The sequence below is a fragment of the Polyodon spathula genome, chromosome 2 (genome assembly GCF_017654505.1).
Source record: "Polyodon spathula isolate WHYD16114869_AA chromosome 2, ASM1765450v1, whole genome shotgun sequence".
In the NCBI taxonomy this organism is placed as follows: Eukaryota; Metazoa; Chordata; class Actinopteri; order Acipenseriformes; family Polyodontidae; genus Polyodon; species Polyodon spathula.
In genome coordinates, this window is record NC_054535.1 from 27,303,745 (window position 1) to 27,375,833 (window position 72,089).

At 35.5% G+C, this 72,089-nt stretch overlaps 5 protein-coding genes across 6 annotated transcripts in view; 4 read left to right on the forward strand and 1 right to left on the reverse strand.

Annotated features, from left to right (window-relative positions):
- Positions 1 to 15,209: 15,209 nt before the first annotated feature.
- On the reverse strand, positions 15,210 to 25,012 carry saraf (store-operated calcium entry-associated regulatory factor). The gene is made up of 6 exons (XM_041218784.1): positions 24,648 to 25,012; positions 20,581 to 20,759; positions 19,576 to 20,044; positions 19,101 to 19,248; positions 17,785 to 17,876; positions 15,210 to 15,896 (listed from the first exon to the last, which is right to left on the reverse strand). Exons 1-6 carry the CDS (start codon positions 24,727 to 24,729, stop codon positions 15,871 to 15,873), a joined length of 996 nt encoding a protein of 331 aa, XP_041074718.1. The 5' UTR covers positions 24,730 to 25,012; the 3' UTR covers positions 15,210 to 15,870.
- Positions 25,013 to 26,432: 1,420 nt separating this feature from the next.
- On the forward strand, positions 26,433 to 30,168 carry LOC121294741 (leptin receptor overlapping transcript-like 1). Its single transcript, XM_041218796.1, has 4 exons — positions 26,433 to 26,535; positions 28,175 to 28,250; positions 28,368 to 28,554; positions 29,324 to 30,168. The coding sequence occupies exons 1-4, from the start codon at positions 26,520 to 26,522 to the stop codon at positions 29,438 to 29,440; spliced, it is 396 nt and encodes a 131-aa protein (XP_041074730.1). The 5' UTR covers positions 26,433 to 26,519; the 3' UTR covers positions 29,441 to 30,168.
- A 3,933-nt stretch (positions 30,169 to 34,101) lies between these two features.
- Positions 34,102 to 42,737, forward strand: LOC121294749 (signal recognition particle subunit SRP72-like). Of its 2 annotated transcripts, XM_041218808.1 has the most exons (19): positions 34,102 to 34,237; positions 34,827 to 34,947; positions 35,865 to 35,988; positions 36,646 to 36,789; positions 37,036 to 37,147; positions 37,452 to 37,483; positions 37,745 to 37,869; positions 38,086 to 38,143; positions 38,325 to 38,456; positions 38,786 to 38,914; positions 39,552 to 39,624; positions 39,862 to 39,926; positions 40,076 to 40,171; positions 40,550 to 40,653; positions 40,926 to 41,003; positions 41,269 to 41,406; positions 41,539 to 41,576; positions 41,789 to 41,948; positions 42,305 to 42,737. In XM_041218808.1, exons 1-19 carry the CDS (start codon positions 34,138 to 34,140, stop codon positions 42,465 to 42,467), a joined length of 1,992 nt encoding a protein of 663 aa, XP_041074742.1. In that variant the 5' UTR covers positions 34,102 to 34,137; the 3' UTR covers positions 42,468 to 42,737. The 2 variants fall into 2 exon arrangements, with proteins under 2 accessions (XP_041074742.1, XP_041074752.1); XM_041218818.1 differs by lacking the exons at positions 34,102 to 34,237; positions 34,827 to 34,947; positions 35,865 to 35,988 and adding an exon at positions 36,055 to 36,361 and having other exon boundaries at positions 42,305 to 42,736.
- A 1,142-nt stretch (positions 42,738 to 43,879) lies between these two features.
- On the forward strand, positions 43,880 to 51,139 carry arl9 (ADP-ribosylation factor-like 9). Its single transcript, XM_041218832.1, has 4 exons — positions 43,880 to 44,440; positions 45,396 to 45,564; positions 49,338 to 49,513; positions 49,927 to 51,139. The coding sequence occupies exons 1-4, from the start codon at positions 44,291 to 44,293 to the stop codon at positions 50,104 to 50,106; spliced, it is 675 nt and encodes a 224-aa protein (XP_041074766.1). The 5' UTR covers positions 43,880 to 44,290; the 3' UTR covers positions 50,107 to 51,139.
- A 4,764-nt stretch (positions 51,140 to 55,903) lies between these two features.
- LOC121327822 (testicular haploid expressed gene protein-like) overlaps positions 55,904 to 72,089 on the forward strand; it is a 19,033-nt gene continuing 2,847 nt past the window's right edge. The window contains exons 1-7 of the mRNA XM_041272049.1: positions 55,904 to 55,989; positions 61,197 to 61,256; positions 61,686 to 61,820; positions 63,240 to 63,377; positions 66,384 to 66,525; positions 68,831 to 68,965; positions 69,164 to 69,339. Coding sequence (XP_041127983.1) covers positions 61,732 to 61,820; positions 63,240 to 63,377; positions 66,384 to 66,525; positions 68,831 to 68,965; positions 69,164 to 69,339 — 680 coding nt within the window. The 5' untranslated portion in view covers positions 55,904 to 55,989; positions 61,197 to 61,256; positions 61,686 to 61,731. The remainder of the gene's footprint in view (positions 55,990 to 61,196; positions 61,257 to 61,685; positions 61,821 to 63,239; positions 63,378 to 66,383; positions 66,526 to 68,830; positions 68,966 to 69,163; positions 69,340 to 72,089) is intronic.

The window sequence follows — 72,089 nt, forward strand, 5'->3', positions numbered from 1 at the left end:
CTAAAACAAAATTGCCAAAATGATATTTAAAGTATTTAAAAGGGACCAAGAACAAAGTACACAGAAAGAGTACCTTGAACTGCAAACTCAAGTCAAAAAGAAGGTTAGAAAGGCCAAGAGAGAGATAAAAATGAGCATTGCCAAGGGGGCTAAAAACAATTCCAAAAAGTTTTTCCAATATTATAACAGCAAGAGAACATTCAAAGAGGATGTAAAATGTCTAAGACATACAAATGGCAAAATCATAGACAAAGAGAGAAAAATAGCAATTATATTAAATTATTACAGTTTTTACAAAGGAGGACATAGGTACATGTCTACATTTTGCTATCCAATTTTTTAGCATAACAGAGGCAGAAGTGTTAAAGGGACTAGGAACTCTGAAAATAAACAAATCCCCTGGGTCGGATGAGATCCTCCCAATATTACTCAAAGAAATGAAACAGGTTATTTGCAACTAACCAAGCTAACCAAGATCATGCAACAGTCTCTTGACACAGGGGTTGTACCAACAGACTAGAGAACTGCAAATGTAATACCGATCCACAAAAAGGGAGACAAAACCAAACCAGGTAACTACAGACCAATAAGCCTGACTTCTATTATATGCAAACTTATGGAAACTATACTAAGATATAAAACAGAAAATTACCTATATGGAACAGTATCCTGGGAGACAGTCAGCATGGTTTTAGAAAAGAGATTGTGTCTAACTAACCTGCTTGATTTTTTTGAGGATGCAACATCGACAATGGATAACAGCAAAGCATATGACATGGTTTATTTAGATTTCCAGAAAGCTTTTGGCAAAGTCCAGCATAAAAGATTAATTCTCAAACTGAATGCAGTAGGGATTCAAGGAAATGCATGCACATGGATTAAGGAGTGGTTCACATGTAGAAAACAGAAAGTACTGATTAGGAGGACAATCTTCAAAATGGAGCAAGGTAACCAGTGGAGTACCACAGAGATCAGTAATAGGTCCTCTACTATTCCTAATCTACTTAAATAACTTAGATTCTGGTATAGTAAGCAAACTTGTTAAATTTGCAGACAACATAAAAATGGGAGGAGTGGAAGAGACCATTGCAGCAGCACAAGTCATTCAAAATTATCTAGACAGCATTCAGAACTGGGCAGACACATGGCAAATGACATTTAATAGAGAAAAGTGTAAGGTACTCCACGCAGGCAATACAAATGTGCAATATTAAATATCATAAGGGAGATACTGAAATATAATAAGAAATCTATGAAAAAGACCTAGGAGTTTATGTTGACTCAGAAATGTCTTCATCTAGGCAATGTGGGGAAGCTATAAAAAAGGCCAACAAGATGCTCAGATATATAATGAAAAGTGTTGAATTTAAATCAAGAGAAGTAGTGTTAAAACTTTACAATGCATTAGTAAGACCTCATCTAGAATACTGTATTCAATTCTGGTCATCTCGCTACAAAATGGATATTGCTGCTCTAGAAAGAGTGCAAAGAAGAGCGACCAGAATTATTCTGGGTTTAAAAGGCATGTCATATGTAGACATGCCTTTTTAGAAGCTTAAAGAATTTAATCTATTCAGTCTTGAAAGAGGAAGACTTCAAGGTGATCTGATTCAAGCATTCAAAATTCTAAGAGGTATTGACCTGAAAAAAGAAACAAGGACCAGGAATCACAAATGGCGATTAGATAAAGGGGCATTCAGAACAGAAAATAGGAGGCACTTTTTTACAAAGAGAATTGTGAGGGTCTGGAACCAACTCCTCAGTAATGTTGTTGAAGCTGACAGTTGCCATATATGGGTGTAGTTAACCAATAGTAGTAGCAACCACCCGAAACACATGATTAAAAGCATACCATACGGGCAATTTTTACTTTTAAAACGCATATGTAATAATACATCTGATTATGAAATGAAAGCTCTAGATATGCTAAATCGTATATAATTTGCAATATCGTTAAATTATTTATATAATCTTTAAACAGGAACAAATCAATTTCAGAGCCAGTCTAAACCATTAATACATCACTGTTTAAAGATTATATAAATAATACCAATCCGAATTTAACATTTACAATGGAACATAGCCAATCCGGAACACATTTTATAGATTTACTTATCTATCAATATTAAAGGTACATTTGATACATCAATTTTTCAAAAATTAACCGATAGGAACACGATTTTGCATGCTAGTAGCGACCACCCGAAACACATGATTAAAAGCATACCATACGGGCAATTTTTACTTTTAAAACGCATATGTAATAATACATCTGATTATGAAATGAAAGCTCTAGATATGCTAAATCGTTTTCTTGCAAGAGGTTATAATAGCACAATTATTAAAACTGCCTACAATAGAGCTGATAAATTACAACAAGAGATCTTGATTGAAACCACTAAGGATAAGCAACCTAGCAATGATAGAATGATTATTCCTGAATTCAACCATACTGTCAATGATATTAAATTGATTATTTTAAAACAAACAAACAAAATAAACCTTGCTTTCAGTTGGAGAACTAAGTAAACAATATTTTGTGTGGTCCCTGTGCATACATGCGGGAACTCATGACATCTAGTGGTCAACCCATTACACTGCAGGGAACAAAGCTTTCATTCTCAACCACAGTAATAACATTGGTCCACTTTTAAGAATCCCATAGGATGATTGCTGTCTTTACCAATAAGTCAATATGGGAAAACGTAAAGAGCTATCTGAAGACATTAGACAGAAAATTATTTACTGTCATAAAGTTGGAGAAGGATACAAGAAGATTTCCAAGCATTTGAGTATCCCAATTCCAACTATTGTTTCTATTATCAACAAGTACAAGACTCATGGTACTGTCACAATGCTCCCTCGGTCTGGAAGAAAGAAGGTTCTTTCACCAAGAACAAGTAGAAGAATTGTGAGGAAGGTTAATAACAATCTGAGATTGGCTGCCAAAGATATTCAAAGTGAATTGACTGCAAGTGGGACTGGGGTTTCCATTTCAACCACAGGTCGAGTATTGCATGGTGAAGGTCTCAATGGTCGTAGGCCAAGGAAAAAGCCACTCTTAGGAAACGTCACAAGGACAATCTCTTAAAGTTTAAAAAATGACATTTGAATGATGGAAACAAGTATCGGTCAAAGGTTTTGTGGAGTGATGAAACAAAAATCAAGCTACCTGGTCATGCTGATAGTCGTTGCGTTTGTTGAAAGTCTGGTGAGTTGAAAAGAACACCATACCTACTGTCAAGCATGGAGGTGGTAATATCCTTCTGTGTTGGCGCAGGACATTTAGTTCCAATACATGGTAAAATGGATTCCATAACATACCAAAAGATATTCAAACAGCCAATCATCTGAAACCCTCTGCTACAAAACTTGATTTAAAGTGCAACTGGATGTTCCAACACAATAACGATCCAAAGCACACATCAAAATCTACTTCAGAATGGTTAAAGAAGAATAAAATCATGGTTGGTTTTGGAATGGTCTAGCTCTAAATCTGATTGAGAATCTTTGGTATGCATTGAAGAAGGCAGTGCACAAGAGAAGACCTCAGAATTTGAATGAACTGGAACAATTTTACGTTGAATAATGGTCAAAAATCACTAAAGAATCATGCCAAAAGCTCATTGATAAATATCCTAATAGTTTAAAAGAGGTTGTTATTGCTAAAGGTGCTACAACTAGCTGTTAATTTAATTTTCCTTGTCAGGGTATGAATACTTTTAAATTAGCATTTTTGGAGTTTTGCAGAAATAAATAATTGTAGATTGTACTATTTCTTGTAACTTTTTTTTCCTCATCCACAAAAGCAAAACTTTTGCTACAAAAGATTTTCCCTATAATTATAATACAAATAATAATTCATATAATGCATGTAATACAACACAGTATAATATAATAATACAGTCTAACACATTCATCAAACTAACTATCCAAAAACAGTACTTTTTTTTTTGTCCTTTAAACAAAATTTGTTTTGTTACACTTTTCAAATTGACTTTCCTTGATTTTGAATGTTATATTTTTGCAATGTGATGCTGCCTCAATTTATAATAAACAGAGATCAGATCAAAATGCTTTTTTTTTTGACTGTGCACATTTATTCATTTCCTAATACTCCTCTCACACTCATGCAAAACAGACACCGTACTTAAAGATGCCACCAGACCTTAAAGATCACCAGACCCCCTTTATTTATTAACTTATTAATAAATTTGTAAAACACTCCTGTCTATGATACATGTCTATGAGTCTTACAACTACTTTCACCAAGATGGCCAACTTCCAGTTCCGATTTGGCCATAGCTGTATATTTCAAAATCTGTGTTCTTTGTACTAATATCAAAAGAAAAAATGCCAAACTGTTACTTAAATATATTTGTATTATTACCTAAAAAAACACACGCAGTATAATCTAACAGGAGTCTTACCTTGATTCATAGCCAAGATGTTGGAGTGGAAATTCTCTGCATTTGATTTTTTATTTTTTTTTTATACTCCTGAATAGGTCATTTTTAATGTTTGTGATGAGTTTTCTTACATGTTAGCCTATTTTCACTCTGACAATCATCAAGTAGTTTACAACTGACAAAGTATAGTTGCATTTAGGTTGCAGTGAAATACCCAAATACGAATACTCCAGCTAAACTGTGCAAATGTAACTTCCAGCATGTATTTATCTATGGTGTATTTCTGTATATTTGAAATAAAAAAATATAAAAAGCAATGAGGTTTTTCACAGTCAGATTATGACAAGGTTGCTCGCATTAATAAGCTGTCATTTTAATCGAAAAAATTAAAAAAATTAAAAACACAAGCGGCATCACAACTTAACCAAACAAAATAATGTTGTTGTTAGGGTTAGGGTTAGGGTTAGGGTTGGGACTCTAGTTGAGTTGAGTCAGAGGGGGGTAAAACTTGACTCAAGTCTTTGACATCCCAAGCTTGAGTCGAGTCACAGAGTTTGCGAATCGAGTCATTAATTCTGACAGTTCGAGACAGTTTCATTTAATCAGATTAATTTCAATAAAAAATACAAAAATTGAGATGCACAATAATGTGGTCATGTTCACCATTAAAGATCCATGGTTTCTGCCTTGTGTTTTGTCTCCATTTCAGTGAATTCACAATTAATTGGCCTATTTATAAGCAGGTGTTGTTATTGACCATACAGAGGCCCTTTTACCTGTGCTCAATTGGGTTGAATGTACAGTAATGGATACCACAAAACAAAATAATTCATTTACCATTTATTTACAACTTTACTAATGGCAGTCTGAGTGTTTTTCACTTTTTCTTAACGGTGAAACTCCCTGATAGTTCGTTTCAGATAACTCAACCATATGAAAGGAAATTATGTGGCATTTAATTTGATATTTGTTTTAGAGATCTTGCTTCTAAGCTTAAAATATGCAGCTACAAAGGAAAGCAGTACAGGTAATGTAACTGACATGAAATCAGAGCTTTAAAACCATTGCATACTCAAACATATATGCTCCAGTTCAAAATCATAAACTCAACCTAATTTGCTTAATATTACAGAAAGACATGTGTCTTGAAAGGCTATGAGTTTAGCATAATAGTGTGTGTTACAAAATACTGTTATTTTCAGATAAAAAGGGTTGTTCACTAATGCGCTTAAAAGAAAATCGAAACTATTTCACACAGAACACATTGCACCATAAACCTTTTAACCACCTATACTTGGCAAAATCAAATCCCAGTTGTTTGTCCAAAAAAAACATCAATGCAGTTAAAATGTGCAAAGATACAGTACTACTAAGAGGTAAATTGTATTTTGAATAACCCTACTAACATAAAAGTTGAGTCAAGTCTTTTGAGCAGGGACTCGAATCGCACCCGATGGCTTTTTCTGTGCCAATACTAAAATTCAACTCTTCTTTCCTGCCCTGTTTAAAAATGCATTCCCTTTTTAATGAGCAGCTGAAATGATACAAGTTCTAGCTTTCTGCCCAATGCTAAATCTGTTTTTTACTCTAATTAGCTTTTAATTTACAGGGGATGTAAATTTCACCTGAAAAAAGCAGACATTTGGGTGTGGTGCCTTAAGGAATCACTGTCATATTAAACAGTAAGTGTTGACCAAAAGTTTTCATGATCACTGATGCTCAAACATCTGTGTATTAAGACAGACCCATCACCACAAACATCAGTGTAACAAACTCAATAAATATTATAATAAACTGTAATGGTTTGTTTTCTTAGCAAAAATGATCTGATAAATATGGTATTGTTTGTCCATGCTGCTTTTCAATATGTCCCCAATCAAACTACTTACAGAACATCAAGCACCTTTATTTTCAGTGCAGGAGATCTTCCAGTTCTCAGGTTCCATTTCAATGTGTAGGAGCCCAAATATTTCCAATAGATTGCAGTCCTCATTGTTGTAGACTTCAGAAATTCTAATTTTTTGAAAAGATTCTGTTTTTTTCTACCTACAATAAGTGCTCATAATCTGTATCCCTTTCTATTTCGTTCATTGCTTTTTGCATGACCATTTATTTTTGTTGGGGAAAAAAAGAGAACGCAACTGATACATTTTGTATGGAATTCATCACTACTTAACAGTCCTGAAATTAAGCTGTGAGTTGTCTGTAATGGTTTTCTACCCAGAATTCAATGTTCTCATGACTAGTATAAAGGAAATAAAAGAAAGAGTAACATAATACCTTATATATATGACAAGTGTACATTTTTGTGTAGGTGTAAACTGAGTTGCCATACCGTGAGAAGACGCAAGGTGACGGTAGTGGTACAATAATTACATATTTTACAGAACATTACAATGTAGCAGCGTATAGATAAATACCGGTACTTAATGTTTCTGCAAACTAAATTATTGTTTTTAAATATATATCAGCATATGTAAAGGATCTCGGTTTGGCTACCTTATATTGCCTGTGCACATGACAATGTCAGAGGTGCAGATATACCTACGTACTTGCCAAACTGCACCTACGTGTGCATAGTACTAGAATATTGAAGACATTTATTTCTGTTAAAATTTGAAGTATAGTCTGTGTTTTTGTTACCTTAAAAAATGTGTTAAATTATATTCGATCCCTAACGTAGGCAACATCAGTGTTTATTATTTACCAAAATAATTAATATGCCAAATCGTTTATATATCAGCGATTGCCTATTTAATTACAGAGTAATTAATTATACTGCACAAATGATTTACGTTTGTTTTTAAAAATGTAGATAAATAACAAAAACGCCTCTTCAACAGATCATCGGGTTCCGGGGGTGAGTTTTCGCTTTTTGATCGCAACACAACCAGGTTGAGCAACCTTTTGACCAAGAACCAGTTAATCAATGTGACCACACAACGCAAGAAAGGACCCGGTCATTAAAAATGAAGGAGGTTGAAAATGTAGTCACAGCCGTTAGGAGTATTAATAAACCAACAGGTTGGTTATGTATGTAATTATAACTAATGTCACACAGATATCTGTCAAAAGTTCTATAGGTAAACTATATCTCTAGACATCTCTAGGCAGTCAGACTGAATTGCTATGGATACGGTCTATACAGGTAGTTTGTTCCAAGTGCTTTATTGTATTTCACGCTAGTAATGTGGAACATTTTTTTAAAAATTGTGATCAACATGTACTTGGTGCAATCAATCGTTTTGAGCCGTGTGTGTGTGTGTGTGTGTGTGTGTGTGTGTGTGTGAAACTTCCAATGTTTCCATGGTTCAATTGCCCTTTTTTAACAGACACAGAAAATTAAGTTTTAAGCACTCTCGTGCCATTTTTATTATTTTCAAACGAGACCAGTAAAACTATGACGGATACTCCATGCCAAAATTAAAAACAAATATGTATTCATAATTTTGGCATGGAATGTCCTCTATGTAAAACTGATGTACATAACTTTAATTGCTTAAACAGTTTCCTAATACAAGATGCTCCTAGGTGACTGAAATAAGTCTTTGCATAATTTATTTACCAATCTAGTTATAATGGAGCTTTATGGGAACAGTGAAAAAAAAAAAAAAAAAAAAAACCGTATAGTCTTCTGCAATCAGAAAATCTATCAAGTGGTCTCACGATTGCAACTCAGATTTTTTAAGAGTAACGCGAAATCAGCCATACACATACATATATAGATATAGACCCGCCACCGGCTGACTTCGAGTGAGATTTCCGTCCGCCATCTTGGATGCTTACAGGTCTGCCGCTGAGAGCGATATAATCAATGTGAACAGACAGACACGCGCAGAGCTTTTGGGGGTTTAATTTATTTAGTTTCATAAAGTTGTATTTTAAAACTTTGATTTTAAACTATTAAATTATTCACCAACTCTCGCAATGTCCAGCTGATTTATCTATGTATCTAATCAAAAATCAAGATGTACACATAGCCTACAAGGCTATATATGTATCTTCAATGTCTTTCTGTTTCTATCTAGACAAGTGTCCATCAGTGCTATAATAAATCTCCTTTTGTTTTTGCTACATATTTCTAACCATAGACAACAGAAATTAATGCTTACCGGAATAACACATTTTTATACTTTTAATTAAACCGGACATTTCCAGACCAGACAGGATTTTAAATGAAATAAACATTGTTAATCCGTGTCAGTTTCTAAATGAAATTGCAGATATTTGAAAAGTGAAACTTTTATTAAGAATGCTTTCCATTATTCATTTATAACCTATACATTACAATGTTACAAGAGTACATAATAAATTACTGTAATAAATGTTCTTCCATTTCTTGATGATTGAGTAGACTGTGCCCACAGGGATATTCAGAGACTTCAATATTTGTTTGTACCCTTCTCCTTATCTGTGCTTTTCAATGACTTTATCCCTGACTTGCTTCGAAAGTTCCTTGGTCTTTATGGTTGAGTTTTGCTTGAAATTCACTATCTGACCAAGGAACCTCACAGAGACAGGTGTTTTTGTTCTGAAATCCCGAGAACCACTAATATTGCACACAGACAGAGGCCATTGAACTAATTGTGTGGCTCGCTAAAGTATTTTGTGCACCTGAATTAATTTAGGTTTGCCACAGCAAAGGGTTTGAATACTTATGCAAGCATGACTTTTCCATTTCTATTTCATATTAATTATCTATTTACATCTTTTTGTTTTTGCTTTGAATGTGTGGAGTAGGTTGTGTATATAACACGTATTAATTCCTACTTCAAAGTATCATGACTGCAAGCTTTAAAGATTTCCATTACGAGAGTAGATGTTAAACTTCATGCTGATTTGAACTTGGCTCTCGCCAAGATACGCACTAACTAAGATGTAGCTTTACAGTAAACTAATGTGATCCATCAGCATCTCCATCCATTTGCGTTGCTTTCCATCTGATGATGTAGATATCCTTCTGCCTGGTGTTGATGGCTGAGGTGTAATGCTGGCTCCAGGGATCAGCTTGTTTTGCTTCCCCAGCACATCATTTCACGCTACGGCTGTGATGCTGGCTCCGGGGATCAACCCAGTGTGGTCTCCCCAGTGCATCAGCATGACAACCGTCTGGATTGAGCTAAGTAGGATACATCTCTGGGGTCTTCAAATGGGCACCTTCCATCCTCGGTGTTGCGTCGACTAGCAATAAAATGTGAAAACTGTGAGAGGGTCTGAATGCTTTTGCAAGGCACTGTATTTCATGATTTTTGCTTTTGCAATTAAATAGATAAATTAACTAGACATTGTGAGAGTTAGTGAATGACTTAATAGTTTAAAATCCAGGTTTTAAAATACAACTTTATTGAAGCTAAATAAATTAAACCCTGAAAAATGCTGTGTGTATCTGGCTGTTAGTGCTCTCAGCGGCAGACCTACAGTGCCTATAGAAAGCCTACACCCCTATCAAAATTTTCACCTTTTGTTGCCTTATCCAACCAAGCAGTTTTTATTTTTAATTAATTTTCAACAAATTTCTAGAATATTTTTTTCACTTGGAAATTGTGGGGTAGGATGTGTAGATAAATGAAAAAAAAAAAAGCATTTTAATTCCAGGCTATAAGCGCCCACCCCGCTTGTAATAGCAATCCTAAATTAACTCGGGTGTAACCAATCGCCTTCAAAATCACACGCCAAGTTCAGTGGCCTCCACCCGTGTTAAATTGTAGTGATTCACATGATTTCAGGATAGATTAAGCAGTTCCTGTAGGTTCCCTCTGGTGGCAGTGCATTTCAAAGCAAAGCAATCATGAGCACCAAGGCGCTTTCAAAAGAACTCTGGGACAAAGTTGTTGAAAGACACAGATCAGGGGATGGGTATAAAAAAAATATCAAAGGCTTTGAATATCCCTTTTGAAGCATGGACAAGGCTATTACTATGAAGTGGAAGGTGTATGGCACCACGAAGACCCTGCCTAGATCAGGCCGACCCTCCAAACTGGATGATCGAGGATACTGATCAGAGAGGCTATCCAGAGGCCAATGGCAACTTTGCAAGAGCTACAGACTTTTATGGCCAAGACAGGTCAAAGTGTGCATGTGACAACAATATCCCAAGCACTCCACAAATCTGGCTTGTATAGTAGATTGGCAAGAAGAAAGCCATTACTCAAGAAAACCCACCTTGAATCCTGGTTGAAGTATGCAAAAAAATTAAAAAAAACTTCTGTAGCCATGTGGCAAAAAGTTTTGTGGTCTGACAAAACTAAAATGGAACTTTTGGGCCTAAACGCAAAGCATTATGTTTGGCGCAAACCCAACACAGCACATCACCCAAAGAACACCATCCTTACTGTGAAGCATGGTGGTGGCAGCATCATGTTATGGGGATGTTTCTCATCAGCAGCGACTGGGACACTTGTCAGGATAAAATGGAAAATAAATGGAGCAAAGTACAGAGAAGTCCTTGAGGAAAACCTGCTGCCCTCTGCAAGAAAGCTGAAACTGGGATGGAAGTTCACCTTTCAGCATGACAACGACCCAAAGCACACAGCCAAAGCTACACTGGAGTGGCTAAGGAACAAAAAGGTAAATGTCCTTGAGTGGCCCAGTCTGAGCCCCGACCTAAATCTAATCAAAAATTTGTGGCATGACTTGAAGATTGCTGTCCATCAACGCTGCCCAATGAACTTGACAGCTTGAACAGTTTTGTAAAGAAGAATGGTCAAATATTGCCAAATCTAGATGTGCAAAGTTGGTAGAGACCTATCCCAACAGACTCACAGATGTAATAGCTGCCAAAGGTGCTTCCACCAAATATTAACTCAGGGTTGAAGATTTATCCAATTATCTTTGAGTTTTGTATTTTTAATATATAATTTTTTTCTCAATAAAAACTTTTTTCCTCTCAACAGTGTGGAGTATGGTGTGTAGATAAGTGGAAAAAAATCATTTAAATGTATGAAACTGAGGTACTGACACAACAAAATGTGAAAAAGATTCAAGGGGGTGTAGTCTTTCTAAAGGCACTGTAGAAGCATCCAAGATGGCGGACCGAAATCTTGTTCGACTGCACTGAGAAGTCAGCCGTTGGTGGGTCTAGTTCTATTTATGTCTATGGCCACAAACCCCATTCAGTGGACCGATGACTGTGAGAAGGGTATTACTGTAGCCTGCAGCTAATATCTCATAGCGGAAGTTGAAGTTGTCACATATTTCTACATAGGAAATGTTAGTCTTGAAGGGCTACTGCAACAAATACCATCCTGCTTTCTGGTGGATGGGGGTGGGGGGTGTTTTAACAATTCATTTAAATCGGGCACAGGTTATAGCCCTTACAAAAAAGTACTATAGTATTGCTATACACAATATACTATAGCACTAAAGTAAAATGAGAATATTATAGTAATAAAGTACTATAATGCTGTACTATTGTACTGTACTACAATTATTATTACTGGGATACAATTAAATTACTATTATACTGTACAATAGACAGCACAGTATTGCTTGCCCCAATGGTCTATTACAAATAAAACAAAATAAGTGTTCAGAACTTTGTTTATTAATTTATTAATAATGTGACATTCTTTGCAAGCAGTTTCTCTTCATTAATAAGTTTTGTCCTGATAGCTGCACGCACTTCCTTTGCCTTGCATACAATATATATATATATATATTATATATATATATATATATATATAATATATATATTATATATATATATATAATCTATATCTATATTATATAGATGTACAACTTACATTTGTTAACAATGACACGAGTCGACAGTTTCTTTTTTTTTTAGAACGGTTATAAACAAAATTCATTTGTAATAGGGAAAGTAAGATTATCCCTGTCATTACACCGATTGTAATCCACCTCCGAGGAGGCTAAAACGGATTTTATCGAAAGTACGAAGGAAACATTTGTAATTAATTTTTTGACTTTTTTTTTTTTTTTTTTTTTTTTTTTAATTGTTGGAATTAAGGGGCCTAGTGGTTTGATGTTCATTCCACACTTTTATATAACTTTTGATTACATGCACTGTGTTTTGCTCTAGGTTGTACAGCAGTTAGTTAATCTTTATTTTATATATATATATATATATATATATATATATATATATATATATTTTTTTTTTTTTTTTTTAAACATAGAGATAAATGCACTGGCATCATCAAAATCAACGTCAAAGTTATTCAAGCACTTCACAATAGCTTATGAAACAGTGTTTTAATTAACAGCCTGTAAGTAAAATATATCTGCAAGGGCAGCTTTCAGTTCCAGTACTTCAGATGCATGTTCACCACTTAGGTCTTACAAAAGAAATACAATGTGTAACCCATACTGACCTTGGGCATCAGTCGACTCGTCAGCAAGTGACCACTAACAAGCAATCAGACTGTTTTACCAATTCCATAATCTCCTGCTTCTGATACTCTGCAACTTTAGATACGTATTCACATCTCAGCTGGACTGATGAAGGAATCACTCCATCATTTGCTACATTCAGTCTGAAGACTTTACGTAACTTTTGGTTGTGCAATTTCTCAAGAGGAATATTTCCGCAAAGAAACAAAAACCTCTGTCAGGTCAAAATTGAATGTGTTTTGTGCTTTCTGGTTTTCAGTGTTCTTTTGGAACATGGAAGTCACCATTTTTTGTTTCTTTGCAAGTAATGCAGTCGCAGTGCTGCTCTGGATTTCCGTCTTTCTCTTTCAGTGAATACTTGAATCTAAATGCCTGTCAACAGCTGATTCTCGGTAGTGATCTACAGTAACGTTGCATGTCGTACAGAAGAGCTTACCTCCATCACTGTGTAAAACTCCTGCTGGACACTGCTTTACGTGATCTGCTGCAGATACATTTTTAGCCTTTTTAGACATCAGTTTTTTTTTTATTTACAGTGCTCAGTATTTTAATTTGCCGCCTAGATTGCATATGACAATCACTTCACCGTACTGTGGGCATGGTGAATAGTACACACAGGCACACAGCAGCACTGTACAGTTTCGTTAATGTGATATAGTAAAAATTACGGTATTGGGCTAATTTCACAATTTCCACGCAACCAGTGAAATCACAACTTACATAGGGTCTAATTTATAACATTTTGAGAAATCCATAATTAAAAACACATTTTTATTTTGCTTGCAGCTGTTTAAAACAGACCATGTCATTTTCTTTGGGGACAAGTCTGCCTTTTACTGTAGTTTATGTACATATTTGCATACTTTAACACTTTCATGCATGACATATTAAACAGCTGAAAAAAGTAGTTTTGGACAATACATGTTTTGCATTAATTTTTTTTTTCTTCCCCCCCACTGCTTTGTATGGGGAAAATATGTCATCCTCATATTAGGTTATCATGTTGAATCTTCCAAATGTCCCGTTATTAAAAATAGTGAAACCATTTTTTTTCTGTCCCCATATGAGGTCGCCATGCATGAGAAAGTTAACTATTCATTAGATTGTTTCTGAAACTTGTTTTGGCTAACAGGAGGTTCACTCAGTTTGGAGTTAGATGTTTTAGTAGTCCGAAATGTAATTCTGGGTTTTAAAAAAAGTTTTATACTAAGTTGAGAGCTATTATGGAATTATTTGAGGATCATCTCCATTTAGCTCCAAATTCTGTTCTATCTATGTACATATTTCTATGAAGAAAAAAAAAAAAACACTGGTTAATTTTATTGGTACTATCCTGCCTTTTGGAAATGTCACAAAGGAAGTTTCAGTCACAACTCTTGCAATTTAAAGATTTTGAGGCACTCGATACAGCCTCAATTTTGAACAAAACATCTCAGCCATCACAGAGACAGGCAGGTCGGTCGTTTAACTTTCAATCCCTCTGTAGATGATGAAAATTATGTTAAGGTTGGGAGGAGGAGGAGGAGGAGGTAAACTCAAACACACAGCACAGTCTGCAATGAGGCAAACCAGTTATGTAACTTACAGTGTAGTTATTATTCTGAAACTTTTTTTTACCCAACGTTGAAATGAAAGAGACAAAAAAATGCTGACCGAAACACATTTATTTTTTATATCTACTTTCATTGGAAAAAGCAAAACAGCCTCAATATATTAAAGCTATAGTAATACCTGTACAATATTATTCTCAAACATTTCCATTTTTGGATATACTTCTCTGGTACTGCATACCAAATTACTTCATGTAAATCCACTCATTCAACTCTCCTGAAAAGGCAGTTATTCCCATGAATGCCCAGAACTCTGAAAAATTACGACTGGTGGCCACTTTTAGAAGGTTTACCTGGTGGACTAGATATATCAGGGGAGATTACATGGCCATTACACAATAATGGCAATTAAAAAAATTCTATTTTATATATATATATATATATATATATATATATATATATATATATATATATATATATATATATATATATATATATATATATATATATAAATTGTATTACTTTAATAAATTCTACACACTGTATGAAATATTTTTTTAACCTTTGTTGGGATTTTTCAGTGAACTGAGCCACTTTATTGTTTTAGTTCCGATTTTGAAATGGCTTGCGTTTTACTATAGCTTTAACTAGTCTATATACACAGAACACCACAGTACATCTTTTGGATTAGATTATAATTAAATCCCACCAAATATCCTATGTAAGCAAAGCAGCTTATCACAGTTTATTACACAAGTTTTCAATTTAAAAGGAAAGCACTTTAAACTTGCTAATGGTACACTGTTTTTATAGCACAAAATGCAGGCTCAGAGTACAGTCTGACTGGTACATTAATTTTAGAACAGGTTATGTGCAAAATCAAAAACGTTTTTCAAACAAAAACAAAGCCTGTAATTCATACTGAAATCTTAACATATTACTTTGTACCAAGTTATTATTTTTAATGTATTACAGGTAAGATGAACTCCATGTGTACTTCAGAGTGTGATGTGTTTCATTATCTACACCCAGGTGAAAATAAAGTCCAGAAAACAATAACAAAAAAACAATAAGGGACTTGTAAGAATATTGTTATGCAGATGATATTTAAGAAAATACCTGTTTTGGGAACTGCTGGTCTAGAAAATCTCTCAAAACTACACCACCGCTCTAACAGGTTTGGAAAGATAACTACACAAAACAGCACACCAGTAAAGTACATATAGAGATTACATTTTATTTCTGGCACCTCTATACTTTTAGTAGCTTTGAAAACATTCCAAATAACAACACAAATGGCAAGTGTAACACACTGATAGTAGTGGTAGTCATTAAAAGTAAGGATAATGGCATCTTAATTGAAATTTAATCATAGGGTAAGTGATGAAAGAATAATAACAATAATAATAAAAACAACCTCAAGTGAGAATTTAGTAAACCTTTTGAACAACTATTTAAAATCAATCCACAAGAGCTACAACTGTGAATAGTACCTCTGGTTTGCTGAGAGGCACCATTTATTTTGCATGTTGCAAGTCTATTTTCTTTTATCTTCAGGTTTACCTTCTTTTGGTTCCTCCAAAACCTATTAAATAAAAAAAAATGTAAAAAAAAATATTATTTTTAGGTCCAGCTTGACCTGATAAAACCCTGCCAAATGGAGAAAAATATGCAGAATTGAGTGGTGGTTTTGTGATGTGGACTGACATACTCACAGTGCTAACAAACTAAAACTAAAAACTAATTTCAGTTGCTTTCAAATCAACATTATTTTATCTGAGTGATCAAGCAACAGAACTGACCATTAATACACCAAGTTCTACAAGTTTAAAATGATATTTTAAATCAACAGGCAACGTATGATAAACCTGGGGAAGGAATGGTGACCAAAACCAATTAAGTGCCACAGTAAATTCATTGTTGTCTTTTCTGGGTTCATATTGCAATTCAAGATCTCTTTCTGACCTATACCTGTCATGGCTAACAAGAAGTGAGGTGGAAATGTTTATCAAAGTAGGATCAAGATAGGGGTGAAACGATTTTTCGATAGTATGATATATCGTGATTACGAATATTCGTGAGAATCGGATCGTTAACATTTTTTAATTATTCGATAATCGTAGAAAATGATACATACTCACTAAACATGGCTGGAAGCAGAACAGACGCTTTTCTCTCCAAAGAAGGGTAAAATCACTGTTGCGTACTAGGGCTGCCACGATTAAATCAAAAATCTATTCCTCGATTGATTCCATTCCTCATTATATACATGGATATAAATACCAGATAATCGATTCAATAATTACATTTTTGTAAGGCGCATAGTTAATACAATTATTTAAGTTTATCAACGAAGCTGCGCTGAACGTCCTACTTTGCTATTTACAGTACTTCTACCAGACAAACAGCGGGCGTGCTCTTGTTTTCCTGCTCGTGTTAACTAGCATCTGATTTGCTGGTCCCATCCTACCAGCGAATCAGTTTTTAAAATTCTTTGTAAGTATGCCTCTCTGTGTAAAAAAACAAAACACAACAGCTTGTTTCCAGAGCAGGACGACAGGCTTGTATTCCTGGCAAACAACCTGTAAATAAAGTGTGCACATTGAACAAAAACTTACCGTATATTGCTTACATTTTTCGTAAACTCGTGTCTAGTTTATATAGCTTACATTCCAAAGTACTGTAATCGGTTTGGAATACATATTTTGGTAACACTCCTGTAGTATGTTAAACTTGCTAGGCTTGTTGCGAATGTTGCGTTTTCTTTTTCATTTGACGCTACCCAGGAGTAATTACCCCACGCATTCAGTTGTTGTGCACACGCTTTTACTGAACTGCAATGATAATGTCACGGGAAGAGGAATCCACTGAAACTGTACGGTACAATCATCGATATTTACTAGAACGATTATATTTTGTGCGCCCAATTAATTAACAGCTTAACTGACAGACATAGTGTGTACTTTCACTACAAAAAAACATACATAGCAGGGAAATACAGTACCACAGGATATACGAATGTGGCAAAAGCATAACAACAAAAGCAGGAACAACTTCAAAACATGCCCTTCCGTACTTGGCACCCAGTGGAATTAAAAAAACATCAGCAGTCAACAAGCAAGGTCACTTTAATAACATACATCCCCCCCCAATTTATTTTCTTTCTTGCTAGAATCTTGCTCTTTTTTAAAGTCTGTAGCTTCCTTGTGTTGCAGACCATATTTCACAGTGAAAAAAATACATAATTTGTTATTTTTTCCTTTTATTAAGTTAAAAAAGTAATTGAAAAATGACAGCTAGTACCGTGATAATCGGTGTATCGTGAAAGAGTGGGCTTGCAACTATTCGTACCGTGGAAATCTACTATCATTTCATCCCTAGATCAGAACCTAGTACCTTTCTGCTTCATGTTAACTGAGCATATTATACAAAAACTTTAAAAGTAAAAAATTACAATCTAACATTTACATTACCTGACGCTGTCCTTGTCCCAGTGTTTCCCGCTGGTTTAGTGGGGAAACTGGTTGAATTCCATGTATTCCTTGTACCAGTATTTGTATGGGATCTTTGAGGTAAAGAAGTCAATAACAATCTGGTTAGAAATAATTTGTTATAGCAGCAGTTACAAATATATACTAAAACATGACATTAACTAAAGGCAAGACTAATTAACTTTTTCTGTGTTGTACTTCAGCTATAACTGTTTATATCACACATGTACAGTATGTTTAGTGTTACACATTTTTGGTTTTAATCTGAGTTTATTTTACATATATTAAAATAGGGTTAAAAATTGGTAAAAATTGTTTAATAGCAACGCCTGTAAAAAAAAAAAAAAAAAAAAAAAATGGGGGGGGTTCGTAGCAGTTCTGGTTTCTGATTAAGTTTAATGTCCCTGGCACAGATTCTGCTTCATCATAAATGCAAGTCAAACCCACATTTTCCCAAGTTAGCTGGTACTTTGCGAATGTTTGGGCAGCACTCTGACAAACTGATTAACTCATTCTGCACTCTCTTAAAGCGCATGCAAGCGCCTCTTAAATGGATTGCTTGTCTCTCAGTTCACTTTATTGGTTTCAGTTTAACGAGTCACTTATTTTTCAGTATGTTCTTTTCTTGTCAGCGCAAACATGTACCTCAATGTAGAAGTATTTGCCGCGCTATGCGTCCTCTACCTCATCTGACCCACTTCTGCTATTTTTCTTTTTGTATAATTCGAAGCTTTCATTTTCCTTTGAATAGTGATAAACCGATTTACATTTCCTCTGCATTCCTCATCCACTCAAAATATTATATTTTCGTGTAAGTATTTCAATTTAGTTTTTGATCAAGCTAGTAGTTAATATGCCCAGCAATTGCCATAATAATCAGAATCTGATTGGCCAACATAATCAAGCGATAATGTGTTTGCGAAGTGACACAGAACCACATTTGAATGTTATTTGATCCTCTGATCTCTAAACGTCTGCTGTATCCAAGGATACAGTGTAGGGCTGCTTATTACAATGTTGAGTCAAAATAAAACAGCATTTTAATCAAAATATTGTGTACTTCCTAGAAAATAGTACTGGGAAAATACTGAACAGACAAAAATTGGGTTTAATCAGTAAAAACCGATGTCTAGTTTAAAAAAAAAAAAATCCTGTAATTTACACTAAGTATGTTAAATTTGCAGTAAATTCTAATCTAATCTGTGCAAAATAGAATGTGTGTGTGTGTGTGTGTTTAATGTGCAATGTTCCAACCTTGTAACATTATAAATAGAACAACCTAAATATTATAAACTTACCTTTGACTTCCAAACAGATATCCTAATACACCCCCTGTACCCATCCCTGTCCAAAATCCTGGTCTGGAATTATCAGTACCGTGAGGTCTTGCAAAGTTGTTACCAAAACCATATCCATCACTGGTGCTTCCAAATCCAGCTGAGGCACCTAAATTAGTTTGATAATCATTAATTATAGAGTCTGAAGCTTAAATGTATTTAAAAAAAAAAAAAAAGATTTACAATTATTTTATACAATTAATAAATAATATGTTTCCTTTATGATTGAAAAAAAAGTCAAACTTTACCATGGCACTGGAATCTGTAAAACACTACTGATAGTTACATTACAGTTACATGCATTTCCTAAACCAGCACATCCAGAGGTGAAAGGCAAGACAGCTTCATAACAGTTTTCTAGAACAGTTTAAAAAATATCAAACTTTATCTAACCCACCAAAACAATATCATGAAGCCCATGCATTATTTACTGTACCTGTGTAGCCTGCATTACTTCTGTCGCCTGTGTTGCCCATGTAATCAGGTTTGAATCCAGGAGGTGGAGGACCCATTGTATGAGTTCCACTTTGGTAATCGTGTGTGTGGGTGTTCGGATAGTCATCATTAGGAAACCGCTGTTGTCCTTGTAGTGGCCCACATAAAAACATTTTATACACACCATAAGCAAACAGCAGTAGTACTGCAACGACAATTAAGCTGCTTGCATCACCAGACGTCTGGGAATTGATGTTGCTTGATGAACCCTGAAAATAACCTGAACCAAAGCCCCCACTGCCATAGGAACTTTTCCTGCTTTGTGTGCCATGCTCAGTTAGTTCAAGGGTGTACTCCAGTCCACATGATCCCTTTAGAACATATGGGTCATCTGGATAATTATATCCCTCACAACTAACTTCAATGGTTCCAAATCTGTAAGCATTATCCATGTCAGTTTTACATTCCCACTGTAGATAATAAAAAAGAAAAACATTTATTGAATACCTTGAAATATTTATTTTTACACTTTTCAAATTCATGGTTAGTATGAATTCCCAAGTATAAACTTGGCAATGCCCAACTGTAGAGGTACAGTTACTTGGGTAGCTTATCTGTTCAGAAAGTAGATCTCCCAAAAGACTCATTAACAGAAACATCTGCTACACAACTGTGTATAAGGTATAGGACCTCCACAGACAACCAGGATCGCTAGTGACAAGTTAGCAAAGGATACGTGACCGTTCCCCAATGAAAACTACCTCTAATACAATTAGGTTTGGAAGTTGGACCTGAAATTTTGACTTTCAGTTATCGATTTTACTGATCCCTGTCAAACATCAGCTACTTATGTTGTCATGGACAGTTCTTGACAGCTCTTATTATTATTATTATTATTATTATTATATTTTTTAAATTAGATAAACACAGACATTACTCCTTATTACATGTATGTGTATTACCTTTGTGAAACATAAGTATGAACAGTATAGATGATTTACACTACCTGCACATCAAAGCCATCCCAGCCTTTATTCTGGCATTGCACTACTTCTGGAACAAAAGCCAGGCATCCAGCTGACCCCCCAGTGCACTGCAGCTGTGGCACAGGACTGGTCCGTCTGGAATTTGTATGTCGTCCTTTATACAGAGTGATGACTTGAATCTCTCGAAGCAAAACATTCCCTGTAATCAGCGAAACTTTGAGTTATGAAGGAACGATTACTTTGGCATTTTCACCAGATTCACCAAAATTAAACATAGCCAATCTGGAATAAATTAAAGCTAAATCAACAGAAGTTCTTTATTTTTATCTAACACCATCCTCAGTACAGATTTTCTAATGCTGCAGCAATCCACAAATGCGCATAACTGGTTTTATTTTTTACTCATTTGTTTGTCGAAATGGCACTGGAGTAGGAAAGAAAAATGGTCAATGGGCAACACAGAATGGCACTGAATTCGACTGTTTCTATAATATAATCTTACTGATATCATTATGAGTCAAATGGAAATGTCAGACATGTCTGCCACAGCAGATCGAAAACGGAAGAAATTAAATATGGAGACAACAAGGAGGGATTCACTTGTGGAAGAAAGTATTAATATTGCTGATGCCCAGGTACAATTATTTATACATGCTTTAAAGAAAAAGTGGATTTTAAAACATGATTTAGGCTCATGTGTAAGGCTGTGCATTTTCAGGTTTGGTACCGGAATGCATAGCTGCTCTATAATGTCTTTTTCACAGTTGAGCTGGAGAAAATTATATTTAAATTAAGGTGGTACTACAGTAGTAGACATACTCTGGCTGAAATGTACTGTTACAATTACTGCTTTAAAATGTTACATTGCGTAAATCGGCATTTATATGTAAAGAAATGATGGCATTGTTATACATGAAAAAGCTATGGATTTCTTTCTATAACAGTTTTGCTGTGTGCAAATGTTGGTATTAGTTAGGCAAATTAAAGGTTCTTTTCATGCATGAAAAGGGTCCAAACATACTTGCATATATGCTACTGGGGATGAAAGATTGAGCAATATTTTGGTTACTGTGACCTAACCCGACAAGTAAAAACATCAGACTTACAAATACAGGCTGGAGTTGACAAATTTGCTGAGGTGAAAGTGCGTGACACTACCCCTTTTTATTTTAGTTTATTCATGATTATCTGTGTAAACATGTTATTTAAAACTTATTTGAATATTTTTTTAAAACATATTTCTACTTTAGACAGTCACATGAATGTGGTGCTTATCTAGCAGTTTTTTGTCACTGGTTTATAATTGATACAAAGTGGCATTCTTTGTGGAAAGCAGGTGAAATGTATCAAACTTAACTCGAGATTGTAAGTATCAAATTTGGTGAGATGGATGCTCTAAAATATAGTTATACTGTGTTCTTACACCTGGCTCTCTGTGTAAAGCCCAAACATTACTTTTTTTTTTTTTTTTTCCAATGATCTGAGAGTACTTTAATGTTCCCAGCTGCTACTGTAAAACATTTTTTCAATAGTGTTCTGTAAAATGTACATTCATTTATTGTAAATAATTTTAATGATGTTGTACAACTATTTGTCTAATGTAGCAGTAGTTACACTATGTACCGTTAACTGTGAAATGTTTATTTAACTGGGATATCAAAAGCTGGCAGACAAGCAATTCATTTAGCATTAAAACCTTTACCCACTATAAAAGCAAAAGGTTTAATGAACATAACATTATATACTTTATTACTATAAATTGAGATTAAAGGCTTGCTACCCACCAGTTACGATATGGCAAGCAAAACTGTGCAGCAATGCAACAAAATGAATAGAACCTATACTTTTGATAAGTATCTTTCATACCACAGACGACACGGGAGCGGCACCAGGCAGCACTGGAGCGATGTGAAATAAATAGGATTTCATCCTATTTTTTGTGATGTGCCCGCGTCAACTAGGGCATTGAGCAATCAGAGAGCAGCATCAATGCACACAGTCCACCACGTCAGTGAAGCATTTCTATGACCGCGGAAAAAATCATAACTGCTGTGGAGAAATATCCAGTTTTATGACAAAGGTCATTGCAATTACAAAGCTACAGAGATGAAAGACAATATATGGGAGTCCATGTCGAAGGAACTGGTAAGCTTGGTATGTAGGATTTATTGCCATATATGTTGAAATACCTTCAGAGAAGACACTCACAATTTCCACATAACATTTACAAATATATAACAGTCTTGATCATAGTTTTGTCAATAGCAATTTTTAACAGTTGTGATCAGTCAACGTAGTAAATTTCTGGAGAAATTCTATAGTCAGAGGTCACCTGGCATGATGTCACAGCACATCCGCCATCTTAGTAAACGAAGGACTTGCACATTATGAATAAATCTTAGGGAACAAAATGTTTCAGACAGAAAAAATAAAATTTAGAAAATCCTCTAAAATTAAAAATGTACCTTTAAAAACACGTGCCTATTTCTAACCTCCAGATTGCCAATGAGCAAAACCTCTGTTCAGGCAACACTGCCTGGAGCACATCGCCTCTGTTGTGTACGGTCATGTCGCTGTGAAAGTTTTTGTCGCCCAATTAAAAATTTGCATCGCATCTGGTGTATGGCAGTCTTCAGTTTAGAGGAACAACATTTTTGAGTTTTTTATAAAACCAGTGCAGTGCTTCAAAAATACTGTTATTGCACATGTTGTAATGTACAGAATCCCCAAAGGGACATGATGTGAATTACAAAAGATTAGTATCTCATGCTCACGACTTATTATCTGGTGAGGATGAGCTGATAGCTTGCTGACTGCAGCTGACCCCTGGTGTTCTCTGTGAATAGGTTAGGAGACAAATCACTGTATCTTCCTCCTGGCATAACAATTATGCAAAACTGGTATGCTTTTCACTCATGCTATTTTAAGGTAAATACATTATTTATTGCATCCAAATGTATTCTCTTACTGTGGAACATTACACTCGGTTACATAAGAAAATGCGAAAGGAGTAATTTGAGTCATGTTGCAGGATTTGTATGTTATTTATCATGAAGAAAAACATGCACATTTATGGCCTATACATTATACTATAGGCCAGTGGTACTCAACTTTGAACCTTGAAATCAATTCCAGTCCTGGTCTTTTTTCCAACCAGGTCCTAAATTAGTTAGTTGCCTCTTAACAGCTTAAACTAACTACATTAGAACCTGTTTAGAGTAAAACGTGGACTGGATTTATGTAGAGGGCCAAAGCTGAGTACCACTGCAGTAGGCTATGTCATACAGTACTCCTTAAGAGAAAGGAATGGGGTAAAATCCCGAACGAGACGGAATGGCACATTAATTAATTAAATTGCATTAAAAAGCAGCGTAGAAAGTTACACACACGTTAGGAGAATATTTTAGCAATCAGAGCCGATTAATAACGCGCTGTTGTTAAACCATTCCGTCCCAAAACCCTCTTCTTATCAACAAAAAGCTCCTGGAAGAGTCAGTTACTAAGGTGCAAAGACGACGAAAATCATACACATAATAATAGAACTAAGTAGGAACAACAAACCTACTTTTCATTCCCTATTCGTGCAATAACAGTAACTTGTGCACACACGATACTAACCTTTTTTTTTTTTTTTTTTTTTTAATTCATAATGCCCCTTGAGGGTACGTGAGCAAGTTGTATTACAATTAATATATGGTTTCGAATAGTTACATTTACTTTCTATTTGCTTAAAGACATTATCAGGTTGTAGTACTCTATTTACATTTTTTTTTTTTTTTTCAGGAAACACAATTTCCTGAATATGTAATAGAAAACGTATTGTGTATAAATATTTGATGGGGCTGGCAGTAAAAAAAAAAAAAAACTGTAGTGTTATTGTTATTTAATATGTTAATGCCTGCTTTTAAAATCTTAAATTCACTGTGTCTTGGAAAATTACTCCCTCATTTACGCTGTGTTTATTTATTACGGGAGTATACTCTTCATCACTGAAGTCCACGCAACTGCCAAAACGCAACAAGACTGCACTATGGCCCGGAAAACAAGAAAGCACTGCAGAAACAAGTACAGCCATTTACTTTCTTACCTCCGTCGTTCCAGCTCTCGGCGTACATTACCAGAAGATAAAAAACAAACGTTGCAATTAGAAACTTCATTTTGTTTCCCATTCAATAAGTTGCAAATGAAGTCAAATTCTTGAAATGATTACCACTCAATTACTGGTGACGCAGTTCACTTGGCCACTTTTCTTAACTGGGAAGCCGTTTTAGGTAGTTTTTTTTTGTTTTCTTTTTTTTTTTTGTAAAACGCTTCCGAAGTCAGTTACAAATTCAAATTGTACTTTCGTTGATTCTCTAATTTTAGCAGTGTAAAATACGTTGCTTTGAGTTTCATCATACAGCGCGCACTTCCTCACTGGCAATCACTTACTTCCGTGAAGTTTTCTGATTACACAATGGTTGGTGAATTATTAAGTCATGTGATGAGTATCGCCATATTGATAAGGTCATAAACGAGTAATCTGTGCTCTAGGTTTAGGCAGTGTTGCCAGATCAGAAGTTTTCCGTTTCTGCTCATTGCAATCTGGACGTACGAAATGGGCAGCTTAATTTTAGATGGTTGTACTGGTACAGCAGTATTGTTAGTATTTAAAGCTGTGGTGTCGCACAGTCAGGTACTGTTTGTTTGTGTCCCATGCCAAAATATGACCCCATTGGCTTGGGATGTAATACAGACTAGAATGTAAGTAACATTTGAAAAATGGCCTAGTCTGCAACGTATGCAAATGTGTGTCATCAAGTGGTGTGCCATGTGATCCCCTAGAGAGACACATAAAGCTGTGAGAGTTGTAAGCAAATATTTAGTAGAAATCTTCAATAATTAAGGTGCAACAAGGGGGAAAGCTGCAGTCTCAGTTTAACTGATAATCCCTATATATAAATAATATTATCTTGTAAACTGTATTTATGTGTGATACGAATCTAGATTTAAACCTTATCAATAACAAATGGCTAAACATATCGATTTGTATTTTATAAAACCCACTATAATCAGTAACAGTGGCATGAACAAATAGTAATATAGGTCTCCTAAAGAAGTAATGCAAAAGATCCCAAGGTGGGTCTCTGAACATGGTATGCATACACACACACACACACACACACACACAACACACACACACACACACACAAAAAAAAAAAATAAAAAATAAAAATATATATATATATATATATATATATATATATATATATATATATATATATGTATATTAATGTATTTACATATAATGTAATATATGATTATTATTATTATTAATTATTATTAGTTATTATTATTATTATTTATTATATTATAATTTAATTAAATATAATAATAAAAAAAAAATTGAAGAACACCAACATTTGGGTTTGTTGAACTGACCTATCCTGTTGACGAATCAATACAGTACTGTTCATCAATACAGTACTGTTCAAAAATAACTGAAAAATAAGACCCAAATAATTAAATAAATAAATAAATAAATAAAAATAAAGTTATTACGTTTCAGTGGCTGTGAATACGTTTTGCCACTCCACATTCTGGACCCAAATGGTGGATTTTATCACAACCACAGCTATTAAAAAAAAAAAAAAAAAAACACACTGCGGGGTTCAATTTAGGGAAAGTCAAACCAACCATTTTCAGTTTGATGTTGGTATATTTATTATTATTAGTGTTATTATTATTATTATACTTATCATAATATTACAATAATAATAATAATATATTAAATAATAATAATAATAATCACCCAAAAACCTTACACACTGCGGAACTTCTCGCCTTGTCTCACATGCGCACCGAAACAAAACTGTGCGCCGGATGGCGCATGCGTACGGTAGTACTTGAGATAGAGACTGGGTGACTGGGAAGTGTATCACTTTAAAGCGATACTGGTTGTGTGGAGTGTTTTGTAGAAATGGCCGGAATTAAAGGTGAGTTTGAAATGAATAATGTATGTGAAATATGGGTTTGTTTTGTTTGGGGCAAATGGAGTATGTGCGTGGTGTGATGAAGTTTTGCCATTAAACCCATCCCATCAGATCTTTCTACACAGGCCAACAGCTTTAAAAAAATCCTTTTTTTTTAAAATTGAATCTTTTAGTTATTTACTTACTTGTTTACTCATTAAGAGACAGTGGATACTATGTCTGTGTAACGTAGTTTTTTTTTTTATTTGTATTTATTTGGAGGAGCTAGTAATAATTGAATGTGTAGTAATAATAATAATAATAATAATAATAATAATAATAATAATAATAATAATAATATGGGTTATGTACTGGTTGTTTTTGTTTTGCAAGCGGGGATGCTTACATGTTTCAGCACTGATTGATGGATTGCTTGTGTACAGTGCTATATACAGTATGTTGCATCATGACATATCACATGGTAAAAATAGATTAATTATTTTGAATTAAAGCTGCAGTGTGTTTTATCTTATATTTGAAACAACAGTTGAATACACTTTAGTGCAGTCTTTTTACGGCCCGCTGCCTACCCGGACCCCTTACTACGGGACCCGAACCGAACCGCAACATGCTGCAGCACTGTCTTCTTACCCGCGACCCAACCCGCTAAGACCTGCAAAAACCCGCAAGTGCTTGTGCTTAACTACTGCCAGCGTCAACTGACTCACGCTGTCACATTCACACACAGCTATATCTAACATTCTGTAGATTGAGTTTATGTAGAGCGTGGTAGCTTTCTAGTGGTCTGGGTATATTTTAACATTAACTATATATACTTACGTTACTTTACCTGTCTATTCCTTTCGTGCCACCACTGAAAGGGAGCTACACATGTGCTTTCACAGATATGATGTACCAGTTTTTTGTCTGACACAAAAATATTGCAAGGTTCTACAAGCAACGAATCTAGTCACATGTTGATTATTTTATTTCGCTATGATTTCAAAATAATTCCACTCGTCTGATTTACCTCTCGAATTATCATTACCAGCATTATGTAAACCCAGCGCTATCTTGTTTCACCTCGACCACAGACATTTTTAATATCACCAAGCAGACTTGATAAAAGGGTCTTGTGACGTTCAAGCAAGCAAACCGAGAACACTGCTTATTCAGCTGACTCCTCCCTAATCGCCTCCTGCTTTAGTTTAGTACGGGGAATACATGTGCATTTAGCTAGTAACACGGGACAGAAAACGTTTTTGGTGACTCAAATTCAAACCCGAGCCGAACCCGAAAATTGCATTGTTTGACTTGCACCCGAACCGCAAAGAGCCAAAAGGTTCACATTCGGACGCGAACCCAACCTGACGCAGCACTCTGCTTTAGTGTCTGTTCTTATGTTCTTCCCTAGTCTTTTTGTGCACTCTGCTTTATATGAAAGTTGACCTTTATTTACCATTGCCAAAGTTTTAGCTGTATAGACCATGGCTTATATCGCATACTTTTCTTGCCTGGGGACATATAATAGCATTAATAACAAAGTGTGTATAGTTTGTTATTATTTCAGCCTTTCTTTTCTTTTAAATGTTGTAATTTTCTCTCGTTGTGTTTTTTTTTTTTTTTTAAATAATATTTCTTAAATGTTTTGTTTTCCCCACAGCCCTAATTAGCCTGTCCTTTGGTGGCGCTATTGGACTTATGTTTCTTATGCTTGGATGTGCCCTACCTGTGTACAAGTAAGTATCTTGATTAAAGTTAATTAAAAATGCTTTGTTTCCCATGTTAGTTTTTTTAAAAAAGCATGTTATTCAGAGGGGAATTAAAATGTCCTTGTCTATCTCTTCTCGTTACAGCAAATACTGGCCATTGTTTGTTCTTTTCTTTTATATCCTTTCTCCAATCCCATACTGCATTGCAAGAAGAGTAGTGGATGACACGGACGCTGCAAGCAATGCTTGTAAAGAATTGGCCATTTTTCTTACAACAGGCATAGTTGTGTCTGCCTTTGGATTACCCATAGTCTTTGCCAGAGCGACTCTGGTAATTATTTTCTTATTCTATTACTGTATTTGTTTTGTGTTCCAACAATTTAGTTCATAGGGTTTAAAAAAAAAAAAAGACTTTGCAAGGTTGATGCTTGTAAAATGTTCTGGTTCCCTTGTTTTGTTTTCTGTGCTTGCTTCCTGAGCTATAATAATTTGAAAGTATTGTTTATGACGACCAGCTGTTTCACGTAGGACCATGCCTGTTTGGCTCACATAGTGAAATATTGGCACACAGAGAGGAAGACATTGTAGAATGCTCATCAGGCTATGGGATAACATAGAAACTGACACCAATCTATTACATTCTTGGTGTATAATTAACATGTAGATTTAAAGATATTTAAAAGTGCATGAAAAAATAACCACCCAATTGTTCTGCATTAGTAGTGAATGGATAATATTACAGAGTATCTCGGCTTTGGGTTGTAACACTCCTGATTTTGTGCCTCTTAACTTTTAGAAAGGTCTGCTGCCTGACATGTTCCGTTGAGTCCATGTCTTGCATTTTAGTAAAGTTGTTTGTTTTTTAGGGGTTAAGAAAATACAAGCAGCTTTACTAAAATCGATCCTAGATTCACTGGCTGTGTGACAGGAGTACTTTGGAAACCCTTGCTTAAAAAATAGGACTACACACAAGGCACATTGAAGGAGATACCAATACAGTGTAAGAAGAGGCAACTCTAGTCAGTCAATCAGTAATGCCGGTAGTGACTTCAATAAATTATTTCTAAGAATGACCTCAAAATGATTTATTTTCTTTTCAGATTGAGTGGGGAGCCTGTGCACTTGTGTTAACGGGCAACACTGTAATCTTTGGAACCATCCTGGGATTTTTCTTGGTATTTGGGAGCAATGATGATTTCAGTTGGCAACAGTGGTAAAAGTAAAAATATGGTCATGTCTTAGAGGAATTCAAAAAAATTAGGAACAGCCATCCATTCAGAAAACAAAAACTGCAATAAACTGAAGTATCAGAACTGTCATAAAGTTCTGATGATCAGTTTTTTCCCTTCTGATTTATTTAGTCTTAATCCATTTTCACAGTCAGTTCCCTTGGATGTAAACAATACATAAGGGGTGGGAATCCAGAATGTGACATCCAATTTCTTAAATAGCATGTCTAGCTAGTTTAAACAAGCTGTTAATATTGTATACCTGCCTAAATAGTCATAGTAACCTCATTTTAAGAAGCAACATTCATATTATGAATCTTGAAGTAGCGGATGTTACAGTGACCATTTTCATGAGGTATATTTAAAGCCTGATAAAGCACAAATTCCAAACTGTCCTAAACCTCCAGGTTCATAACACTGTTAAATTATATTTTGTAAACCTATATTTGTGGTGGTCGAGTGGTGTGTGCAATTATTCAGTAAATATTGCACATTTCTGCCAGCTGTAATAATAAGTGCAAACCATATGTAAACTGTCATTTATCATAGTGTACATCATATATAGTACCAGGGCTGATCTGGGGATAGCATTATATAATTGAACAGTTTATTTATTTTTTGCTTAATTGGTACTTGGGATTGCTGTACCATAATTAAAACTGAACCCTAGGTTAAGCAAGCTTTTTATTATTATATATATATATATATATATATATATATATATATATATATATATATATATATATATATATATATATATATATATATATATATATATGTCACATATCATTATGTAAACAGAAGCCATAATTTAGAATACCCACATGCACTACAAACGGAAAAAAAAGAAAAAAACAGGGCTAATTTGTTAAATGTTTCATTCCACCAATCAAAACACTGCATGCATTTAAAGGTATCCATTACATTTGTCTGGGTTCTTGTACATGAATAACAACAGTCTGCATCAGTTTCAATAATTTCAAATGGCATTTATTTCAGCCAAGCAGACAAAAAAAAGGATGAGTTTAAAGCTTTGTGAATATGGCCCAATGATATCTTCAAATCCATGACTAGAGAATATATATTTGCCATGTTCTTGCCGCTTCATTCTACAGTTATGAATGAAAGAGACTGCAAAGCATGTGAACAAAAGAAGCAACAACAGATTGCAAATCTGAACTTAAAGAACTTCTTGAACATTGTTGTGCAGAATTTGACTGTAACATGACATTGAACAGTTTTACTACCTTCATATTCATGAGCACTGCTGTTTTAATTTGACCACCTGCAAATCCTTGCAGTGTAAGTTTATTTTAATGTTTATATCATCATAGCTGTTTTGGACATCTGTAACCTGATGAACTAAAGCCACAAGAATATTTAAAAGCGATACTAATGTTATTCTAGTTTTATTAGACATCAACTGAATTATTTTATTTTTTTGGGAGGTGGGGAGGGTGGTAATATGGGTAAATTTAATTCAAGTTTTAATTAGTATCATTATGATCATACATTGATATTAATGCTTGTCACATGTTTATCACTGAGACCAGTGCATGTGGAACATTCATAACCCCTTTAAAGGAATACTTTATTTAATCTACATATCCCTAATATTTACTTTCTTAATGTGTTAATAACCTGTTTGTTGTATGTTCTATATGATTTTACATTGTTTTCACATAGATCATTTGTATTCTCTGCTATTCTAGCAAAAGTTGTTTGTTTTATGACAGAGAAAATAAATAAATTAGGAATATGGATGGTATGAAGTATCCCTTTAAGTTCACTATATATTATTATTATTATTATTATTATTATTATTATTATTATTATTATTATTATTATTATTATTAGTCTTTACTCATGCTGGGATATATGCAATTTTCATGTTAAAATATTCTTTCAAAATTCAAATAAATATTTAAATGCAGTATATAGTCCATTATCTAGACATATATTATCCTGGTTGTCAATTTACCAGAACACTACTTAGTCAAAATAACCAATAATATATATTAAAAAATCAGATTACAAAGGTCCCTAACTAGTAGGGCTGTGCTTTGGTACCTTGGCACTTTCGGTTGCTTCTGATCTTGCGTTGCATTGTTGTTACTTTCAGGGTGGGGGTCAGTAAATCAGTTGATCAGACTGATTAACCTCCCCCATTAGTTTGTTTAACTTACATTATACTGTATTCATTCATTTTTAATTAGCTGATTCCACTTAGGACTACAAACACACAGTAACCCATCAAATAACCTTATAAACAAAAGAAACAGTGATTGTTTCAGACAGCATTTGTTCATTTGTTTTCTTTATATGACATTTTTTTGGTATGCTTGTTTATTAAGTATGTTATACCAATAAGTGCAATGTGTTTTTTTGTTTGTTTGTTTTTGTTTTTGTTTTGTTTTTCTTAATATAAATGTTTGTCCCAGCAGTAGTATTTACTCAACAGGAAACTCACTTTGACTGACAAGTGTGTAGTTGTAAGAAGTGTATCAAATGTTATGTAGCAGTACTTTATTATAAAAAGAGGTTTCCTGAATGCATTTCTTAACCTGTGTCGTATTTGCCCAGTTTAATTAGAAAGTTGTGCAAGTGGTTGGCACCTGCCTTTATAAGGTGTTCAACTTCAGCGTGGAAAAGCTTTTGAAAAATCTGTTACCTGTCTTTTTTTTTTTTGTAAATCTTTGTAATAATGTAGAACAAAAAAGTTTCATTTGTGTGAGGGTTTACTATTAAAAATAATAATAATAAAATACTATTTATAATTGTAGTTATGTTATGTTTGAGATATGTCTGAAGTTTGCCTTATAATTAGGGCTTCTGTTTTCCAGGTTTTATTAATGGTATTTTTCGGTGCTTTCGTTTCTGATATACTGTATGAAGTTAGTGTTTTCGGTTACTTTCCAAAATGCTTTAGCAGGTTTTTTTTTTTTTCTGTCAAAATATGTATAGTAGTAACTCAACAGTACTTGCACACTTAAGTTGAACCTTTTTTTCTTTGCTGTCTTCCACAATGAAATCCCTATGGTCATGGGCACGTTCTTCTGGGGTTTTTGTGTGCAGGCATTTTTGTACATTTCACCACAATTCTGCTTCAGATTGGATGTACTGTTATTTTTGTAGCAGGTTTTATTTTTTAATGGGTGAAGTCAACATGAATTGATTAACCATTTCCACGATTTTTCCGGTGTTTATTTGCTATCCACCGATTTGATTTTTTTTTTTTTTTTTTGTCTCTGGGTGGGGGTGGGGTTTATCGGTTAAAACTGAAAATCAGAAGCCCTACTTATAATGTTTGGTCTGTATTTTTTTGCATTTATTTTGCTTTAAGCTTGTACAGCATGCAGGTTTTTTGTTTGTTTGTTTCTTTGTTTGTTTCTTTGTTTTGATATAAGTTGCTGTGTTACATGCACTGAACAGTATTGTACTTGTGGTAAACCTGTAACCTTTTTGAGAAAAATAGAATAAAATTTTTGAATACCTGTCTGTATAATTAAGTGTGGTTTGTCTTAGAAACTTTTACTTTAAGGGTTTCACAATTTGATTGAGCCACTAACAAAAAATAAACTTTGTAATTTTAATTTCATCGTTTCAGTGAAGGTTGCTGGCTTATTTAACAACATTCAGCTTTGTAAATATCTTATATTTTATTCCAAAAAACATTTAAGTAATGTGTTAAATCTTTTTAAATAGGAGCCATAAACAGTTTTTGTAAAGTATGTGTGGGAAACCCTGACCCTTTTTATTTATTTTTTTCAACAAAATAAAGATACAATTGTGAATTATATATATATATATATATATATATATATATATATATATATATAATAGGTGGTGATGGCAATTGAATTTACTTAGTGTCCCAAATGAATCAGTTGTGAGAGTTCCTGACCCTTACACAGTGTAAAATTTCATATCGTAAGTGGTGGTGTGGTAAAAGCAAGTAACAATGGCTAGACTAAAAGACTGGAGTCTGACGCATGCTCTCAAAGAAAATGTCTGATTCTGTAAAAAAAAAAAAAACAATTCATGGAAGCAAGGACTGAGTAAAAGACATCTGCCTTTAAAAACAAGCGCACTATTAAGCAAAAAGCAGTCTCCACAGGAGACATAGAGGACATGCCACAGAGAGGACATGCCTTTTGGGCCTGCAATTGCCTAAGAGGTAGGTAAATCCAATGTGATATATCTATATATATATATATATATATATATATATATATATATATATATATACAATGTAGTTATGAAATTCTCACACAAGTCTTCGTTTCTCCATGACATTTTAATTGATTATTTTACAAGTGGTTATATTTCTATTACACGTAAATGTGCTTTTTGTATCCAACCATGGCCCTGTCTGTTGTTTTGTTTTGTCCCCCTCAGAATTAAAGAGTAAATAGCGTTTGCCGATGTGTGTACAGTAGACCTATTAGGATGCTACAGTACGTAACACAAATAAAATGTAATTTGAAGGTACACTTTAAAATTGGTAATTCTGTGTTGTGTTTTTTTTCTTTTTAACAACACTCACTGAGTGGGGGGAGGGGGCGTTTAGTTGGCAACCGGCAGTCTAACGTGAGAGCACAGATTGGCTCAAACAGTATAACCTTTCAACCGGATAGAAATCCGCAGTTCAGCCGGTGTTACAGCTGTGCTGAGTGTGCAACAAGATGTCGGGCGGTGCGGGTTCTGTAGCAGCGCTGTGGACTGAAGTAAATCGATGTGGACAAAGCGGAGACTTCACTCGAGCGCTGAAATCTGTGAATAAAAGTAATCTATGAATGTATTTTTCTCTCCAAATCAGACAGACACACTTATAAATACTTGAGGAAGAGCTGTGTGTAGGTGGACTGGGTAAAAATTTAAAATGTAGATCAGACCTTTAGTAATTTTCTATAATTTTGGTTGAGTGAGAAATAGTGGGTCTTCGTATTATCACAATATAGTAACGTATTAAGGTAACGCTTTGGGACATACTTAATGTACAGTTTGTCAAGACGTTACGTGTCACATGCATGAAAGCGAATGCTGATGAATGTGTTTGTTAGAAAACTGGTCTTATAAATAAACATTAATTCGGTGCCCTTGTACGTAGTCGCGCACACACTTATTAAATATTGCAGTTTGTTTTTTATTTTTATTTTTTTCAGGGCAGCACATATTTTGGAGTCTAGTCATCACAAAGATACTACTAGCGAATGTTCAGCAGACCCAGCCTTCGGTATTTGCAATTGAGTTTGCAAGACCAGATTGAGAGAAATTGTATTTAACTCACGCTTAGTTAAGAGGAAAACCTAAATGTTGGACTGTGTAACTGGGGAGACAGAAAGACTTAACTGTTACTTTTTTTTTTTAACAGTTCTGCAAGAATGTAAAGATGACGTCACAGCTTTGACCTGTAAAGTTGTCTGCTTTATTCAGAATGGTAATTTTAAGGAAGCCCTAAATGTTATCCATACCCACAATAAGGTGTTTGGCAGGTATTGTACAATTTTTAAGTTATATTTATGCTTTATTACTTGTTACAACTAGGTGTGTTGTAGAATGACACCTAAGCCCCACTCACAGTGGCATGCTCAACCTGGGTCGGGACCCGGTGTCATGCGGGCCAGCTACGTGATTTTGCACTGCTTTTGATAAAGCAGGGTTGACCTGGGTGACAGTAGCAAGTACACAATTCCTGTATCAATGCCCCGGAAGCAGCTTGTTACTGACGCTTCCATCCAAGCTTCTCTGGATTGAACCGTCAGCCCAAATGTTGATTAGAGCAAATGTTTCTTATTGCTACAATCTGGCTCATGGGTCAGTGTGTCAACCCACATCTTGAGTGGGACTGTATGAACTGGGTCAACCTGGGTACGACCCAGGTATGTGGTTTCACACCAGGGGCTTTGGAACTAGACGTGCTGGGATTGCGGCAGCTTTGCATGGCTTCCATCATATATGGGTTACAGTTTTGTTCAATGGCTCCCCCACTATACAAATTGTTCCAGCACCTCTGTTTCACACTACACAGGATTGTGACCCGGGTGGCAGAACCTAAGTAGAAGTGACAAGGCCTCTACATTAACGTATCCCTGACTTTTCAGTTTTGACTGCTACCACACTATAGATTTATATAGATTCCTATGTGAATCAAAGACCAGCGGAAGCAGCATGAATAGGCTCCACTCAAGTCTAAGGGAAATAAAACAAAGATATAGAGCAATATAAGGCAAAAGTTATGAAAGAGTTGTATAAATGAGAAGATGTTGAAACAAAGTATTATGGGATACCTCACTTCAACCGCACTGATACTAAGCACACAACGATCTTAAATACATACTATATGTGTATACAGAGCCCTTTAAAAAAAAAAAAAAAAAAAAAAAAAAAAAATCATTTGTTTTGTCTGCAGCGATGTCATTGCTTTTGAGAAAGCTTATTGTGAATACAGACTGAACAGAGTGGAAAATGCCCTGAAGACAATTGAAAGTGCAAGCCAGCAGACAGACAAGCTAAAGGAACTTTATGGCCAAGTGGTAATCATTCTTATAAAATTATTATTATTGTTATTATTATTATTATTATTAGTCATTTAGCAGATGCTTTTATCCAAAGTGACTTGGAGACTAGGGGTGAACTATGCATCATCAGCAACTGCTGCTGCAGAGTCACTTACACTAGGACTTCAGTTTTATGTCTCAACCATAGGACGGCGCACAGAGAGATTAAGTGACTTGCTCAGGGTCACACACAGTGAGTCAGTGGCTGATTTGAGCCTCCTGGTATCGAGCCCTTTTCTTTAACCACTGGACCAACAAGCCTCCTGTGTGTGTGTGTCCAGTCTTACCCACGGCTCCCAGAGTCCAGTTCTGGATGAGCTGCCCAGCGCAGAAGACAAAGTCCTCAAAGGTCAGGTATTGAAGCTGCTTCTTCTTGCCTGTCTTTTTGCGGCTTTTTGCAAATAACACGATAGCAGCATAATTCCTAGCCAATATCTTTCTGTGTACTTTATCACTTTTAATGCAAATATAAATGTATCTTCTGCAGGTCAGTTGATGCCTACTGACTTGAGGTGTATTTAAAATATAAATAAATTGATTTAATTATACAGATTTATTTAAAAGCTGTTTTTTAATGTCTGTTCTTAAATAAATACATTTAAAATGTTAAGATGATGTGTTTATTTGGGGCAGCTGTATAGGTTGGAGCGCTATGAAGAGTGTTTGATAGTGTATCGAGACCTGATCAAGAACTCTCAGGATGATTATGATGAAGAAAGGAAAACAAACTTATCTGCAGTAGTTGCAGCTTTGAGTGCATGGGAACAGGCAACACCGGTAGGTTACCTTTTAACATAGTAGTCTTTCTATGGTAAATATAGCATACCTCATAACCACCCACAATGGATCACACATTATAATGACGATATTTTTTTTACGGGGTGGATACCCTCAAAGTAACAGTAGCTTGCTGCTTTATATTTATACAGTACACTGCTTCAAACTGCAAAATATTCTGTACATTTGCCCATTCCAATCATATTTTAAGTACAATGATAACTCATGTTATAAACACTTTCTCAGGAAGACCTTGGACTGCCTGAAACCTCTTATGAGCTGTGCTACAATTCTGCTTGTACACTGATTGGTCAAGGCAGGCTACCCGAGGCTATGAAAAAGCTTCAAGAAGCAGAAGGTAAGCTTCAGCAGCTGTAGAATTGTGGTTTAACTCCTTATTGATGTATATATTTTATACTAATTTAGAATAACTTGATGTATAGTGTTCATATAAATGCCTTTATGTATTGCAATGGTTGAAACTGTGACAGGTATGTAGGGAGAAAGGCATTAATGTCACAGAAATTACTCCTAAAAAGCTGTTTTACGAATTAATTCGGTAAAATTTTAAAATGCACAGGTTCTAGGATTTTATGTACCACTTAGAATTCACACAGCGTCAAAAGTATTGTTAGTGATTTTTTTGTTTTTGTTTTCCTTAGAACTCTGCCGTCAGTCTTTGTCTGACGATTCTGTAAGTACTGTTTCCTGCTTTTTTATTTTTATTTTTTATATAAATTGTGCCCAATCCTGCATATCTGACTGTAAGGTATTGTATATAACGTAATCATTCTTAACCTGCATTAAATTGCCACTGTAGAAAATTAACAATATAACAGTACACTTGCATAAAATTAATCAAAAAAACTAATTGATCTGTTCAGGGAATTATATTATGCAAATGTCAGATGGTGTATAGCAGATTTTTTAATTGTTTTCTTTGTTTAATTATTAGGATATGACTGAAGAAGATATTGATGCTGAGCTGGCTGTGATCCATTCCCAAATGGCCTATGTCATGCAGTTGCAGGGACGAACTGAAGATGCTTTGCAGCTATACAATCAAGTCATCAAATTAAAGTATGTTTTTATTCTTATGTCGGGTTTCAAATAAATCAATTGAATTGTATCTAATTGGCATTTACAGCCCCCCTGTAAAAAAGGCCCTGGATAATCTGCTCTCGGTTCAAGAGGAACTACCTTGTTTTTTAAATACAAATATAAATAAAAACTCCTCCTAGCTGTTACTGACACACAATTCAAATGTGAACCTTCTTTTTTTTTTTTCTTCAATAGGCCCACGGATGTTGGATTGCTTGCTGTCACTGCTAATAACATCATTACTATTAATAAGGTACATTTCTTCACTTTAATGCTTTTGAACAGATTTTTGTTTTGATATATTTTTTTTAAATGTTTAATGGCAGTGCCATCTTCCTTTTGTTAAGTAAAGTTAAAGAAATAAGTGAAAGATTCACACGTCTAGTTAATATAACATGCTGACCTGTACTGTGTTCTTCATTCTCAATAAACAGGACCAAAATGTGTTTGACTCCAAGAAAAAAGTGAAATTGACCAATGCAGATGGTGTGGAGCACAAACTAGCCAAAAAACAGATGCAGGCTATTGATTTTAACAAGGCTTTATTGGCCATGTACACTAATCAGGTAAAGAATAAAAAGGATTGTTTTTACATTTTATCGGTAACATTTAGCTGCCTATTGCCAATATGTATGTCGTCTTTTTTAGTGTGTGTTTTTTAATGTTGTATTGGTTATCATTGTTAAGATAGTCCAAGGTGGTTGTGAAACCACTTTAAAATAACTCATAAATTACACTTACAATGTATTTCATATTAAGAAGGTACAGTAAGGTGCCTATTGCCAAATTTAAAGTGTTTATTATTTTAAATTACTAAATTAATGCAAATGTATGTTCTGCATATTAAAATGAGCTCTGTACAAAACAATCAATTCCAATCGTTTTATATTTATAGGGAGATCAATGCCGTAAACTAGCTGCAAGCTTACAGTCCCAGAATCCAGGTCATCCACGGCCAGTGTTAATTCAAGTATCACAGCTTTGCAAAGAAAAGCAGCATTCAAAGGCTATAGAACTACTGCAGGTGAACCTTGTATTTCTTTTATACCGTTTAATTTATTAGCATTTGTTCTATGTAACTAAGATATAAAAATAATTTTTCTGTGTCATGTCAGGTCTGCCATTGATTCCAATTTTAGTCTTACAATTTAATCTGCAAACAAATGTTTAACAAAGACCAAAGGATGTCAATGTTGAAAATATTTTCTAATCTCAATTGAGGCTGAAATTAAACTAATTCAGTTAGTTTAATTTAGTTTTTCGGCTTATGGAACTGAACAAGACTGATTTTATATCGCTTCAATCAGTCAAAGTGACAGCTGGAAACGTGGCATAAGAAACAAGGAGTGAAGTTTAAACCTGCACACGTTTCAGTTTACTACCTTTTTAATTAAGTGTTCAAGTTTTGTATTACTTGCATATTTTTGTACACTGTATTGCTCTGTAAATTGGAAGGCAGTTTGTAATATCAAATGAAATACTCAATTTACTATAAAAAAAAAAAAACTACTGGAAGTTATAACCTTATTTGTATTCATTTAATTATGTTTCAGTATTATTTTAATGCTACAGGAACTGTAAGAAATTGTTTGTATTGTCCAAATTTGTTGTTCAAGTCAAAATGTTTGAACAAACCCTAACATCCCACTGTTCATTGTTAGCGTTTCTCAGAAAAACATCCAGAGAGTGCATCAGAGATAAAACTAACAATGGCACAGTTGTATGTGGTTCAAGGTAAGCTGCTTTTCATGTAAATTATGAACTTTATTTTTTTTTTTTAATTCATGTAGTAGGGTTTATTCATTTATGGGTGCAAGTGATTTAATTAAAAATGTAAAAATTTATTTTTCAAGCATGTAGAGATTGTGTTTTTTCCCTTGAAGCATAATGTTCATTAATACCATATTTTGTTATTTACTGTTTGGGCGTTTTTTCAAAAATCAAGTGTTGTTTTATTCTTCTAACTTTAAGGTCATGTAACAAAAGCATGTGGCATCTTGCGGTCCATAGAAGATCTTAAGCACAAACAAGGCATGGTAAGTTATCTCTCTTAAAAAAAAAAAAAAAAAAAGATTTGTAGTCAAGGCAATGTAAGACCCTTTAATTTGTATGTACAAGTGATAATAAAAAAAAAAATTTCTGTGTTCTGTAGTCATGTGTAATTGCAAATGCTTCATCTTCCCAGGTTTCTGCATTGGTTACAATGTATAGTCATGAAGAAGACATTGACAGTGCCATTGATGTCTTCAGCCAAGCTATTCAACACTACCAGAAACATCAGGTATGTCTGATAATTAAACATCCCCTTATATGAATTTACAAATCCGGCGCTGACACTACACATTAAATAAACCATTCATATGTTCAGTGTTACAGAAACTTTTTCACGCATCCTTTCTTGTTGAAGTTTACAAAACATCCAATATCATATGGCATTCCCTTTCAATTATGCAGGGATTATTTGTTTTCGTTAAACTGCCATTTCTAGTCCTTAGCTGTTATGAGTAGAATACAATTCCATATGTGTTTTAGGCAGTTGTTGGCTATTTAACAAGTCAGGTTTTTCATGATCATCAGCCTGTATGTTATACATAAAAACTAGTTATTCACATAAAGGTATTTGACATTTCCTTTTTTTTTATTTCAAATCCCTCATCAGCCGAATTTACCTGCTCATCTATCACTTGTAAGAGAAGCAGCGAATTTCAAGTTAAAGTATGGACGAAAAAAGGAGGCTATAAGCGACCTTGAGCAGTTGTGGAAGTAAGCACAATTAGAAACATTTATGTCCTGTTAATAAACATTTTTACGACAGTAATTTCTCTGATTCCTCCTAAAACTATAACATATTATTTTGATTGTCTTTAGCGTTGACTTCCAGTTAATATCACATTAACCACAGTTTATTTAATTTTTCTCGAGCTCACAGTCAACGTGCTTGCTTGTATGTTATTTTGTACTCTGTTGTTTGTGTTGACTAAGCTTTCACAAAAATATTTTGCAAAAAAAATCAAATTGATCTTTTTGCCCCTTAGGCAGAACCCAAAGGATATACACACATTGGCACAGCTCATCTCTGCTTACTCCTTGGTAGATCAAGAAAAAGCTAAGTCGTATCCTTTTAACAGAAATGACTTGTTTGTATGTTTCTGGGTTTTAGGAGTTCGTTGAGATTCTCCTGTATTATGTGGTTCTTTTTTCAAGCTTGTTTAGCTGCAGACGACTAGTCAGTATTTCAATAACAATGTCAATTATTTAGTAAGGCAGCAAATAATTGGCAGAAAGTAAAATCTGTATTGAAATGTACAATTTCCTGTTTAAGAATGTAAAATGTTGCCTTTTATCAAAGCTTGCTTTCCTAAGCTCAGTGTTTCCCAGGCTTAGCAAGTACCTACCATCAGCAGACAAAATGTCTTTCAATGTTGATGTAGATGAGCTAGAGAATTCACATGGAGCTACATATGTAAGAAAGAAGGCAGCAAAGGTGACTGGAGAAATTCTACCAAAAGAACAAGGGTAAGTGTTTTCTTCCTGCCAATGCCTTCTCTTTGAAACGTAATATAGATGTTGGTAATATGAAATATTTGCATGTGTTGTAGTGTTTAAAGAGTTTGTTTTTCCTCTTGGTATTATTATTTTTTTTTGCAGGCAAGGGGATATAAAGAAAAAGAAGAAAAAAAAGAAGGGTAAGGTTTCATTTTCTGTATAAGGACATGTACGGTGAGCAGAATGGGATGGCTACATAACTTTTTTTTTTTTTTTTTAAACTTGATTGTATCTACTCCTAGCTCATGTTTTGAAACAAATAATTTGTATATTTTTACCATGTAAATGTGGTATAGAAACCTAATGGTGTGTTTTAATTTTCTAAATGTCTCTTTTGGATTGTGATCTGTAGGTAAACTGCCAAAGAATTGTGATCCCAAAGCTACTCCAGATCCAGAGAGATGGCTCCCGATGCAAGAGCGCTCTTACTATCGGGGAAGAAAGAAGGGTAAAAAGAAGGAGCAAGTTGGCAAAGGTACACAGGGCGCAACATCAGGTGCATCGGGAGAACTGTAAGTATTGAGAACAAATAAAAATAAATCCTTGTTAAGATCATTGGACTTTTTTGATATTGCTGAAAGCCTTCTGCTTTACCATAGGGTCCAACTGTACCAATATTATATGTCAGAAGAGAAGTCATCAAGCTCAAACTAAGACTTTATTTGATGAGCAAACTTGTGCACTAAGATAGACGCATCATCTCCGGGTTTAATTGGGTATTTATCTCACTGGAGTTTCTTCCAGAGGTTAACTGATTATGTATATTAAATTCACTAAATACTTTTAAAAATACAGTGTTAATAAATGGATGTCTGTAGAGAGAAATGTTTTAACAGGAACACATTTTTTAATGAAACATTCCTTTTAGGGATGCAAGTAAAACAGCAAGTAGTCCTCCAACGTCCCCAAGACCTGGCACTGCAGGTTCAAGCAATATGGTACCGCCTAGACAACAGAAGCCAACTGCATCTGGGGCAACCAGAAAGAAACCACAGCAAAAGAAAAAGAAGGGTGGAAAAGGTGGATGGTGATTGCTAAAGCGAAATCAACCTGAGTGGAATAACTTAAAATATGAAATTGATTTAAAAGGTTAACATGAAGTATTCTGTTTTAAAGGGGATCTTTATTTTGTTAAAATGCAGTTTAGCTCCTGTGTAAATGTGTAATAAATGGGGGAATCAATCATGGCTACATTGGTGTTCTAAAATAAACAGAATGGTCTGTTAATCAAAGTTTTTTTTCTTTTTTGTGCACTCCACATGATAAATACCAATTGTTTCAAGATGTATAATTTTACTCTAATGGGTCAGGTTTTGGAATAAACTTGGTATTAATTTTATACAGCTGTCACTGCTGCACTGTCTACTTTATATCTGAAATGAGATACTGACTTCATATTTGCAAACCCTTGAGGGTAAATGTATTCTGAATCTTGACAAACATCTGATCTAAAACGCAGTGTCACCTTTTGTTATCATCAAACAGTACAAAAATTACAGTTGGTATTCAATGAGAGCATCAGCAATGTTGCAGGACGGAGTACTGTTGTGGTTAGAAACCAGATACAGATGTGTGAAATGTGTTCAGCTCATTACTGTAACTCATTGGGTATGACCGTGTGTATATAAAAATATCAAAATATTTATGGTTATGTAACATCATAACAGAATAAAGCAACTGTAAAATAATGCATTTGCAGTAAACAATACAGGATGTTATGTAACTTTTAAAAATACTTTATACAGAATCAAATATACAAATCCATTTAAACCAGTTGTGCATTTATGGCCTCAGCTGGATACCATTTTAAATCAATCAATATTTATTTTATATAGCGCTTTTCATAGTGACCACTGTATGTAGTGTAGTTTTAAATCAAAATACATTAAACCTGCACGATCTATGGCCACAATAGTCTGTGTTGTATGCTGTGTATCAGACTTGTGGCTGTAAGGCCTCGCTGGAATGTTGAAAAATCATTTTGTAATCTACACCAAACTTCATTTTTATGGTACATTGCAAATATTTGAAGGGATTATATTGTAGACAATTTGTGGTATTTAATTCCACCTGAAACGTGTACCTTCCTGGATTTATCATTTCCACTATGCCAAATTAATATACACGTTTGGCCTTTTTTTTAGATGGGGTGACTTCAACGTTGTTGAAGACGGGATAGCCCGGGTTTATTTCCTACCTTCAACAACTTAAACATTTCAGTGTTACCTGACGGGGGAAAAGATTGTGATATAAAACCACTTAATAAAAACATAACAAACTGCGAAAAATATATCAAACTAATTCACCCATTCATGTATAAAAATAAGGAAACATCGTATTAACGTTTTTGAAACAACATATGTTGGTGTTCTCCCTTGCTCTTCTCCTTGCTAGTGCCAATCAACTCAAGGAGGCGGGGTTTCCAACCTCTTGCGACGTGAGAAAGGTCAGACGGTTAAGCTGGGCCGTCAGTTTCGAGCTGCTTTGTTCAAAGGAAGAGTTTAATTATTAGAGATCGTAAAGTAATTATTTTTAGATAATGGTTACAGAGAAAGCTTTGCTTTTATAACGGAACAAACAGAATTAGCTCCTACTTCGTCTTGTTTAAACAGACAGAACGGTAATATTAGTAAGTTGATTGTTGTTTTCCGTTTCACCACCAACTTGAGAAGTATTTACTTGTACAGCCTACGTTTCTTCTACTTGATAATAACTTTTGCTAAGTTGTTTTTGTATTTTTTTATTTTTTTGCTGATGATTTTTATGCAATGAGTACAAGTCATGCTTTGCATTAGCGCTCATTGATAGTTATATTTTGATTAAATAAACGAGCCAGTGTTTTGCGCGTTGGATTATGCCTGGTTTCAGAGAAATAGGGCTGGTAGGGGCTGGTTTTGCTCTTACAGGAGGCGTTGTTTATGCCATCTGGAATTATGTGGCATCGACAAGAAAACAACAGACAGCCACAGATGAACCAAGTGATGAACCCAATGTAGTTAGAGAGGTAAGGTTTGAATAGTTTATTTACTTATCTTGATTTTTGTATACATGTTTAGATTAAGTTCAACAATGATGTCTAGGCAAGTAAATACTTGTGACACCATGATTTATCCAGTGAGGAATATACGTTCTTTCACCGAGATTTTGCAACGTCTGAAACATTTTACTATGATGAAATAAATTGCCGATGATTAGTTACTGATGTAGATTATTATTATTATTATTATTATCAGCATATGTATATAGATGATTCACAAAGTGCACAAGCACAGCATTGGACGCACATTATTTCCTGTGTAAATTCGCTATAAAATGCAGCTCTTTCAATTTATATATATATACACACACACACACATATATGGAAAAAGAGAGAAACCTTGTATATTTTTATGTAATACAGTACCTAAAGTAGTTGCAGTAGTATTATGTGCATGAACTGTAAATCAAAAAAACTGTAAAATAAAAAATAAATAAAATACTTGGAATTAGAAATGGTTCCAGGTGAAGTAGACCAGGTCATGCACTTTTCTGGATGAAGAGTATAAGTATGATGCATTTAAAATAAATTAATTTATTTTAGTACTTCTCTATGGACTTGTTTACATAAGGTTTTACTGTCACAAAGTGGAAAATAACAAGCAAAAAGATCTTAAGAATAAAGTGGTGGAGCGTGGATTAAAACGTCATATGGATTAAATGGCTTTAAATTGCAACAGCAGCATTACCTTCAAGTTCACACTGCAAATGAACTTTGCTGTGTAGTTGTGAATCATGTTCAAATAATTACTTAATTCTATCCTTCAAGGCAACTGTACTGTTGGGGACTGTAACCTGTAACAAGTGTCAAAACATAGTTATTTTGCCTTTAATATTTGATTGCATCTGGCATCTATGCAGAAACTTAGAGCTATATTTAAGAATAACTCTTTGTGTTTTTCTTCTTAAATCTCATTTTAAAGGTGAAATCTGCAAAGAAACAGATCCTTGTACTGGGCTTAGATGGAGCTGGGAAGACCAGTATCCTGCACTGTCTGGCCACTGGTACACTGAAGAGAAAAGTGTCCCCCACTGAAGGGTTCAATGCTGTTTGCATCAATACAGAAGATGTCCAGATGGAATTCCTAGAAAGTATGCTTTTCTTTTCAATCTGATGTTCCATAAAATTAACATGTGTTATTGTGACTAGCCAGTAAATTGATGACCTATGACCTGCTACCAAAGTCCACAATACATCTGAAACAAGTGTGTCTTGTCCAGTGCTAAAGGTTTCTGCCATTCCTGGAAACTGTCAATGGACACGTCGGTCAGTGCAGCCACCGAGGACAAGTCGATTGGATGATACCCATTGTCATGTATCTTGCAAAGTCAAAGAGATGTTTTTGCTTTCCCATTATTCATAACCTATATTGGTCTATTGCTTTTAAAAAGGCAATATGTCATGCACTGAAAATACAAATCTGTGAATATCTCAAAATTGTTTGGTTGTGTATTCACGCAGCATGTAGGTCAGTGAATGAGATGTGTATATTGCAACTGAGCGAGCAAGTAAATGAACACAGATAATATGTACTGTAAGCTCGGTTATGATCTTCACATACATATAGCGTTTGTTAATTTATGTTTTTAAGCAAAAAGTGAGCTTGCATCTTCAAAGAGTATTCACTAATGCTTACATTTTATTCTTGAAACTTGTTTTCATACAATGTAGTATACCTAAGTGGTCAGTTGAAAACAAATACTCACTTTCTGTAAAACTAAACATCGCTAAAGAACATCTTTTTTTTTTTTATTTCCGACAAACTGTAGATAAAACGAGAGGTTTGTCTGTTATGTAGTCTTTTTTTAATAATCTTTGTGATGCCTCATTCCTTGGACGTGGTGCCTGCCTGTGTGATTTGACTTTTCAACAGTCAACTTTTTTGTTTGTTTTTATTTTTAAAAGGGCAGTGCTCTGTAGGCTTCCAATTTAAAGGTCTTGTTCTTATTGTTGAATAAAAAATACAGTTTCATTTTGAACACTATAGTAAAAACAATTTTGACATGCTGATTTTGTGTGTGTGTGTGTGTGTGTGTGTGTGTGTGTGTGTATATATATATATATATATATATATATATATATATATATATATATATATATATATATATATACACACACACACACACACACATTTATATACACGTGTGTGTGTGTGTGTATATATATCTATACACACACACAAATATGCATTTATGCCGGACATGCACAGAGAAATAGGAACACAGTTTATTTCAGACACATTCTGTTTCACTACACGGCCAGTGTGAAAGCTTGCATAGGGACGTGAAGTAAGTTGATTGCTGATTGCTTTTTGATTTCAGTGTACAAGGAGAGACGAGTATATTAAAGATTTGCAATTGCTTTTTCAGACTTCAGTTAACATGAAGAGAAAATAGATCAGACCTGTTTAGTAGTTTTAACCACCCCAGGAACGTTACTATTCACACTATACATAGAAAATTACATAACGTGAGCTTTAAATAGTTTTAACCACCGCAGGAGCATTACTATTCACACTATACATGGAAAAATAACATGACAATCAGATTTAAAAAGTTTGGCACTTTTAGGAACACTACTATTGTTTATTTTTAAGTTCAGCTGTTGGTTTTGATTTTTTGGTGATATGCTTTAACAAGTGCAGTGTTGCAATGTTCAGACGAACATTTGTACTGTTGAAATCCCAGTCAACTAGCTGTGTCCCAAATAATTGACTGTGCGTAAAGAATCACAAAAACGCCAGAGTCAGAACTGTTGTTTCTGTTGTGCAATGTCAGAGGCATTCACAAGCTTCCATTCGGCTGTAATTTACATTTAATATGTCTAGATTGTATTGCTGACTAATTTCCAAACATTTACAAATGAGCAATGTACAAATAGAGATGACCGCTTCCCCTTTAACAGATGACATGGTGTTTTTCTCGTAATGTCGTCCAGACATTACACTTAAAATGATTGAAAACTGAAGTGTAAATTATGACCAGAATTTGAGCCAAGATATAGTATACTAACAGATTGTTACAGTGAGGTTGGGAATAAAAAGTCAAGGCTTTTTTTGCCTTTTTTTAAATTTATTTTTACTGTTGTGGATATGTGCCTACAACTATTTAACAATAACAGTTACAGGTGCATGACATATATGAAGTGGATGTGCACACACTGGGCTTCCATAAAAAACAAGTTAAATCGTCTGAGACTCACCCTGTCTAGCACAGATAACAAAAAAAGGGGAGACACTTTTTAGAAATAATACATTATTTATTGCTTCTAAAATGTATTTTAGCATGGCCAACTCAAATCTGACAAGTACAGTGAGGCTTCAACAGGATGGGAACGTGGGAAAAAATGTGAACAAATTGGATAATAAATAAAATAAATATGGCTATATATACAAAAAGTACCAAAAGCAACCAAAAAAAAAACAATTGAAAAATGTGCAAAATGAGAGAAAAGAAATAGAAAAAATGATTATGGGTGAAATGTTTGTATACACAAGAATGGGGAAAAGTACAACACAATATTATTAATATTATTGGTAAGATACAGCTTAAAAGATACATTTACATACCAAATATAAATAACTCCTGTAGCCCAGGAACCATCATTTGAATACAGTTGCATATATATGTATAGTGTGATTAGTCACTGAAGTGGCTATAACTACTTAAAGCTGGTTTTAATGCAATAATTCTATGTATAATGTAATTGATCACTTTCCTGGGGTGGCTAAAACTTTTTAAAGCTGATTCCGTGAATGTTTTATATGTATAGTGTGAATAGTAAGGTGCATGAGGTTGCTAAAACTTTTTTGAAGTGGCTAAAACTACTTAAAGCTCTTTTCATGTCATTTTTCTATGTATAATGTGATAGTTCGCTTTCCTGGGGGTGGCTAAACGTTTTTAAAGCTGATGTTCATGTAATTGTTCTATGTATTGTGTGAATAATCACGTTAATGGGGTGGCGAAAACTACTTTAAACAGGATTTTCTTCAGTTAACTGAAACCTCTGAAAAAGCAATCGCAAATCTTAAATCTATTCGTCTCTCCTTGCACACTATCTGTAAATGAAGAAGCAATTGGCAGCAGCAGTCATTGAAATGAAAAAGGAATTGGCAAATCTGAGCTCAATTCGTCTCTCCTTGTACACTGAAATGTCTGTAAACGAAATGCAATCCGCAGTAGGCAACCAAATTTACATCCTTAGCCTGCATCGTACAGTATTCGAAGAGGAAAATGGACCTTTAACAAAGTTTTGTATCTAAAGTAACATTTAAACTTGCCAGCAGTCAAAAGCAATAGTGCTTATATTATTGGTTTTGGTGTACTGTTTAAAAGCTTTTGTGTATGTTCATGTAGCTAAACCTACATTATTTGGTGACCTTTCCATGAATTCTTGTTTTTTTTTTTTCTTTTTACTCGCAACTTGTCTGTGAAATGTACAAAAAATCACTATGCCAAAATCGTAGCCTTCGTCAAAAGTAAATATCTAGAATGAAGAGCTGGCAATAGTTGATCATTTCAAATTTAAATGAATGGCTGATTTGTTTTTCTTTATAATTTTAACTTGGTTAACCAATCTCAAGTTTGGACAAAAAAGATACAGTTAGTCACAAAGGAAAAGACCATTTAAAAAAATAAAATAAACAGGAAATTGGGCTGGAAATCTGCATCAAAGTCTGGTTTCGTCTCTTTTAGGTCATTTGTGCAGTTGTGGATTCCAAAGCAGCTGTCAGCATGTCATGACTTGAAACACTCAAAATTAGGAATAAATGTGAATGTCAGTTAAAATCAGTGTTTCTGTTTGTTGCACAAACTGATATGTTTTATTGGACAGGTTTAACGTGTGTTTTTTTCTTCTTTTGCAGTAGGTGGAAGTGGAACATTGAGGACATACTGGCACATGTATCTCAAGAAAGCTCAGGTGCTGGTGTATGTTGTGGATTCTGCTGACCCAAGCCGATTTCCGGCAGCAAAGAAGCATTTGCATCAATTGATCAAAGAAGATGCCCAGCTTCCTTTAGTGGTGTTACTAAATAAGCAGGCAAGTGTCTTGATCAGTCCCTTGAATATTAACAAAAAATAATAATAAATAAGCAATTTTAGATTGATGAGGCATTTGTCAATAAATAAACAGCAAAAATAAACTTGCATTTCACATTACATATATCTATCTATCTATCTATCTATATATACATACATACACACACACACAAATCTAATTTTCAAGAATGTAAAATTGAATCTTGACCAATGACCAAGAAAAATTCTCCACCTTTAAAAAGTTTTGGAAAAGTCAGTGCAGTGTTTAACAATTCGCCAGTAGTAGTTCACTACTAAATGGGAGATGTTTTACCAAAGTTTCATGGCTGGTTCAGGGTCAAATCAACTGCATCAACAAACAAAACCAGAGTTGAACAATGTATAGTAAGTCAAACTATGTTGTGTTTTTTTTAGGATCTTGAAGGGGCCTGTGGCATTACAGAACTCCATGACGCATTGTCTTTATCTGAAGTTGGTGACGAGAGGAAGCTGTTCATCATTGGGACGCATGTGAAACTGAATGGTTCAGAGGTTCCCTCAAGTGTTCAGGATGCCCGGGAGCTAATCACACAACTGGTGGCAGAAAACAGATGAACTGTTAATTTTTGATTACAGTATACGGGTGAGGCAGTATGTGGTGTAGCAATCACAAAATGTCTTTACCAAAGAGCTTTAAGAGCTTCCTTTTAATAGAACTAATGTCACTTAATGGTTTATAGCAGATTGTTTGCAGAGGTCCGACCTAAGTAGTTACAAATGTGTGTTAGAAATATTTTCTATGGTTCAGTGTTTTATGTCAAACGATTAACCACCAAAGGGAAAAAAAACAAAATGATTGTGTTCTGTTACATAGCTGTAAAACACGGCAAAATGCTTTACTCTACAAACTGTAATTGTGTGTCTGGCAAGCCAAAATGTATTAAACAGGATTGTGATTCTATTCATTTCAATGGTTTATCTGCTGTGCTGCATCCCACCAACCCAAAACCTCTTATCAATCCAGTTTCCCACATGGCTTTAGTCTGTGACTCGCAACACACTGAGGGGGTGCCATTATGCCAAATATTATTCAAAATGAAAATGTACCAAACCTGTGGTGGTTAGAGAGGAAAGTAATGAGGGGCTTAATGTGCTTCAGAGACCAGTCCTGGTCAAGCTGAGCCCTTGTTACTGTAGCTTCGTAATGTCTGTTGATTGGGTTCAGTGGGTGAAAAGAAGTGATTGGCTTGTTAGCGGGAACAGCACTCTTGGTTGATAAGTGAGTTGCAGCAGTGCTGTGAAATTTGAATTCAGCATTTCAAACTGGGTAATTTTTTCCCCAAAAAACAATCTTCAAGTGACTGATAAAACCTTCATTTTTAAAAAAACTGAAATCTTTGAACCCTAATTATATCAAAGCTACTGCATTTTGTGCTGTCTTATTAAAAATAGTAATAATCGTACCTATTCATACATGCAACGTTTAAAAAACAAAAATGTGCATGACGGCTTATGTCACAGTGGAATTGTTTATTTTTTTTCCTATGGTGTTTGTATTTTTAAAGTTACAACATGACAAAGTATTTCTAGATTTGCATTTTTATTTTTTTGAGTGTGAAACTGTCAAATAAAAACTGCTATGAGATTACATGGACACGTTTTAGTAAAAGGTAACAAGTTCTACAGTTCACAAAATTACATGAGACACAAGCAGAAACTAGTAACCATTTACTAGAATTTAGTGTGTGCTTTTATGTATGTAATAAAGCAGGATACCATTATGTAATTTTCCATTTGAATCTATAGCTGTGCTAGATGGCAACCAAATGGTCTTGCCGTATAGCAGAACTTCACCAAAAAACAAGACTAGGCAGGAGACGTTTGTCACATATGACAAAACTAAGTGAACCAATATAACATTTTCACATACAGTACTTTTTAAATAACACTGAAAAATTTTGTCAACCATTTCCAATAAAAATACAGTATACAGAAAAAATCTTAATGTAGATCCTGTAGCTGCTGATGCGTTTAAGGGAATATATCTGTTGACGGGTTTTCAGCAGAGGTACCTGTATGTATGTATGTACATCTTGGGCATTAAGGTAAAACAAGCTTTGACATGCAGCAAATTAAGGTCAATTATGTTAGTTTTAGTCCAATTATATGATTTCACAGATTAAGAAAGACTAAAATAGTTATTTTTATTAAAGGTAATTCTGAAAGCATTTGTTCTAACTGCCATTTCAGTATATTCTTGGCAAGGGATAGGAATATGCTGACACTTATTGTTAGGGGCCAAATCTGGTCAACTGGTTGAGAAAAAAAGAACTTTTTTGGTAATTTATAAACAAACACTTAAACCTTTTCTCACCTTGAATGATTATTTAAATTAGGAAGGAATGTATCCATACAGTCGCAGACAAAAGTATTTGGACAGTTAAACAGTGAGAAAAACCACAAGGAAAGTGATTTCTGTAATTTCTAATAGTTCTATTGAAAGACATAAATGAGAGATTTAGTTTTATAATAAAACACAAGTTATTACATAACATTCAAAAACTAATTTCATACTTTGACAAAAGTGTTTGGGCAATCAACATATTTCGTATGAAGTGTGTTAGTTGCTTATAACAATTATCATGATTAAAAAACAACACCAGATGATAATTATAGAATACATAAATACATAATAATCAAGTGCTGAAAAATAAATGGGAAATTTGTGATTTAAAAAATCAACCAAACTGGTTAAAACTAGAGTACAGCAACAAACTCAAAATGGCAGTGATACAACTAAAGGAAAAGGAGAAATTACCAGGACAATAGAAGAACGGATATTTACCGAAAAGCACTGTGTGGGCTATTATTGACAAACACAGGAGAACAAGAAGTACTGCAACTAGCTCCAGGTGTGAAAGACTGGCAGTGCGCTCCACCCGTGTGTATTTTGTGTTATATGCTGCGTGTGCTGTGTTAATATTGGTGGATAGATGGTGGTGCGCGGAATATAAATTTGTCTGTGTTGCACGAGTGATTTAAAATATATCCACCTAGCCCTCGTTATATCGTGGTCCTGGAGTTGGCTCCTCATTTTACGATCTAACTGCGTATGCCTTAGCTGCGCTATACAGTGACAATTTCACTTAAAATTGCTGTTCATTTTATTTTGTACTGCACATGACAAACTAAAATATACTGAACAATTAAAAACAAAAGTATTCGTAGCGTACTGTTGTCATATACACACGCATTGCACAATAACACAAAGCAAATTAAATATCTACGTGCTGAAGCATTTAAGCAATGCACTAGCAAGTCACAGGGCAGTGATATCAACTCCCTAGCAATAAGCCTACTATGTTGCGAATGGATTCTTTCAATGCAGCGGTTTGGGCATTTGAGAAAGGAGAGGAAGATTCATGAAATGAATTGGAGACTTAAGTTGTTGAGAAGCAGTTACCATCCGCAGTATAAATTAAAATGGTGTGCTGCTTTTTATACAAAACATTTTTAAAAAGCGGGTTGCGTAGAAGATGGCACAAACACTTCACGTGCAAATTAAAAGGGGTACAGTATTTGTATGTGAGCACGGGGAAGTGCACAAATTAGTTCACATACAGATGTACCAGGATTCCACATTGAATGATTAATTAGCAATCGAGTCTCGGTACACCTGCATAAAGATGCAGTGTTTAACATATTCGTGGTTGGGTGTTCGTTCGGTGAAAGCGGGAGAGAGAAGTAGAGTAAAAGTAAATAAAACAAAAGTAAATAAAAAAAAGCAAATAATTGCTATTTCATGATGGAAGGAACAGCACGATACTTGTTTGTTTTGACTCAGCCTGTTAGTTTGTCTGTTTGTATAGTGTTAGTCCGTTATGTTTTTCTGTTTAGTTTGGTCTCAAGTTCCATGTGCCATTTCAGTTTCATCCGCCAGTACTGCCTGTCTGAGTGTACCTTTCTGGCCTGATGTCACCCATCAGCCAGCCAGCCAAGAAACATTTCTGCAAAATGGAAGAAAATCGTTCCAGCAGTCTATTAAAATCCTCTGATGACTGCAAAAGATTTGACACAAGAATTAAGAGAAGATGGTCAAGAAATTCATGAGCGCACAATTCAACAATACCTAAACATGATGAATGTCCATAGGTGGAAACCAAGATGCAAACCTTTGTTTAAAACAGTACACAAAAGTGAATGGAGTTTTCCATTGAATACTTGAAGAAACCTGATGATTTCTTCAACCAAATTTTATGGTCAGACAAATCCAAAATATAACTTTTCACCCAGGAAAGCAATGTTTGGAGGAAGAGAGAAGAATTTATAGAAAAGTTCATCATGCCCAGTGTTAAACATGGTGGAAGTTGTGTGATGGTGTGTGTTTGTTTTTCTTCCTGTAACCGCTGTTTTTTCCTGTCATGGCACAAGCACCATCGCTGCAAATGCCTACACAGCACTGTCATTCCAAGCCAGCCCCGGAGACAAAACCATCCAAAAGAGCAAAGAGTTCCTGTCATCTTCAAATCTAATGTAGGTCAGCATCTGAGCAGCACCTGACACATCAGTCATTTCATCCAATTGAACAGCAAAAAAAAAAAAACACTTTACCTTGAAGATCACTTGCTCATACAGGTCAATAGCCATACTGTGAATACGTCCATCAGTGTCATTACACAATCGAATTAAGCTGGCTGGCAGCACTTTTTCCATCATAATTGAAACCACCTGCTTGGCGCATGGTAGAAAAAAAGTTTCTCCAATAGTGTGGGGTTTACCAGTTTTGGCTATCCAGTGTGACACAATAAAAGATGCAAAGAGAGGCTTCTCGTTAGTTGTAGCCACCAACTTGAGTACTATTGTCTGGCCCTCTAGCTTTGTCAATAAGTGCCGCAATGATTTTGATGGTTTTAAGCTCTTCTTAGCCAGCTCTTCATCTCAAACTACACACTGTGGCTGTGGCTCTTCTTCAGAACCAAACCAGCTAAAACTGTATTTCAAATATTATTATTATTATTTTTTTTTTTATCATACTTTTGAGTTCTTGGTTTTTTGCTGCTGATGTTTGATCTATTTTACTCCAATCTACTTCTGTTAGTCTCTGTTTCATTCCTTCATAGTTGTCCTTTTTAAAATTGTAAACCTTAGTCATTCTTTAACCTCATGTTTTAGTTATCGTGTCTTTATTTGAAAAGACTAAATCAAGGCATGCCCCCCCAGTTAGAGCCTTGACAAATTGCGTTAGAAAGCAGCCATTTGTTATTTCTACCATTTCAATTTCAGCTATCATGCTCCCCACTGGGTTTTCCCACTAGGACCATACAGACAGCTGGAAATAAATAATCTAAATGCATGGCTGAAATTGTGGTGCACACAGGAAGGCTTCACCTTCCTTGAACATTGGACCACATTCTGCAACAAGGACTATCTATATAGGTGGGATGGACTGCACTTAAGTAAAAAGGGAACCAGTCTATTTGGAGAAAGGATCCCTGAGGAGGTTCAGAAGCATTTAAACTAGAAAGGAAGGTGGGAGAAATCAACAAAAAAACAGAAGGGAGACGACACCAAAGAATGGCGACAACTCAGGTAAGATAGTGTAGCAAAGTGCCCACCCCTGGGTATTTATTTTTGTATGTTTTCCATTATTATTATTATTATTATTATTATTATTATTATTATTATTATTATTATTATTATTATTATTATATTAATATGTATGTTAAATGTTGTTTAAACCGTCTGCTATTTTATATTGTGTTGATTCAGCAGGGAGTGGGTTAACTCCCTCTCCCTGCCTTCACGTGTGGAATGCAGGTAGTCAGGAGATAAATGATCGCCAATTGTCTCATTAGCTCCTGACTACCTGCTGTAAAGAAAAAAAAAAACAATGCAGAATCAATATGGGTCAGAATAAAGAAAAAAAAATCAAAGGGCATAATAATAGGGGCATGCGGTAGACAGCCAAATTCAGATGCAGTGCAAAATAATCTGTTATACAATAAATTTAGAAATGCACGTAGCAAAGGAGAAGCTACAATTGAAGCCCTGCACTTTTGTTGCAAGCTGTTAATAATTTAATAATTGGTGTCTGAATTCAGATAAATGCTTTAGCACTACAGTAGCCAAAACATCCATGTTGGTCAAAATATGTATTTACATATGTAATAATAGGTTACAAGGAGAGTGTAGTGTCCTGCCTAGGCATTAAGGGACCCCTACAAGATGGCAGATTAACAGAAAAAAAGTGGACTTCTTGGATGGTAGAGTGTATATTAAGACAGCTCAGACTTCATGCTCCAGGGAGCTTACTTTGCATTAACTCTCAGGTTTCACCCCAGTTACCAGGGAAACAACCCATGTGCTCAGTTGCTAGGTAGTTTTAGAATGATCACAGCCCCTAGCAACGGCAGCAACATTATGACCAAAGTATACTTTACCTCTGCAGTTGTTACTGTATTTGAAAGACATCTTTCTTCGGGCATAAAATGACAACAGGTAAGCGTGTGTAAAAAAATTATCTTGCCTGAATGAAAGTAACTGGAAAAAATATGTACATGTATCAGGGCTTGTTCATTTTCATTTTATTGTTTGCCTTTTATTGTACATTTCATATAGTTAAATAATTCTGTATTTCACTAATTTTTAAAAATATTTCTTACAGGTGTTTAGGAACTGTGTTGGAGATATAAATATAAATATTATAGCCAAGAGGTTCAGTAAAGAATGTTTAACCTTAGTGCAATTTGCACCATTTCGTTGTTACAAAACTGTTAATCACCATGACTTTGACTATAGTTTGTTACTAGTTTTGTAACATTTTTTATTTATTTATTTATTTATTTTAATACCCCCACTTTCATGTAAATTATTTCTGTACTTAAACTTACAACATGTGAATGTTAAGTATACGTGACTGTAGTCTGAGCTGAACTGACACGTTACATTGAAATACTGTTCAACATCAAATCTTTTAAGTAAATCAGAGAAAGAACCCTTGGGATGAATTTTCTCTGTAATGGAATATATAAAGGAGACGCTCGTCAGTACATCACTATGGATGCCACTTAAACTCTGATAACTTTTTAAATTCAGGATTCACTCCTGCACTAGATGCATTATTTGTGGACTTCACAATAGGGAGATAGCCCCCCCCAAAAAAAGTTATTTACATTGTCTACTGTATTTGACAGCACACTAAATTAAGTCTATTGCAAATATAGGAAACATACATCATGAATCTAATATTTATGACGTAACACTACAAAGAACCTGAGCATGTAGGATTAATATGGATTTTCAAGTGTTTGTCTGTTTCATTCCATGTATGTGTAAAAAAGCAAATCATATCTTTTTTTTTTGTATTATTTTGGCAGTTGATTACAACAGACCATGTCCAAGTTCTAGGTACAGTAATTCATGTTGTCTTTTTGTTAAGCATGCATTGATGTGTGAAGATCCATACGGTCGGTGTATATACCCAAATCACAACATAATCCTATTGGCTGATGTGTATTTATATGTCTACTTGGGATACATTTTACAAATAATATAGTTTGGAGTAAAACATTTAAAAAACATGAATTGTGTAAATAAATAAATTACACAAAACACACACATCATATATATATATATATATATGTCCAACTATATGTATTATATACTAACACACACACATACAGGCACCTCCAAAATTATTGGCACCCTTCAAAAAGACGAGCAAAAAAGGCTGTATAAAATAAACAACACAGGTAATGAACTATATTTTATGCTGATAAATATGGGAAAACTATATTCTTTCATACTAATGCAATTGCTCAGAGAAAACTTTTTTTTTTTTTTCTCAAAAAGATAGGTGTCAAAATTATTGGCACCCCTAAAGATTCTTATAAGTAAAATCAAACAAAATTAAATCAGCATTAACATTCGACTTTTTTAAGTACATCTAAGTCTTAAGGAACTGTATTGTGGCCATCTATGACTTCCTATTTCACTGGGGTATAAAAATGAGGTAACATGCATGTAAAATCCACTTGTCATCCATCACCATGGGGAAAGGTAAAGAACTCACAAATGAAAAGAGACAAATGGTTGTTGACTTTCATAAATCAGGCAATGGGTACCAAAGAAATAGTTAAAAACCTAAATATACCACTTACCACTATTAGGGCAATAATTAAGAAGCTCAAAACCAATGGAACAGTGGTAAATATGCCTGGTAGAGGACGCAAGTGCATCTTGCCCCCACGCACAGTGAGGAAGATGGATAGGGAGGCAAAGAAGAATCCAAGGGCCACAGTTGGAGAATTACAGAACTTGTTGCATCTTGGGGTCACCAAGTCTCTAAATCCACAGTTAGACGCCACCTCCATGCCAATAGCCTGTTTGGAAGGGTTGCCAGAAAAAGCCTTTATTGAGAGCAACCAGCAAATGTAACCGGCTGGAGTTTGCTAAACAGCATTGGCACTTGGATTGGAACCGGGTGATATGGTCAGATGAGACGAAAATAGAGCTCTTTGGCCACACACACCAGCAGTGGGTTTGGCGTCAAAAGAAGGATGCATATGCAGAAAAGAACATCATACCTACTGTAAAATATGGTGGTGGATCTTTGACGTTATGGGCCCCTTGTTAAGGTCAACGGCGTCATGAACAATACCAAGTACCAGGACATTTTAGCCAAAAACCTGGTTACCTCTACCAGGAGGCTGAAACTTGGCCACAAGTAGATCTTCCAGCAAACTAATGATCAAAGCACACATCAAAAATCAACAAGGAAATGGTTGACTACAAAATCAACATTTTGCAATGACCATCTCAGTCTCCAGACTTGAATCCCATTGAAAACCTGTGGTTTGAATTGAAGAGGGCAGTCCATAAGCGCAGACTGAAGGACATCAAGGATCTGGAAAGATTCTGTATGGAGGAATGATCTAAGAATCCTTCCAATGTGTTCTCCAATCTCATAAAAATTATAGAAAAAGGCTCAGTGCTGTTATCATTGAAAGGGGAGGGTGCACAAAGTACTAAAAACAAGTGTGCCAACTTGGAAATAAATTTAAAATTTGAGAAATGTGTAATTTTGGTTGATTCCCTTGAATCATTAATAAAGTACAATATGTTCCACATGTTGGAAAATTACAATATTGCTCATTACCTGTGTTATTTATTTTATACAGCCTTTTTTGTTCATCTTTATCAAGGGTGCCAATAATTTTGGAGGTGCCTGTGTATGTGTTTATATATATATATATATATATATATATATAGATATATATATATATATATATATACACACACACACACACACACACACACACACACACACACACACACACACACATCAGCAGATCTTGAAGATAAGAAGGTCCAAGACCATGTAAGGCCTTATAGGTAATAATAAGAACTTTACAATAATAATAATAATAATAATAATAATAGCATCAGTAATAACACTAACAAATGAGACATCCCTATATATACAGTGGCTTGCGAAAGTATTGACCCCCTTGGCATTTTTCCTATTTTGTTGCCTTACAACCTGGGATTAAAATTGATTTTTATTTGGATTTCATGTAATGGACATACACAAAATAGTCCAAATTTGTGAAGTGAAATGAAAAAAATAACTTGTTTAAAAAAATTCTAAAAAATAAATAACGGAAAAGTGGTGCGTGCATATGTATTCACCCCCTTTGCTATTAAGCCTCTAAATAAGATCTGGTGCAACCATTTACCTTCAGAAGTCACATAATTAGTTAAATAAAGTCCACCTGTGTGCAATCTAAGTGTCACATGATCTCAGTATATATACACCTGTTCTGAAAGGCCCCAGAGTCTGCAACACCACTAAGCAAGGGGCACCACCAAACAAGCTGCACCATGAAGACCAAGGAGCTCTCCAAACAGGTCAGGGACAAAGTTGTGGAGAAGTACAGATCAGGGTTGGGTTATAAAAAAATATCCAAAACTTTGAACATCCCATGGAGCACCATTAAAGCCATTATTAAAAAATGGAAAGAATATGGCACCACAACAAACCTGGCAAGAGAGGGCCGCCCACCAAAACTCACGGACCAGGCAAGGAGGGCATTAATCAGAGAGGCAACCAAGAGACCAAAGATAACCCTAAAGGAGCTGCAAAGCTCCACAGCGGAGATTGGAGTATCTGTCCATAGGACCACTTTAAGCTGTACACTCCACAGAGCTGGGCTTTACGAAGAGTGGCCAGAAAAAAGCCATTGCTTAAAGAAAAAAATAAGCAAACACGTTTGGTGTTCCCAAAACGCATGTGGGAGACTCCCCAAACATATGGAAGAAGGTACTCTGGTCAGATGAGACTAAAATTGAGCTTTTTGGCCATCAAGGAAAACGCTATGTCTGGCACAAACCCAACACCTCTCATCACCCCGAGAACACCATCCCCACAGTGAAGCATGGTGGTGGCAGCATCATGCTGTGGGGATGTTTTTCATCAGCAGGGACTGGGAAACTGGTCAGAATTGAAGGAATGATGGATGGCGCTAAATACAGAGAAATTCTTGAGGGAAACCTGTTTCAGTCTTCCAGAGATTTTAGACTGGGACGGAGGTTCACCTTCCAGCAGGACAATGACCCTAAGCATACTGCTAAAGCAACACTCGAGTGGTTTAAGGGGAAACATTTAAATGTCTTGGAATGGCCTAGTCAAAGCCCAGACCTCAATCCAATTGAGAATCTGTGGTATGACTTAAAGATTGCTGTACACCAACGGAACCCATCCAACTTGAAGGAGCTGGAGCAGTTTTGCCTTGAAGAATGGGCAAAAATCCCAGTGGCTAGATGTGCCAAGCTTATAGATACATACCCCAAGAGACTTGCAGCTGTAATTGCTGCAAAAGGTGGCTCTACAAAGGGGGGTTGGGGGGGGTGAATACTTATGCACGCTCAAGTTTTCTGTTTTTTTGTCTTATTTCTTGTTTGTTTCACAATAAAAAATATTTTGCATCTTCAAAGTGGTAGGCATGTTGTGTAAATCAAATGATACAAACCCCCAAAAAATCAATTTTAATTCCAGGTTGTAAGGTATCAAAATAGGAGAAATGCCAAGGGGGGTCAATACTTTCGCAAGCCACTGTATATATATATATATATATATATATATATATATATATATATATATATATATATATATATATATATATATAAAAACGCATACACTGTTATATAATATAGTAAAGAAAATTAAGTTTATAGATGGAAATGAAATGGCAGAGTTGTAACTAGCTAATATCATCAATTGGATAACCTATCCACACTGCAAGCATTTATGGTTATTCAGTTTGATCTTTGCTCATCAATGGAACTTGAAAAGACTGAAAATGGTTCATGCCAGCTACTCTTAATATAGAACCTTACAAAATGTATATTTTTAAAAAATGGTGGCAGAGTGGTTTACATGTTCTTTGTATGATATATTTTTGACAAAATGGCAAAATTACTTTTGATATTGATGATGTTTGCCTCTGCATTCAAAGCACTGTTTGTTCAAATGTAAAAATATACTTTGTTCCAGGTCCTATTTTGTTTTTAATATGGCTTTAATATCTGTACAGGAAGATGTATATTAGTGCCCATCAGCACCCTTGGTGCTGTGATGCTGTATGTTGAATTTTTAATTTTGGCACCAAGTTATGATAAAATGATTAATGATTGTTTATTAATAGGATTCTAGAACTGGCCAGACCAATAGAATATAAGGAAGCATGGAAAGCAACAAAGCCTTGGTAAGAACTTCTTAGTGATGTTAATGTATATGGAAATGCAAGTATTGGATTGTTTTTCCTGTTTCAACACCAGACAGAAGGATATCTACATCATCAGATGGAAAGCAACACAAATGGATGGAGATGCAGATGGCTCAAATTTATTTACTATAAAGCTATGTCTTAGTTGGTGCTTATCTTGGCGAGAGCCGAGTTCAAATCAGCATGAAGTTTAACATCTACTCTCATGTAATGGAAATCATGTCTGCCTCTGTCCAGCAAAATAAAATAAAATAATAGTAATAGTAATCATCGTCAGTGAAGATTTTGCAGAATGTCAAGGTCATGATGATTAGAAACTGCTGTTGGATGCTGTGTCTTTAACAGTGATTATTTGAAATCAGGATGGTACATTTAAATGTATTTTTACAACATTTGCTGTACATTCAGGAGGAAGCTGGTGTGGGGAAACCAGGAATCAATATGGACTGTCACTATGGCTGCTAAGACTGCAAACCCAACAGAAAGAATTGTATACCTTGCCAAACCCAAGAAAAACCACCATGGGGAATTAGCACAGAACAGGTAATTGGATTTTTAGATTTGTATGAGTTTTCCTTTTTTGTATTATAATTGGCTAAAACGTGTTCCAGTAGTTTCATTGCTGGTCTGTTATGAAAGCAATGTTGTAATTGCAAGCCCCCCCCCCCCACCCCCCCAAAGCACACATCATATTTGAACACCCTAGAGTGTGTTATTATGCTTATAAAATGGCAACTCCAAGCCTACCCCATTCTTATCAAAATGAAATGGTTGTCAAGGTAATCTGGCAGAGAGGTTTTAAACCTTCCAAGCTTGCTCCCTCTATTCTTGCCATTTTATAATTACCGGTATTAACTGAAGGTCAATAATTTGACAATGGTTAAACATTATCAAAGTTTAACCATTGTCAAATAAAGTATGCATGTCAAATATAAATGTTCAGAATGGTTACACATATTACACACATGTTTCAATGCTTAAACCTGTTTAGGTTTTTGGAATATTTGGAATTGTAAGTAGGGGATTTAAATGTTTTTGCATACGGCACAGAACAAGACTTAAATTACTAAATGTGAGGGATAAGTGAAAGCCCACATACAACCACTTATAGCTGTTCATATGTTACAAGCAGATTTAAACTTGTCTTTTGTGTGCACTGTATATATAACATTTAAATAATAAATATAAATCTGTGAATTAGATTGCTACGGAAAAAAAAACAAAAAAAACCTTCAATCGGCAGATACACAACTGCAGTTTATTCCACATAGATATTCTACACCAACAGAACACATTTAAAAAGACCTTGGGAAATGATAGAAAGGTTCAACCTTGCTGTCATCACCATGCCATTACAAATATAGGCACATGATACAGGTTTGTGTTCCATTGAGGATTAGGCATGGATGGTGATTGACTACCCATATTAAGTGGTCTTCAATGGCAGTGGACAATCAAGGCTGAGCCATTGGTGGAATGATGAGAACAAGCATGACATACCATGAGCATTTAATAATAGGAAATTATCCACAGTGTCTGGTAACTATTTGCAAATCCATGGTATACCATATCATCAGTACCAGTGAGTTACTCTATCAGGACCCTATGCAATCAATTGTGTTGTCATTGATGTAATGATGGGGAGAGCTAAGTGCTAGTGGTACAGCTAAGGTTTCCTTGGAATAATACACTGATACTATAATGATATCTTAACAGTGGGTTCTAATCATAATAATATGGAAGACTGTTCTCTTTATTATCATACCTGGTGAGTATAAGAGTCAGTAACCACCAAATTGATTAAACCAGTAGGTTGCAAACAAGTTTTATTTATCTTGTTTCTTATAGTCTTACATCAGGCTTGTTACTTTTGAAATTGCAATTCATTCTTGTTGTGTAAATTAGTAGATTACCTTAAAAGGGAACCAACGTTTATATATCTAATATTCTCTTTGTTCAAAGTGAAAAGTTTTTGCAAAGCTGTGGTCAAGGGTCGTCCATTTGGAAAATTCCTCTGTCTGCTTTAAATTTTGAACCATCTGAGAGATTGAAGAAGCTGGCAAAACCAAAGAGATTCTCTAAGGATTATCAAGAAAACAGGTAAAAAGAGAAACTGGACATTTGTGTCAGGTAACAAAACTACTGCATATTTAACCTTGTGATTCACAAATTATTAAAAAAAAAAGCTGAAATAAAACTGATCTGATGGTTGATCTGAGGCAATAACTGTCTCCCCATAGAATAATCATCAAGGTTGTTTTTGAGGTGTTAACTATTTAGACTAGCAAGAAATTCTGTTGTTTCCAAGTTCATGTGATAAACTCTGCAGACCTGTAAAGAAGTAGGAAAAATAACTCAAAACAGCAGACTGTTAGTGTGGTCCAGGTAAAGATAACTCAAAACAGCAGACTGTTAGTGTGGTCCAGGTAAAGATAACTCAAAACAGCAGACTGTTAGTGTGGTCCAGGTAAAGATAACTCAAAACAGCAGACTGTTAGTGCGGTCCAGGTAAAGATAACTCAAAACAGCAGATTGTTAGTGCGGTCCAGGTAAAGATAACTCAAAACAGCAGATTGTTAGTGCGGTCCAGGTAAAAATAACTACAATTAACAACTGGCCCTGTTTTAGGTATGTCTCTATATATTTTCTTGTACCATGTATTTCCATATACACTGTTTAATTAGTTATGTGTGCACATGTAATGGTTTAAATGAATTTTGTGGCATGTCTATTCTTGGTTCCTACAAGAGGTAATAATATTAATAGGTACTTTTACATAATCTACATGTATATAGTAAATATGGACTGGAGGGGGCTATAGCAGAAAACTATTGACCCGAGGGAAGACTATAAATTAAATTAAATTAAATTCAATCAGCACAAAAGGAGAGGAAGGAGCTCCATGTGACATTCCTGGATTTGGCTAATGCATGTGGTTCAGTGCCACATGAACTTCTTTGGGCAGCATTTGATTTTTTCAGTGTACTGATGACAGTAACAAATTTAGTGAAAGCCTACTTTGGAGATTTGCAATTTAGTTTTTCAACTTTAGAATTCAGCACTACATGCAGCACCTGTGTTGACAACTGGAAGAAAGTAGGCAGCAAAGAAATCCATGGAAGATGCAAAGGCTGCCCTTCGAATTGGTGATATCATTGGCAAGTTCAGCATGGAAAAGGGGATCTTGGTCTTAGTTCAGCTCCATCTACATGGCACAAGGCAATCCCAGCTCAACGGAGGAAGTTGGTAGTTAACAAAGGCAAAAACAGGAGGAGAGGATGAGGTGTGTAAAGGCCATTTCCAAGGCCACGCAGGGAGAATGGATGAGATGGGAGAGTGTGGAACAACGCAAGATCGGCTGTCAAGGACAATGGAACAGAGCAGGATCAGTTTCCTCATCAGATCAATGTATGATGTTCTCCTTATGATCTTTTAGAACCTAAACCTCTGGGTGGGTGAGGATCCCTCATGTCCTTTGTATTCATCATCTGCAACATTAAGGCACATTTTGACAGGATGTAATGTGGGTCTTAGCCAAGGACGGTTTACTTGGCACCACGACCAGGTGTTGCAATGTTTGGCCTTTGCATTGGAAGACAAGTGTAACCTGACCAATAAGGAGCCACCAGTTCCCTCAAAGCATTGCACACAAAAGACAATATTCCTCCACCCAGGAGAGCAATCACCAAGAAAAGGTGTTAAAACCAAGCCTCGCACAGGACAACTGGAAGCTGCTAGAGACTGGAAAATACTCAAGTTTTTGTTGTTGTTTTTTCTTTAATCAATTTTGCTTTTCTGCATGGTTGCTGAACAAGCCAAAAAACAAACTGCTTTTTGACAACCTATATTCACGACAGAGATACTCAGTGCTCAAACAAGAAGGAGACTTGTGAGAGAAAACACAAAGAGGCCAACAGTCACTTTGAAGGAGCTACAGAGTTCAGTGGCTGGAAGTGGAGTAATGGTGCACCAGTCAACCATATCAAGAGCTCTGCATAACACTGGCCTGTATGGGAGGATGGCAAGAAAGAAGCCGTTACTCAAAAAGTACCATCTGAAAGCACATCTGGAGTTTTCCAGAAAGCATGAGAGTGACCCAGCTGTGATGTGTGAAAAGGTTTTGTGGTCAGATGAGACCAAGATAGAGCTTTTTGACAAAAACTCAAAGCACTATGTGTGGCGCAAACCTAACACTGCCCATGCCTCAAGACACACCATCCCTACAGTGAAGTATGGTGGAGACAGCATCATGCTGTGGGGATGCTTCTCATCAGCAGGGTCTGGGCATCTTGTTACAATTGAAGGAAGAATGGATGGTGCAAAATACAGGAAAATACTGCAAGAGAATCTGCTTCAGTCTGCTAAAAAACTGACGCTTGGGAGGAAATTCACCTTTCAGCAGGACAATGATCCCAAGCACAAGGCCAAAGCAACATTGGAGTGGCTCAAGAACAAAAAGGTGAATGTCCTACAGTTGCCCAGTCAAAGTTCTGATCTCAATCCCATTGAGAATCTGTGGCACTATTTTGAAATTGCTGTCCACAAGTGTCGTCCAACCAACCTGAACAACATGGAGCAAATCTGCCAAAAAAGAATGGGCCAAAATCACTCCAACACTGTGTGCAAAGCTGGTACATACTTACCCCAAAAGACTTAAAGCTGTTATTGCAGCGAAAGGAGGCTCTACCAAATATTAATGTTTGGGGGTTGAATACTTATGCAAGCAAGATATTTCAGTTTTTTATTTTTCTTAAAAATATTTCCCAGCATAAAACCAATGTCACCTTACAATAATTGATTTTGAGTTTAAGTGTTTTAAAATAAAATCTCAAACAGAACGAAATTTCAATGCACCATTTGTATTTCGGTAATATGAGAGAATTGGTCAGGGGTCTGAATAGTTTTGCAAGGCACTGTGTATATATATATATATATATATATATATATATATATATATATATATATATATATATATATATATATATATATATATATATATATATAGATATATATATATATATGTTGTCCTTCCTGTGTAACTCATGCAGAATAGCGTAATGGAAAGTTCACTATTTGTAAAAGTGACCTTCCCTCTCTTGAATGCAGGTCTGCATTTGATCTAGGATGTGGTCGTGGCTCCACCATATGGCATATTAGTCCTGCATCCCAGTTCTGTGAAACCTCTCCACGTGTTTTGCAGCTTGCATATCCAAAAATATGTAATTTAGAATTCAAGCACAACAAAGAGGTACATTAATTCATATATTAAAAGTCTAATTAACATAGATAGTAATGTTCAATGCTTATTTTTTTAAATTTTTTTTATGTACTTAGTCTCCTTGTTTACTTCAGGTACATTATAATATAACAACATTATTATACCTATTAAGAGAAAGGAAAACCTGGATTTATCTATGAAGAATAACCCTGAAATGAATCACTATGAATTGATTCTAGTTTGAAAGTAAATCTATTCATATGTTGCCAAGTTTGTATTCATTTTTACACATTGGGCTAAAAATGACAAGCATATATTTTTTCACCAGAGGTGGCAGCATAGCAATAGGGTTTTATATTTTTTTGTGCCCTCAGGTATCCACTTTACTTGAGCCTAGTTCAGAGGTCTCTGGCTGCTTTAGAAGTTCCAAAACAAAATCTCAGAATAGGAAAGCCCTACTGCTCCAAAAATGTCAATTTCTGAAAGAATAAAATTCATTCAGTGTGGGAGTCAAACTTTGTGAGCCTGTTTTGTAACATAAGCCTAAGCATACGTTGGGATAATTACAGTAGCTTTTTTCAATAATTAAACCAAAACATGAATCCATAAAGTTATATTAGATGGACCACCTCATCACATCATAATATTATTATTATTATTATTATTATTATTATTATTATTATTATTATTATTATTATTATTATTATTATTAACATGTTATTCGTTTACAGACAGATTTTGAGAATATATGGTTAAAGATCAGGCCACAGTTCTACACCTTGCAAATGGTACAAGTGTCTCACATTTGCTACATTGACAATGAAAGTAGAGTTAACACGCCATTATTCCTTTTAAAAAATCCCTTAGTCCTCACGTTTTTTAAAAAAATAAGCGTTTACAACAAATTGCTAAGTGCCGCGCCAGTGGTTGTCATTGTATGTTAATGAAGGAATGGTATGATAATATTTCATACAGCCCACGTCATAAGACCATACCAATAATTAAACATGCATAGCATTACAATGGGTGATTACAACAACATTCTACCGCTACTACTAATTAAATGAACACTTTTTTTTTTTAAACTGCATAAGTTAATATGTGGCTTAATTTTTGGTTACTAAGCATTGCGACTATCAGAATCGCTCCACTGTAATATGAAAGACATATATCAGGCACAGTTCTATCACAAAGTATTTCTTATGGATCAAGTATGATACTCAGGATATTTTTGGAGCAGTTTTGGCTTTCCTATTCTATGTTCTTCTGATGTAAAAATACAACAAAGTAGTTTTTTGCACAATTTGGCTGCAGTGTTTAAAAATAAAAAAATAAATAAAAAATCTAGAATCCTCATAAACTTGTAATGTAGATAGGCACCTACCTGAGAGCACTAAAGATACAGGTCTCAATAACGATCCCTGTTGAATAGACATAGCCACTCACAAATCCATGCATATCAAGCATTGATTGATCCTGTTCTGGTACCTGTTTGAATTCTTGTGAGCAGCACATCAGAACAACACTGACATTACATTAAATATGTGTTAACATAACCTGCTGCTACCTTTCAATGGCACCAATGTCCTTTACTGTATATAGACTCTGAAAACTACCCTATCAGTACTGTACAATATATGATTTTAGCATGTTAATATACAAATGTCTATCTTATAAGTGATCAGAAATTAAATTGAATAGTATGATTGTTGTGACAAAGAACAATTGGAATTTAACATGTTAGAGTTGTTAGGAATATTTATTTCAGTTGCTGAAGATAGTGTGTGTTGGGTGTGAAATAACTTTTAAATATAAAAAAAAGCGTAGGTATTTTTTTCTTTTCTTAATAGGTATAGATGAGCAACTGGGGGCGACCACTAAGTAATTTAAATATCAATTTGGGTACTCCCTTATTTTCAGGCTAAACGGTTAATTTGCATATGGCCTCCCCCACTTTTGCAGGTGCACTACATGACTGGGTCAGTACAGAAGTTAACCTGGCCCCTGGTATGGGCTTTGTAAATCAAGCCCATATATCCTATTGTTACAGTGCCAGGCTGTGTAAAAATGAATGAAAACTTTGTAATGTATAAATCAATACATTTACTTTCAAATAGCATCGATTCATACTGATTCCTTTCAAGGTCATTGACCATAGCTTAATGTCCTTTGACTATTTAAACACAATGGCACATAAACTACATACAGTATGTGAACACTTAAATATACTGGTGTGTCCCATTCGGTGTGTAAATAAGCAGAGTCTACTGTGGGATATTATCTCTCTATAATAGCAATGTTCATCAGTTGCTTGTCTTATTCTCATACTTTCAAGGTGGAAACATATATCTCCCTTGGTACAAGAATGGCAACCAGTACTCCAAGACTGGAACACCTGTCACTTCCAAAGATTAAAGAAGACAGTCACCTGTACTTTGATAGGGGTCAACCAGAGCAGCTCATACGTCCAGTAAGAGGACATTATTAAGTGTTTGATTTTAATTATTTATAGAACAGGGGCAAATGCAAGGGCTGTGATGATACTGATAATGATAGAAGGATTACAAAAATGAATTTATCATAAAGAGTCTTTCATCAAATAAACTTTAGTCTTTGGTACATGTTCCAGTTCTGAATAATAAAATAGAAATGTCCTCTATTGATACAGGTCTCAAAACCAGCACGCAAAGCACTGGCTACGTCTCGGATTCTGCAACTAGCTAAACATAAAGAAATTCCTAGTAACTATTTGCCTGAACGAGACGTCGTGTGGGCAATAACTAGTAGTGTTAGAAATTCATCAGCATCACCAAGAACACTGGAACTAGCTAAGCCAATAATGAGGTGAGTACAATAACAAAAGAGAGCGTTCCCAATATAGAAAATATTTTCTGTGGTATGTAGGATAAGATAAACTATTTTCCAATATTATAATAATAAATACATGTAGTTTACAAAGAGGTTAACAAATAAAGCATTCAGACAGTAAACCGTATTAAAATTCCAAGCATTTCTGAGATTTTAATTTCCATTCAAACTAAACTTTTGAAATAATGTCACAAAAGTGTTCCAATTTCAACAGTATGATTGATATGGAGTTGAATATACTGAAGCAGAAATCATATTTGCTTGACCAGATGAATGAAGAAAATCCCATGTTAAATATGTATCTTTTAATATTAAATCTAAAACTAAATTGCCATTTAAAGTAATGTTAATCAAGGGTAATTTTCTTACTTTATATTGTTACTAGCAATATAGAACAAATGGCACTGCACTGTTAACCATTTTATATATGTGCACACAGTACCGACACAAATTCCGAAAACAACTTTCACTTAACATGATTTACAGAACAACTGGGGATCACGATTTTATTTCCCATGTTTCATCACTCAGACCCTTTACTTATTAAGTATCCTGATAGATAATCATCACCTCTTTAAATATATATATATATATATATATATATATATATATATATATATATATATATATATATATATATAAACAATAATATTTTTTTATGAGCATGTTGCATGGTAGTGCAACAGCCCAGATGGTATTGGCAGGGATAGAGACTCAGACACAGAAAGCTGCCAATTTAATGCATCAATGCGCAGTTTTAATAAACAAATAAACAAAAACAACATGGACAAAACACTTCACAAAACACATTTACAAAATAAATGGCACAAGGACCAAAACAAAAGGGTTTTAAAAAACTCATGACAATAAACAAGACAGGACAGCACAGCATGGAATACGAAACATGCAACACAAACCTCCACTTCTATCACCAACATTAATTCCACTCATTCCCCTAGCACCCGTGAACACCTATTTTATACCCCTGTGGCTCTAGCTACATTTCTACTTCTGGCCGTAATATCCCTTGCTCCGGCTGTAGCAACAATGGGCACCCCTGTAGAGGCAACGCTGGCAGCGGAAATGCTGACGGGTGCGAGGCACTCCCGCAGTGACCACACTGGCAGCGGCAATGCTGACAGTGGTGCAGGGCATTCCAGCAGTGACCACACTGGCAGCGGCAATGCTGACAGTGGTGCAGGGCATTCCAGCAGTGACCACGGTGGCAGTGGGGCACTCTGGCATTGCAGTGGCGCTGGAAGCGGCAGTGCTGATTGCAGTGCTTGCTACTCCAATAGTGGCTGTGGCGCTGGCAGCAGCAATGCTGATAGCAGCACAGGGCAATCTGACAGTGGCAGCTGCAGCGCTGGGTACTCCAGATGTGGCGATGTGTCCTCAATGGCCACCTCCCCCTTAAAATCTGAAAAGTCTCTGTCAAAGTCCCAGGCCAAGATCAGGGACTTTAAGGGGCTCATGGGTGACAATGTTGCCAGTAGCCAGGCTGCTACTGGCCATGCTGTCAGCAGACGTGCTGACAGTGGGGCGAATCTATCCTCCTGCTGTATCACTGGCAGTAGAAATGTGCTGACAGCTCCAAGACTGACTCCTTCAGCCAGGGCAATCACAGCTGCTGGAACCCCAGGCAATGCAGAGCAGCAGGCAACCCCAGGTGATGCGGAGCAGCAGGCAACCCCAGGCGATGCGGAGCAGCAGGCAACCCCAGGCAATGCCAGGCAGGCATCCTTGGGCAAAGCGAGGCGGGCATCCTTGGGCGAAGCGAGGCGGGCATCCTTGGTGGAAGCGAGGCACGCATCCTCGAGCGATGACGTGAAGGCATCCTTGGGCGGTGTCGTGCAGGCATCCCCGAGTGATGACTGAGTCAGGACAAGCCGGGGTGCGGGTTTTGGCCCTCTTCTCGGCCACTGCGGCCGGGCGGTTCTTCCCCGTGCTTCTCTCAGCAGCCTATGCAAGGGCTGCTGAGGACCGCCAGCATTTTTTCCTGGTCCTTCTAGTGAAGGGAGAGGCAGCTCCTGCTCCTCTCTCCCTTATGGTGATGGAGGTAGAGGCTGTTCCAGCTCCTCTCCTCGTGATGGTGGGGGAAGTGATAGCAGCAGGCATTCACCCTCTTCTGGTGGAAAGGGACCCAGCAGGCATTCACCCTCTGCTGGTGGAGGTGGCGGAGGCAGAGACAGCTCCTGCTGCTCTGCTCCTGACGGTGGAGGTGGTGGAGGCAGAGGTAGCTCCAGCTGCTCTGCACCTGACAGTGGAGGCGGAGGCAGCTCCTGCTGCTCTGCTCCTGCTGGTGGAGACAGAGGCAGCTCCTGCTGCTCTGCTCCTGCTGGTGGAGGTGGTGAAGTAGAGACAGCATGTAGCTTCTTGGGGTCGGAGGTGGGAGCAGCGTGTAACCTCCTGGCGATGGAGGTGGGAGCTGCGTGTAGTCACCTGGCGACGGAGGTGGGAGCGATGTGTAGTCTACCCTTGTTGCTGGGGACTGGTGCGGCTCTCCCTCACTTGCAGGGGACTGGTGCGGCTCTCCCTCACTTGCAGGGGACTGGTGCAGCTCTCCCTCACTTGCAGGGGACTGGTACAGCTCTCCCTCACTTGCAGGGGACTGGTGCAGCTCTCCCTCACTTGCAAGAGACTTGGTGACTGGTGCGGTTCTCCCTCACTTGCAGGGGACTGGTACAGCTCTCCCTCACTTGCAGGGGACTGGTACAGCTCTCCCT

Coding starts and splice junctions, on each gene's coding strand:
- arl9 (XM_041218832.1), top strand. CDS start 44,291: ATGCCTGGTTTCAGAGAAATAGGGCTGGTAGGGGCTGGTTTTGCTCTT. Junction 44,441..45,395: donor AACCCAATGTAGTTAGAGAG/GTAAGGTTTGAA, acceptor CTCATTTTAAAG/GTGAAATCTGCAAAGAAACA. Junction 49,514..49,926: donor TGGTGTTACTAAATAAGCAG/GCAAGTGTCTTG, acceptor TGTTTTTTTTAG/GATCTTGAAGGGGCCTGTGG.
- LOC121294741 (XM_041218796.1), top strand. Junction 28,251..28,367: donor TGTGCCCTACCTGTGTACAA/GTAAGTATCTTG, acceptor TTCTCGTTACAG/CAAATACTGGCCATTGTTTG. Junction 28,555..29,323: donor TCTTTGCCAGAGCGACTCTG/GTAATTATTTTC, acceptor TTTTCTTTTCAG/ATTGAGTGGGGAGCCTGTGC.
- saraf (XM_041218784.1), bottom strand. CDS start 24,729: ATGGGAAACAAAATGAAGTTTCTAATTGCAACGTTTGTTTTTTATCTT. Junction 20,760..24,647: donor CGAGAGCTGGAACGACGGAG/GTAAGAAAGTAA, acceptor CGCTGATTACAG/GGAATGTTTTGCTTCGAGAG. Junction 17,877..19,100: donor TATCTGTTTGGAAGTCAAAG/GTAAGTTTATAA, acceptor TTTACCTCAAAG/ATCCCATACAAATACTGGTA.
- LOC121294749 (XM_041218808.1), top strand. CDS start 34,138: ATGTCGGGCGGTGCGGGTTCTGTAGCAGCGCTGTGGACTGAAGTAAAT. Junction 38,457..38,785: donor TGGCCATGTACACTAATCAG/GTAAAGAATAAA, acceptor TTATATTTATAG/GGAGATCAATGCCGTAAACT. Junction 41,407..41,538: donor ATTCTACCAAAAGAACAAGG/GTAAGTGTTTTC, acceptor TTTTTTTTGCAG/GCAAGGGGATATAAAGAAAA.